The following is a 70,159-nucleotide window of genomic DNA, read 5'->3' on the forward strand; positions in this document are numbered from 1 at the left end:
ATCTATTCTCTGTCCTTACCTGCTCATATATCAGCTTTTATCTGTTACCAACTTCGACTTAGGAGCGAATTCGTCAACTGTACAGCAGATGCAGCTGGAGATCATATAATTTCCTACAATAGAGCATAAGACCCGACAAGACTCTGTTCTCAAAATATATTCCGAACGATATCTGGTCCTAGTACCCTATCTTAATCCTTCGGAACTTATTAAAGACGCAGTCCCGTAAATTATCTACATCGGGATTTTTGCTCGACCTGTATGATTTTGTATGCTGTTCCATCACAGGTAATAGTTTTAAGATATCCGTATTCAGTGTTTAGCAACCGCTACACTACTTTAAAAATGTTCATCACTATACAATCTGTCATAAGAAGAATCAAGGGTGAGCGAGTTTTTATGCCTCCCGCGACTCAGACGATTGTATCGAATCTTGTAGTGACTCAATCAGTCTGGTGTACACTTAGCGTCCACGCACGCATTTTCAAATTTCTAACCTCAATACTGGTAACTCAGTGCAAGATTCGTTATACGTGGAGCTATATATATATTTGCAGCACAACACAATTTTCCGACGCAAAGTGAGGTATTAAATTGGTAGGTGAGGTATTAAAGTGAGGCTGCAAATATATATATAGCTCCACGTATAACGAATCTTGCACTGAGTTACCAGTATTGAGGTTAGAAATTTGAAAATGCGTGCGTGGACGCTAAGTGTACACCAGACTGAGAATATATATATTCCTATATATATTCCTAATTCTCTATATTGTTTCATCAATTTTAATGAAAGTCAATCCAAATTCTATTACAAATGGAATCCAAATGGCAAATCCACTTGATTGTAATCCAGTCGTGCAATAAAAGGAGTTATTCATCGATTATAAAGACGTTCAACTCAGTTTAAGGCATAATAGCTTTAACAATAACGAGAAGCGAATCAACGCACAATTAATTCGTATTCTATTGGCAAGGAGGAAGTTTTCCAGGTACTATCTTCTCCATTGAGCAATTGATTATTGAATCACCACATCTCTCATATAAATGAATTATCTCGGAAGATTTCCATATCATAATTTCTATTAGTGTCTTAATTTTTTATGTGAAATCATACCTCCATTCTCAGTTTTAGAAAGCATTTATTTGATCATCATACATGTAAGACTATTATGAAATCATATTTATATACAAGAGATGAATCAACTCTGGTGTGCGGTTGTTTGAACCTGACGCTGTTCCACCTCATCTCACGTTTCTTGTTATTTTTCAAAGTTTCCTGGGATATTTGAGAAGGAATTGTTAGCTTCTATCTGGCCGTGTATTTCTCTCGTCCGGGGTCTGGCCAGAATCTTTGTGAGCCGTGAGAAGAGAAAAAGGGAGAGATGAGAAGAGAGAGAGAGAGAGAGAAAAAAGAAGAGAGGATAAAGAAGAAGAGGAGAGTGTAGAGGTTTCGAGATGAAATTGGAGTGTAGATCCAAGTTGAGAAGTAAAAGAGGGTCCAGCAGCCAAGTGGAGTTTGGTTTTTCCACTGCCATTGCGAAAACGTGAGGGTGCTCCCGAGATCAGGGTGTAGAGGGGTAGCCCATCTCATTTGGCCCCCTCTTGCTCTGCTCCCATCTTCAGGCTCCCCTCATTATTCTTCATGTGAGTACCTCACTTCTTCTTCGCTCGTTCGTTCGCCCCTTTTCTCTTTTGGTGTATAAGTACAGTCGCTGCCAAAATTCAACCACCCGCGCTCCAGGGTTTGGCCCGACTCACGTTCCTAAGCTACAACACAGCGATGCTGCGTTACGAAATTAATCACTCGAAAAGTCAACGTAAAACAATCAACCTGGTCAATCATACTCTTCGATAACCGTGCGTTAATGGAACGACAATTGCCTTCCATAATCCACATGTTGAATCCAATCGATTATTCCATTAGAAAGCGATAAACTGTAATAACTGAATGACTCTTAACGGATTTCCTTTCAATTTGTATTCGATCTCTTTATATACTCTATACTGAGCAGTTGTGATTCATCAATTATCACTTGTATTATTACTGATGCATGCATCTCCTTCTTCTGGAACTATTTTGCTTTGAGCATCTATCCAAATTAATTGATCAGATCCACCCAACAAGGAGATGGTTCACTTTTGATCCAAACTGAAATAAACTGATTCCGATCAAAATTCTCCCTTTGAATGATTTAAAGTAGTGGAAAAATTACCATTATTTATTTGATTCAGCTCAATCATTTTTTTTCTACTTTCTCTATCAGGGATGGATAAATACCTCGAATGCGTTTTATTTACAAGTTCCGCATCGTATTGGTATACGCACTCCAATTGAAAAAAAATTATGCATTGTCCGATCCGTCCGATGCGTGCCGTCCGTCCAGTCCGATGACGATCTGTGTGACCTACCTTTATGCAATCTTTCTCGTCGTGGGGTTATTTTGTTGCTGATGTTGAGGATGACTCAAAGTCCTGAAAAAGAGAGAAAAAAATACAATTAATGATATCGTGTTCGTACAACGTTGATTACTATAGCTTGTGTAAAATAAGTTGAGACTTGGCCCTCCATCTCAAGAAATTACAGGGTTGCCAAATGGTGTAAAATTGCAACTTTCTCAAATTTCCAATTCACCGTCAGAATTGGAAGTAGAATATCATTCCCGATATCCTAGTAGTGCTAGATAAGTTTAAGGATAGAAAGAAGGATCAAAAGAAAATTCTACTTTTATGATGAAATTGGAAACATCCCAATAATTTGTTCTTCTTTTGAATATCACTTCTCTCAGAATCATGGGGCGTCGTAATGCGTAATGATTTCTCATCAAATTAACGGCGAGAATGTGTCCTTTCTATTGTTGTCTGGATAATTTTGGCATGTATATTCTTCTTCTCCCAATCTGTTAATTATAATAGAAATGTCCATATCATATGTTGCTATAGAACTATAATCTAGAGAGAGTACCTCTTCGAAACAGTTTCTAACAGGCAAATAAATTAATAATTTTTTCAGGTTGGCATCAAGTTGAGATGACTTCATTAGGTTGGCACCAAGTTGAAGAGCTAAACAAGATGCATCTATCGAGAATAAATTGATTGAGCACTGCTCCTTCAATCAGAGCTATTCCTGGGAGTATAGATAATTTTTACTTTCCTTGCCCTATTACCATAGGTAAGGAAAGTATTGCTTTCCGAGAAAAATTAAGGTACCCCAATTTCTATACCCCAGTTTTTGGGTATTGGTCTGTATGTGTGTGTGTGTGTGTGTGTGTGTGTGTGTGTGTGTGTGTGTGTGTGTGTGTGTGTGTGTGTGTGTGTGTGTGTGTGTGTGTGTGTGTGTGTGTGTGTGTGTGTGTGTGTGTGTGTGTGTGTGTGTGTGTGTGTGTGTGTGTGTGTGTGTGTGTGTGTGTGTGTGTGTGTGTGTGTGTGTGTGTGTATGAGTGTATGTGCGTCTGTGTACACGATATCTCATCTCTCAATCAACGGAATGACTTGAAATTTGGAACTTAAGGTCCTTTCACTTTAAGGATCCGACACGAACAATTTCGATCAAATACAATTCAAGATGGCGGCTAAAATGGCGAAAATGTTGTCAAAAACAGGGTTTTTCGTGATTTTCTCGGAAACGGCTCCAACGATTTTGATCAAATTCATACTTAAAATAGTCATCGATAAGCTCTATCAACTGCCACAAGTCCCATATCTGTAAAAATTTCAGGAGCTCCGCCCCATCAATGCAGATAGATTCCCAATTATCAGGCTTCAGATACAATTGAAACAAAAAAAATCAAGTGGAGTAGATTGAGCATGAAAATCTCTACAATTAATGTTTAGTAACATTTTCACCTAAATTTGAAAATAAGCTTTAAATTCGAGAAAATGTGATTATTCAATTGCAAATTATTGTTGATTCTATTAAATCATTCACTATCAATAGTAGACTTGAGATGCGCGGGTACACTAGCGTCAGGTGATCAATTTTCATAACGGCAAGGAAAGTTGTGTGAGTGCGCCACACCAGATTTTTATTTTTCATAAGACGAACTTTTATGACGGGGGCTGCTTCAATTATTGATCCTATTCTACCAAGACTAATTTTGTTAGTATATCCGACAGATCACGAAAACTGCTTCAACAATTTCGATGAAATTTTTATAATTCAGTATGATATATGGAGGGCATTTTTAAAACTTCAGAAGTGTCCGTTGTGGACGCTGTTTGCAAAGAATGAGGAAATTCGGCCAAAATTTAACTTGGGCGAAAGAAAGGGGTTATTTATTGAAACGGCCAAATAGCTGTTGTTGCTTTTCCCAATGTAAAAATATCTTCCATAGAAGTAAGGCGCTTTTTTCATGAATCAATTATTCTCAAACATTGATTGTTGAACATTGAGATTCTCAAACATTGAGAAAATAGAAGGTAGCTTTCGAAAAAAATATGCATAACAGTTCCTTGACTGTCAGTATTTCTCATGAATAGCATCAATGCTCCCCATTCAAACAATGCTGACACATTGATGTGAATGTAGCTATAATTTGGTTACTCTAGATCAGATGAAGATAATAATGTTGATGATCGTTACTGTTCCAATTTCAATCATGTTTGACATTTCTACTTTTGATGCTAGCTGTTATCATTATGTGAAATAAGGTCTCATTGAATGGAATCATAATCATTGAAGTCAATTAGGCCTATACTAAGAAAGCAATTTCTGTTTGAATTCATGTGTGTTTGTGAATATGTATTTGTTCGGACGGATCTCGAAAACGGCTCTAACGATTTTGATTGAATCAGGAATATAGTGTGTTTGCGACAAAAAACATTATTTTGGAATAGGTCTCAACTCTAGGAAGATTCGCTGACGTTCCTTGAGAAAGGATTATTGGTCCCTCAAGTAGCAGCTGATACACACACACACACACACACACACACACACACACACACACACACACACACACACACACACACACACACACACACACACACACACACACACACACACACACACACACACACACACACACACACACACACACACACACACACACACACACACACACACACATACACACACACACTTTATTAAAATAAAGCTTGAAATAGTTATTTGTGCAACAAGTGCGCAAATTGTCACATTGCTGCACCGAAAGAAACGTTTACGCATGAGCCGTAGGCAAGTGCGGAATGATGGTTTCCTGAGTGCAGCAAAGGAGCTTTGCGCACGTATTCACATTAAATTTTTCCTACAGTTACCATTGAATGTAAGAAATAGGTAATTGAAGGTAGAAATGTCTCATCATTCATCAACTTTTTTGAGTGTTAAATTGTGGCTCTTGAATTGCTGATAATGAAGTATTGCAATCATTACACACAGAAATGTTCAGAAGTTAATGGAAATGACAATAGACGTGATATTCCTGAGTTATCCAGCAGTCAATTATTTTTATCTCATCTACAAAAAATCATAGAATCTATTCTAAAATAATAAATGGTAGAGTGAAAATTATTGCAGAAGCCATTTTAAATGAAGAGTAAAGTGGCTTCAGAAAAGGACGTTCTTGCTCAGACAACATTTTTTCAGTGAAAAGAATAATAGAGAAGAGATGAGAGTTCAATCTTGAAACGCACATGGCTTTCATCAATTTTGAAAAAGCGTTTGACAGAGTGAATCGATGTCGTTTGTGGGACATTCTTAAAGAGAGAGGATACCCTCTACACCTGGTGAATGTGATTAAATCGCTCTACAATAAAACGCAAATAGTAATCAATACAGGTAAGGATCGACTAGACGAAATGATTATAAATCAAGGAGTTAGACAAGGGTGCAGCTTATCACCCACTTTATTTAATATTTATGTGGACCACATTTTTAGAAAATGGAAATGTAGAGTAGCTATAGGAATTAAACTAACAAATGACGAGTACCTGAATGCATTATTGTTTGCTGATGACTTGTGGATTATTCAAGACAGTGAAAATGATCTCCAAAAATCAGTTTATGTTCTTAACGAAATTTGTAAAGAGTACAATTTTAAAATATCAATAGACAAGACAAAAATTATGGCTTTCACAGGTAAACATCCAACCCGTTCCTCTACAGATATTGAACTATAAACCGGCAGGGAAAAGATCTATTGGTAGGCCACGGAAGAGATGGCAATAAATACACTACTTGTATATATTATAGCGTAATTTTGTAATTGAAATATAGATATTAATAAGCTGTTTGTAAGTCGGAACAGGCATTAACCTAATCCTTGTACTTAAGATGATGATGATGATGATGATGCTAGAAAATAATTCCTCTCTACATAGGTATGACATAATATAGTTTCACTCATTTTGCTCTAGATCTAGTATTTACAGGGTTACCTTTACCTTCACCTTTTTCGGAGAGTAAAAGTGGAATTCAAAAATTCTTCTTTCTTGTATGTTCATTGTTTTTCTTCAATTATTAGTCAATTTTATGAGCTATAGCTGCTGCCTACTATGTCCCACTTCCACAATCACATTCAACACTATCCACATCTATTTTTTACACAAATTACCACGAAAATCAATCAAGAAACAACAAATTTGCATTTTAAATACACGCCAATGGCTGATTTGAATGATGGAAGTATGAAGAGCCGACAGGCGCGCGACCCAGCAGAAGAAATCGTAACTTCGTTCGTTCCATCTTTCCAACTATCTAAAAACAGGTTCCAGAAATTTAGATTCACAAACGGTCTCAAATTACGAAAAAATGCTCAAAGTAGCCTAAAAATAACATAGACACCAGAGAATTTTGATTGTAGTTTTTTTATTCACATGGATATCAATGAACGGTAATTATTTAACCTCAAAATTCAAATTTCATAATGTGTATTTGCTAGACATTTCTCATTGCTTGCAGTTGCAATAATAATTATCATTAGAAGAGAAACATTATTTATCATTAAATTATGAGAAGTAGTTATTTAATTATGATTCACATGAACATGATTCTTATTTTGGATTTCTAGAATGAGATTTTATCATGAATGTAGCCATTGAAATGATTCTTATCCAAACACAGTCATTCTAACCAACTTAATTTTGGTTTTCGCGGACCAGTCATCCATATAACCCACTAACTATTTTGTGTTGTCATGTTGCAAATCTGGAGTACGCAAAGTAATCACTTTGCGCACTAGTGCGGAAAAGTGATTCTTTGCGTTCTGTAATCAGTGCAGGAATGGTCAATTTTGAAGGTAACTGTAGGAAAAAAATCTTAACGAGTGTTAATAATGAACATTGGAAAAAGTATATTCTGCTTATAACACATATCGGAAAATACATTTCAGTGGCAAAAATATTTTCATTGAAATAAGGTTTTCTATTGAATGTAGTTTCAGATTCATATTAATACCTTGAAACGTTATCCAAAGGGTGTTTGTTACTCCTGGAAAGATGAATTTCACCTCCTTCTGCCTGAAGATTTTGATGATTTTGTGAAATTTAATATTTTTCCCCGTATCCTCCAATAAGACACAATTGATTGAGTGGATAGTCAGGAATTTGAAAAAAAATCCTCCTGTTGTTGAATATTTCGAAGTCCTGCCAGCAACCTAGGACGTATTTTATTCAGACATAATTATCTCGAAACTTCTGAAAATTTTCAAGGAGATTTGGTCACTGATTCGCACACTATACTAACGGTCTTAGTCAATTCACACATAACCGGACGTTCTAGTTACACGTACAATAGAGAGCTATTCAAGATTCAAAAACTTCGAAAACCACATTTTTTCTTTTCATAAGCCACAACTTTATGAATTCTGTAGTAGTTACTAACCGATTTTTAATTAAATAATATTTCTGAATAGATTCCTATAGGAATTTTCTCAAAGTTGAATTAAAAGTAAATTATCAAGCTAGTGTTGGATTTGATCAATGAACTGATTCAAAAATAAGGTGCTCAAAGGTTCAAGCTCTTGAAATCAATCACTATACATTTTTAATATTTTTTTCATAATTCATTATTTTGAAATTCAATGTAGAAATAGAGGGAATTTTGTTATTAAATATGCAGAGAAAACTTATAAAATTGTTTTATTCTCTGATTTAAGTTACTGATAATAATGTTTGGATGTTATATTATGAATTGTCATGTTTATTATGAATTTGTTGAAAAACTTTCGAGAACAATAACAAAATTATTTTTGCATAATTCGAAATATTCTCTCTAGCACTTGAAAATATTATGAATATTCAATCAATAGAAGGTAAGATTCATAATAGAAAATTAATTCGAATTTGAATTTGATGATTGTCATTCCTTTCTGTTTACAGATTCAAGTGATCTTTCTGAATAATGCAACTTCAACAATACGTAGCGACAGATAGGTGGTAGACATAACAGCAGTGGAATATTGGGGAGGGTGAGTCAACCACAAAGTAATGCCAGGTAGAACATGCTTCGAGGTGATATAGTTGATGACACACAACCCCTGGCGTGGGAGAGGTCACGCTTCAGGTGGGAGGATTACCTTGGTCAGGAACAGGATGAGTCACTTCTATCTAGTTACTTCGAAGAACAGGTTGCTGCCTGAGAGTAAAGAATGTATACTATACATTCTGGTTTACACTTGTATTCTCTGCAGTTCAGGATGAAGATAAAGATGAACCAGACTTCTTATAACGGTGAGTACGTTTCTCGAGTTGCTAGTGAATTGATAGATAATTTTGTTACTCGAAGCTATTAATTTCCTTCTACGATTTCGATTAATCAAATCATATTTGAAAATATGTGGAGGATTGCGAGATTTCAATAATAGAAACAATTTTCTTGCAGATCAGTATGTACTTCACATGAGTCAAGCAATCAGTTATTTAATTTCCAACAGATATAGTATTTCAGGAAGTGGATAGCATTTCTGCTTATTCCAAGGGATTGCATTGTTCTTCCAATTGAAAAATAATGAATCTCATTTCTCAATTTTCTTCATTCATTCTGCTGTATCAACAACCTTTAGAGACTGGTACATGATAGGAGCTTGCGATTGGTCTCGAATTGTAGGGAATTCTACTCTCAACAAGCTTTACCACATCTTTAAGTACTGTTTTGTATAAAAACTGCTAAGACTATGAAAGTGAGGAAATATCTAAAATTTCATGATTTTTTAAACGATGTGATCAAATCTCATAAACACATTTTCCATGGATTATTATTATTATGTACTGCTAATAATGGAAGAGAAGGTTTTGCTTTTGAATAGAAAACCAAGTGCAATTTTTTATCGCCACGGATTATCGAAATAAACAGCCTTATATATTATACTGTGATAATTTGCCATTTTTGCCATTCACCTCAACCTGCTTTACCCTACTCTCATCTTATTGTCACCCTTGCTCAGTACCGATTAATCAGATAATTTTTTCAATTTCAAAAATATGCTGAATTCCCTTCACATCCTCAACGCACTAACTAGAAGATGCCGAATTGGATTTGGTAGTTTGCCAAAAAGAAAGAGTTCACTGTTAGAATTTTTAGGGTTGAGTTTCGGTCCAGAATTGTGCAAGAGGATCTCAAACTTTTTATCAGTTCAAGGCGTTGCCTGATATTCAACATTCTTCACTTGAACTGGGATGAGCTTTGGAGTAAGGTCTGCCAAATCAGAAGGGTCGTTTGGCTGCAAGCCATATTCTCTCACATCCTTAACTTTTCCTCAAGTGTTGATCTCGCAAATCACAATCCTATCATACATGAATATTTTTAAATTTTTCCATGCCTAATGCAAGCCTTATGCATATTCAAATGTTCTCATTATAAGATAACTATATCAAGTTTTAATGTATTATTGATCTTCACATCCTCCATATAATCTACTGCAAATAGCAGTCTTATTTCAAAATACTTTCATAATTCACTTCTTCCATGGATCTTTGAAATACGAATATGATTACATGGCATCAAAAATCTTCTAGGAAATTGAATTCCATCATGAGGATACTACTTTATTATCATCACTGTTGAATGTACAGGTTGCTCGATAAAAGAAAATTTGTTTCAAACAGTTCAGCTTTTATTTTCCTTTTTGGGCCTTCTATCCATTATTCCAAATCTCATCATTTATCATTTCTTTTTTCACATGTTTCATATGATAATGTAACGATAATATTGATGATTCAATGCATTGAATGATTGAATTTTACTCTTGCATTCCAATAAGTACATATTAAATATGATATCACATCGTAATATTATGATTAGGAGTGAGAATTTTGTTCGCTGACTGTTGATTTTGAACTTTTTCCTTTATTCTCCAAATCAGTCATTTAAAGTGACAAGCATCTGCAAAACCTTATCAAGTTCGATTCCTCAACTTCATGTCATTATACTCTCTCCTTAAATGATTTTCTCTATCATTCCATGGATAGACATCAAACACACCCTCTTGCAGCCAACTTTGGAAACGGTTGACTTATCAGGAAGCTGTGAAGATAAGACTTCCACGTTACAGAACAATTGTTCAGCACAGACATGGAATTTGCACAGAGAGACGCACTCAACTGTAGCACTAGATTATAGTGATGCTGGAAGGGAAGCTGCGGTTGATGTCACTGGCACGGACCAGCGATCACAAGAAATTCATCCTCGTTTCAGGGGCTTCTGCAATAAATAATGTTGGACTAAGAAGAGCTTGGCATTCATCAAGGGTGGCCGGTGCTTTTAATGAAGGTTGGTGCAAAAAAGGGAAGAAGAAAGTCGAACAGTGGAAAGAAATGTGTCCAATTTGACGCAGATTCTAAGTGCAGAAGGGAGTGAGAGCTGAGGGTTTTTGAAAGGGGAGCCAAGAAAAAGTTTTGGAAACCGGGAGGGTTTCTAGAGGAGGAGAAGCTTCTTTTGCCACGTGTGCAGAATAGCAGCAGCAGCAGCAGCAGCCAAAAGGAGTCGTAATGACCAAACGGATCTCGATCTCGTTTCTGCTGCTGCAAGACTATAAACAATGAGAAAAGGGGAAGAAAGAGACGGCAATGGCGGAAGACCGAGGGAGGGACTTTAATCCGGCTACGGAATCCTCTGCGAAAGTTTCGGCCGTGAGTAATGGGTGCGATAGTGCAGATTTCTGTAAGGTCGTGAATTAAGCACAGGGTTGGGAGTGTCCGCTTCCCCTCCTCTCACCCGCACCACACTGATATATTGTACTTTGGGGCGCGCAGTTGAGAGAAACTAAGGAAGGGAAGGTGAAGGGAAGTACACACCGACCACAGACTCCCTCTTCCCTGCGATAAACATAAGTCTCTACCCTACTCCCCCTCCCACACTTTCCTCATCTAAGCTCTTCGCTAAGCTCAACGTAGTCCTTAAACTAATTACTCACTTTTTTGTTTCAATAATTAAGAATTGTCCGCATTTTTACTGCTCTGCCCGACGCTCTTAACGTTTATGACAGCTTGTTGTTGTGGCCCGTCTCCTCGTCAAACTTTCCTTTCCCGAAATCGTCCATCTTCTTTTTTCTCCTTTCCAAGAGGAGAAAATACAAGAGAAAAAAGGAACAGGTCGTAAGGTCTCCATTCATTTGTGTTCCATTCTCTTCTTCCTAGCCTTCTCCCCATTCCCTCACAAACCCCATATGCCTCTAATTTCAAGTCTTTTCTTGCCTTTCCTCTGAAACTCCCCACTAAAAAGTTGCATAATTTATTTTACTTTTCATTAGGTCTGCTCTGTATTCCGTTTTTGTTCCATCTACAAAAAGGGTGACTGCTTTGCCACAATTTAAAACCGCGCTTTTTGTTGCTAAATGTTGACTACAGTGCTATGTAAATGTCCATTTTGCATGTGAAAGTGAAATTTTTTGTCCACAAATTAGTTAATTTACTGTCTTATCTCACATCAAGCAGCATCTATAGAACAGGAAATTCTATTTATAATCCAGGAATAATTCATAGAATAGATCGAATATGAGATCCCATCACTTATAGAATAGATTATATTAAATCTTCCATGAATACGAAACTTCTCACAAAGGAATGGTAGAGATGCGAGTGGAATCATGTTCCACAATCACGAATGAGAGATTAAATTATAGTTTCAGATTTACCTTATAGTTTTAGTTTTGAATTTTAGATTCAAGTATCTATGCTTATAAAATTCTTATCTCACTGACTCACTGACTCACTGGCTCACTGATCACGATTTCGGGAAAACTACTGCACGGATTGCAACAAAACTTGAAATATAGCTTCCTTTTAAGTCCTAGGTGCTCACTAAGAAATCTTTTGGCGATATATTAACTCTAAGGGTGGTTTTTAAGGGTTTAAAGTTCGTATTTTACCATGTATATTCTTCTTATTCCAATCTCTTAATTATAATTGAAATGTCCATAACTTACTATATGTTAATATAGAACTATAATCTAGAGAGAGTACCTCTTCAAAACAGTTGTTAACTGGTAACCAAATTAATAATTTTGTCAGGTTGGCAATAAGTTGAGTTAACTTTGTTAGGTTGGCATCAAGTTGAAGATTAAAATGCATTTATCGCGGAAAAATTGATTGGGTACTGCTACTTCAATCAGAGCTATTCCTGAGAATATTATTTTTTTTTCTCCAATCACTTGATAATGGTATTATTTATAGCCGAAACATGTCGTGTTGAATGATTTTAAAAAGGGTAATCACATTTATAAATATTAGAATATAGATATAAGAATAAATATTTTTATTTCTATTCCTGGGAGTATAGATAATTTTTATGTTTCATAAAACAAACTTTTATGACGGAAGTTCTCTTAAATGATCCTATTCTATCAAGACTAATTTTGTTTGTATGTCTGACAGATCGCGTGAACAGCTTAAACAATTTCGATGAAATTTTAATTATTCAGTATGATGAATAGAGGGTATTTTTAAAACTTAGGAAGTGTCCGTTGTGGAATCTGTGTGCAAAAAATGAGAAAATTCGGCTAGAATTTAACTTGACGAAAGAAAGGGGTTATTTATTGAAACGGCCAAATAGCTGTGGTTGCTTTTCCTAATGTAAAAATCTGGTGTGGCGCACTCACACAACTTTCCTTGCCGTTATGAAAATTTATCACCTGACGCTAGTGTTCCCGCGCATCTCAAGTCTACTGTTCAAAGATCCAAGCCAGCTGGTGACAGGACAATAAGGCTGGAGACACAGAAGTTTGCTATCTCTTCATAGTGAATGATTTTATAGAATCGACAGTTGCCAAAAGTTTGTAATTGAAATAATAACATTTTCTCGAATTTCGAGCTTATTTTCAATTTTAGGTGAAAATGTTACTGAACATTAATTGAAGAGATTTTCATGCTCAATCTTTTCCACTTGGAATCTTTTGTTTGAATTGTATCTGAAGCCTGATAATTGGGAATCTAAAATCAAACTTTGCATAGATGGGGCGGAGCTCCTGAAATTTTTACAGATATGGGACTTGTGGCAGTTGATAGAGCTTATCGATGACTATTTTAAGTATGAATTTGATCAAAATCGTTGGAGCCGTTTCCGAGAAAATCGCGAAAACCCCTGTTTTTGACAACATTTTCGCCATTTTAGCCGCCATCTTGAATTGTATTTGATCGAATTGTTCGTTTCGGATCCTTAAAGTGAAAGGACCTTAAGTTCCAAATTTCAAGTCATTCCGTTGATTGAGAGATGAGATATCGTGTACACAGACGCACATACACTCATACACTCACACACACACACACAACACACACACACACACACACACCACACACACCACACACACACACACACACACACCACACACACACACACACAACACACACACACACACACACACACACACACACCACACACACACCACACACACACACACACACACACACACACACACACACCACACAACACACACACACACACACACACCACACACACACCACACACACACAACACACACACACACACACCACACACACACACACACACACACACACACACACACACACCACACACACACACACACACACACACACACACACACACACCACACACACACACACACACACCACACACACACCACAACACACACACACACACACACACACACACACACCACACACACACCACACACACACCACACACACACACACACACACACACACACACACACACACACACAACACACACACACACACACACACACACACACACACACCACACCACACACACCACACACACACACACAACCACACACACACACACACACACACGTTTGTAGTTTCCTTATGTTTCCTAGCATCTAGTTTTTTGTCTCATTTCTGAGATAACTTGAGAGGAAAAATTGATCATCTTAGTGGCAGCTGATTGAAACAGAAATTTCCATCATTTGTTGAAAACGAAAGAGGGAGGAGGAGGAAATATTAATGGCAGTGAAATTTTTATAATTTTTCTATATAATCCAAAAAATCTGGTGTGGTACACTCACACAACTTTCCTTGCTCATATTTGAAACTACGATCAGACTTTTGTATATGTGTATATATAATTGTTTTAATTGTTGAGTACTTTTTCCTTTGTGTAAATTGTGAAATTCAATGATTTTTTTTAGTCGTAATTTTTTTAAAGTCGTCAAAACAGTTGTTCTACAGATGAAATATCTCGACTATGTGTTCTTTTTATGAACTGCTCTACCTACCTACTCCATGCACGAGAAGGAGGTTACAAAGTCCATTTCTCAAGGATGGGGTGGACTCCCCATGAGTTTCCCAGAAAGGAGACTCATGCCAGTTAATAGAGCTGATAAATAACTATAAAGAGTATGAATTTGAAAAAAATCGGTCAAGTTATTTTGAGAAAATCGTGAAAAACATGGTTTTTTTTAGTAATTATCTGCCATTTATCTCAAGTATATTACGGAGCTCCTGCAATTTCTCTCAGAAATGAGACTCATGTCAGTTGATAGGGCTTATAAATAGCTATCCATGGTATGAATTTAAAGAAAATCGTAAAAGCCGTTTTCGAGAAAACCGTGAATAACATGGTTTTTTAGTGATTATCCGCCATTTTTCACAAGTATATTACGGAGCTCCTGCAATTTTCTCAGAAATGAGACTCATGTCAGTTGATAGGGCTTATAAATAGCTATCCATGGTATACATTTGAAGAAAATCGTTAGAGCCGTTTTTGAGAAAACCGTGAAAAACATGGTTTTTTAGTAATTATTCGCCATTTTTCCCGCCATTTTGAATTCAATTTTATTGAATTTCTTATTGTCAGATCCTCATGGTATAAGGACCTCAAGTTTAAAATTTCAAGTCAATCGGTTGATTAGGAATGGAGTTATCGTGTTCACAGACATACACACATACACACACATACACACACACACACACACACACACACACACACACACACACACACACACACACACACACACACACACACACACCCAAAAACCACTTTTTTGGACTCAGGGGACCTTGAAACTTATAGAAATATGGAAATTAAGAAACCTTAATTTTTTTCGGAAAGCAATACTTTCCTTACCTATGGTAATAGGCAAGGAAAGTAAAAATTTCTTCCATAGAAGTAAGGCGCTTTTCCAATGAATCAATTATTTCCAAACATTAGTTGTGTTACCAAAGAAAATAGAAGGTAGCTGTCGATAAAAATATTGGAGAATATGCATAACAGTTCGTTGATATTCACTTGAAAGTGTCATTATACCTCATTATTAGCATCAATGCTCCCCATTAAAATAATGCTGAAACATTGATGTGAATCTTACTATAAGTTTGCCATTTTTGCTTTTTATGCCAGCTGTTATTAGTTTCGATTCAATTATGTTGAAATTTTCGCTTTTTACTTTTTTGCCCTATTACCATAGGTAAGGAAAGTATTGCTTTCCGAAAAAATCTGGTGTGGTACACTCACACAACTTTCCTTGCTCATTGAACTATAAGCCTCATTATCCATCGAGAATAATTTAGGGGAATAACATAATGACGATTGACGGCAACATATTTGCAACTACGATCAGACTACTGTATATGTGTATATACAATTGTTTTCAGAGTACTTTTTCCTTTATGTAAATTGTGAAATTCGATGATTTTTTTGAAATTCGTCAAAACAGCTGTTCTACAGATGAAATATCTTGACTATGACTGTGTTCTTTTTATAAACTGCTCTACCTACCGTACCCACGGTATATGGAAGAAGAAAAAGTAAAAATCGTGTACCTACCTATCTCATGCACGAGAAGGAGGTTACAAAGTCTATTTCTCAAGGATTGGGTGGACCCCCCATTAGTACCCCAGGAAAAAGACTCATGTCAGTTGATAGAGCTAATAAATAACTATACAGGGTATGGATTTGAAAAAAAAAAAATTAGAGCCGTTTTTGAGAAAATCGTGAAAAACATGGTTTTTCAGTAACTGTCATTTTTCTCAAGAATATTACGGAGCTCCTGCAATTTTCTCAGAAATGAGACTCATGTCAGTTGATAGGGCTTATAAATAGCTATCCATGGTAAAAATTTGAAGAAAATCGTTAGAGCCGTTTTCGAGAAAACCGTGAAAAACATGGCTTTTTAGTCATTATCCGCCATTTTTCTCAAGAATATTACGGAGCTCCTGGAATTTTCCCAGAAATGAGACTCATGCCAGTTGATAGGGCTTATGTATAGCTATCCATGGTATGAATTTGAAGAAAATCGTTGGAGCCGTTTTCGAGAAAATCGTGAAAAACATGGTTTTTTAGTCATTTTCCGCCATTTTTCTCAAGAATATTACGGAGCTCCTGAAATTTTCCCTGAAATGAGACTCATGCCAGTTGATAGGGCTTATAAATAGCTATCCATGATATAAATTTGAAGAAAATCGTCAGAGCCATTTTCGAGAAAAACGTGAAAAACATGGTTTTTTAGTAATTATCCGCCATTTTTTCCGCCATCTTGAATTGAATTTTATTGAATTTCTTAATGTCGGGTCCTCATGGTATAAGGACCTTAAGTTTAAAATTTCAAGTCGATCGGTTAATTAGGAATGGAGTTATCGTGTTCACAGACATACACACACACACATACACACACACACACACCACACACACACACACACACATACACACACACAGACCAATACCCAAAAATCATGTTTTTGGACTCAGGGGACCTTGAAACGTATAGAAAACTTGAAATTGGGGTACCTTAATTTTTTTTGGAAAGCAATACTTTCCTTACCTATGGTAGTAGGGCAAGGAAAGTAAAAAATTAAGGTACCCCAATTTCTAAATTTCTATACGTTTCAAGGTCGCCTGAGTCCAAAAAAGTGGTTTTTGGGTATGTGTGTGTGTGTGTGTGTGTTTGTGTGTGTATGAGTGTATGAGTGTATGTGCGTCTGTGTACACGATATCTCATCTCCCAATTAACGGAATGACTTGAAATTCGGAACTTAAGGACCGTACAATATAAGGATCCTACACGAACAATTTCGATCAAATGCAATTTCGATCTAATTTATTTATAAATACCGAATCACGATTTGCTTCCAATCAATTCAAATAGAATGGGTCAAGAACCATTATTTTTTAACGATATATTGATTGTGAGTTATTAAAATGTGTGTTTCATGTGACTGTTGAGTATGACTATTGTCAATTAATTAGGTATTGTTAGCTAACAATTAAAAATGAGGATTTTGATTAAATTTATGATATTCAGGTCCGTATATGCGCAATAGGAGTTGAAACCAAGTTGAAATTCTGGGATTGAATCAAACTATGGTCACATTTTAGTCATATTTTGTTTCAATTGGATCAAATCATGAATCGAATCGAATGCATTTTCATTTTCACACAATATACATGATCATGTATTAATAACAATAACAAGAATTAATATCAATTATCAAATGAAAATGATAAAAGTTATTCAAAGGAAAGTTATTCAAAAGCCATTTGAGTGAAATCAGTTGATGGTTTGAGCTGAGATTTTTCTATAATAATTGAACTGCTATGAAGATTATTGGTCTCAGCAATCAATTTCAGTGGGAGGCTACATTTCCAATAAGAATTTAATCGCACTGATTTCTAGTTGAGAATAGAGGTATCCACAATGAATTATTTCCATCTCTATTCGAAAACTACTTGGAAACTAGCAAAATCTCTTAATAAGAAACAACGTTTCGTCGGGAGAAAATACTATGCTATTTCAAGTTATCAATTTCATGCCTCACTGCATCCAATTAATAGACCACACAACTGCGGTTTCTCCACTAAGTTACATTGAGATATTGAATTGCATGCGTCATTGCATGCAATTTATAATCCACTCAACAGCTGATTTATGAAGAATAATTCTATAGTATGATTTTTACTCCAATATTGGCGTATGAAGGAGGATCCTTTTCTTTTATATTATCCTTGAAAGGCAAAATTTCCAAAAAAAACCTTGCATATAGGTCAACGAGCAATTTAGAAAGGAACATACCTGTCAAATTTCATGAAAATCTATTACCGCGTTTCGCCGTAAATGCGGAGCATAAATATAAACATAAAGAGAAATGCAAAACCGTCGACTTGAATCTTAGACCTTACTTCGCTTGTTCAATAAATATAGATTCACAGATCTCTATCAATACTCCCAGAAAAAAGGCTACTTATTATGTTGAAGAGATAATCTTTATCAGACTCTTTTATGTTTATTCGATTCAACAATAGATTATGATAATAATAGGAGTAATCATTATCAATAATGAATTAATAAGAAGAGGAGAAATTAGGTGCAAGATAAAGTAAAATGGTCAAAACCGTTTGTTATGAAGTAGAGCTACTCGAAAACGGTGAAGTGAACTGAACTTCTTTCTCTGACACTTGCGAACCTTTTAAAAGAAAGATGATCCAGCCTAGGTGGAGCCTGGATGACAATCAACCCAGTTTGAGAAAGAAGGGTGGCCAGGTTCAGTTAAGGTCAGTCGGCTCGTATGACCTTTGCAAATGTTACTTGTGAGACGTCGCCCACCCAACACAGAAAAAAATAATCAAAGGCCGGTTTGAAGTGAAGAAGATCCCACGCAGCGACTCTGGTCAACGAATGAGTTGGTGCGGTGGGAGGAAGGTCCCACGAATCAGCCACCCCAACCGGTTAGCTAGTGCACACAGAGCACTCTTTTATCTAAAGATCATCGCACCCTCTAAACAGGCACAGTATCTTATATTGAGATCATTTCACCCTCTTAACAGGCACATTATCTTATCTTTGTCCTTGGATAAAAATCTTACTTGAACTGTTCAATAAGTTTCGTGTACTTAGAGTTATTCATTAATCGAATTTTCAATTATATAAAGAACTAGCAGGGTACCCGTGCTTTGCTACAGGAATTGAAATATACGATCATTTTTGTAAAATATTTATAACCTAAATTCCACCAAAGTCGTTATAATCGTTTTTGAGATCCATCATACAAACAAAAATTGCTTGCTGAATATAACTGAAATAATAAATAAATTTAGTATCAACTCCTATTGCGCATATACGGACCTGAATATCATAAATTTAATCAAAATCCTCATTTTTAATTGTTAGCTAACAATACCTAATTAATTGACAATAGTCATACTCAACAGTCACATAAAACACACATTTTAATAACTCACAATCAATATATCGTTAAAAAATAATGGTTCTTGACCCATTCTATTTGAATTGATTGGAAGCAAATCGTGATTCGGTATTTATAAATAAATTAGATCGAAATTGCATTTGATCGAAATTGTTCGTGTCGGATCCTTATATTGTACGGTCCTTAAGTTCCGAATTTCAAGTCATTCCGTTAATTGGGAGATGAGATATCGTGTACACAGACGCACATACACTCATACACTCATACACACACACACACACACACACACACACACACACACACACACACACCACACACACACACCAAAAACCACTTTTTTGGACTCAGGCGACCTTGAAACGTATAGAAATTTAGAAATTGGGGTACCTTAATTTTTTTCGGAAAGCAATACTTTCCTTACCTATGGTAATAGGGCAAAAAAGTAAAAAGCGAAAATTTCAACATAATTGAATCGAAACTAATAACAGCTGGCATAAAAAGCAAAAATGGCAAACTTATAGTAAGATTCACATCAATGTTTCAGCATTATTTTAATGGGGAGCATTGATGCTAATAATGAGGTATAATGACACTTTCAAGTGAATATCAACGAACTGTTATGCATATTCTCCAATATTTTTATCGACAGCTACCTTCTATTTTCTTTGGTAACACAACTAATGTTTGGAAATAATTGATTCATTGGAAAAGCTCCTTACTTCTATGGAAGAAATTTTTACTTTCCTTGCCTATTACCATAGGTAAGGAAAGTATTGCTTTCCGAAAAAAATTAAGGTTTCTTAATTTCCATATTTCTATAAGTTTCAAAGTCCCCTGAGTCCAAAAAAGTGGTTTTGGGTGTGTGTGTGTGTGTGTGTGTGTGTGTGTGTGTGTGTGTGTGTGTGTGTGTGTATGTGTGTGTGTATGTGTGTATGTCTGTGAACACGATAACTCCATTCCTAATCAACCGATTGACTTGAAATTTTAAACTTGAGGTCCTTATACCATGAGGATCTGACAATAAGAAATTCAATAAAATTGAATTCAAAATGGCGGGAAAAATGGCGAATAATTACTAAAAAAACCATGTTTTTCACGGTTTTCTCAAAACGGCTCTAACGATTTTCTTCAAATGTATACCATGGATAGCTATTTATAAGCCCTATCAACTGACATGAGTCTCATTTCTGAGAAAATTGCAGGAACTCCGTAATATACTTGTGAAAAATGGCGGATAATCACTAAAAACCATGTTATTCACGGTTTTCTCGAAAACGGCTTTCACGATTTTCTTTAAATTCATACCATGGATAGCTATTTATAAGCCCTATCAACTGACATGAGTCTCATTTCTGAGAGAAATTGCAGGAGCTCCGTAATATACTTGAGATAAATGGCAGATAATTACTAAAAAAACCATGTTTTTCACGATTTTCTCAAAATAACTTGACCGATTTTTTTCAAATTCATACTCTTTATAGTTATTTATCAGCTCTATTAACTGGCATTAGTCTCCTTTCTGGGAAACTCATGAGGAGTCCACCCCATCCTTGAGAAATGGACTTTGTAACCTCCTTCTCGTGCATGAAGTAGGTAGGTAGAGCAGTTCATAAAAAGAACACATAGTCGAGATATTTCATCTGTAGAACAGCTGTTTTGACGACTTTAAAAAAATTACGACTAAAAAAAATCATTGAATTTCACAATTTACACAAAGAAAAAAGTACTCAACAATTAAAACAATTATATATACACATATACAAAAGTCTGATCGTAGTTTCAAATATGAGCAAGGAAAGTTGTGTGAGTGTACCACACCAGATTTTTGGATTATATAGAAACATTATAAAAATTTCACTGCCATTAATATTTTCTCCTCCTCCCTCTTTCGTTTTCAACAAATGATGGAAATTTCTGTTTCAATCAGCCGCCACTAAGATGATCAATTTTTCCTCTCAAGTTATCTCAGAAATGAGACAAAAAACTAGATGCTAGGAAACATAAGGAAACTACAAAAACATAAGATGCTAGGAGCTTCTTATGATCTGCCCTCAATCGGCAATAAATAAAGAAATTAGGCCACAACTTGGCATGCAAATTATTGAGTCAAATCATTTGAAGAATTAATTCATGTGTTGGAAGTGCTCTGTAGAATAGTAGACTAATTGCAGCGAATTTTGTTGAATATTAGGTGGGGCATAATAGTCGACCTCGACTTTATCCATTGGCAATTAATTTTTCCCGTTGACAGTTATCAAATTAGCAGTGATCATGTTATTTTTGCTTTTGCTTAATGCATTCGTAAATGGAATTCCAAATTAAGTTTATTTGGAATTTGTTGACTCTGGTATCCATGGATCTCTTGATAATTCTGGAATTTCTGGCATAGCCTATCACTTACTCTTCATTTCACTTATTCAAAAGTGTAGAGCATCCAATTCACTGGTTCTTCCTTCTATGGAAGTAAATTTATACATGAGAGTTCATCCATAATAGCTAGTATAACATTATTTATTGTGGCTGATTTCTCATGTCCTGAACTTTACTATCATGAATATTGAAGTTGGATGAATTTAATGTGAATTTGCATAATTCTGAATAGAGTTTATTCAATCACTTTGATGATTGTCTACTATTTTATGATTTCTCTCCTCAATCATCGCTTGAAACCAAAAGCTTAGGGATAATAATTTGGATGTAAATAAACATGTAAAATTTAATGTCTATCTAGATTGACAACTTCAGAATTTACTTGTTATCTATCAATATCAATAGGTTTGTCTTGTGTCATGTAATGACATCATGAAAGTAAATTGGACCAACTAATAGAATATTACGTTTTTAGCTGATTTTGAAACATGAAAATATCAATCCCAGTTGCACAAAAGCCTGTTCAATTCCAATCATGATTGAATTCCATGAGAACTAATCAGAGCAGGGTTTTTTTTAATATAGAGCAACAGAGGAACCAATAGAACAGAAGCTGAAGAAATCAGTCGCATTTATATCACCTCACAATGAAAATAACATTCAACTAGCATATGTTTGGAGAGATCAATTTAAAATTTCTTATGCTATTATCCGGTCACTTTCTGCACCTATACTTCCATATGTTACATGAATACTGCAGTGTTTAAAATGAGGTCGCCAAATTTGGTAACTCGGCCAAAATTTAACTTGGGCGAAAGAAAGGGGTTATTTATTAAAACGGCCAAATAGCTGTTGTTGCTTTTCCTAATGTAAAAATATCTTCCATAGAAGTAAGGTGCTTTTCCCATGAATCAATTATTCTCAAACATTGAGAAAATAGAAGTTAGCTTTCGAAAAAAATATTTGAGAATATGCATAACAGTCCGTTGACTGTCAGTATTCCTCATTCATAGCATCAATGCTCCCCAATGCTCATTGATGACGATATTTTTATCAAAAGCTACCTTCTATTTTCTTTGGTAAAACAATCAATATTTTGAAATAATTTATTCTTGTGAAAAACACCTTTCTTCCATGGGAAATAATAATCATTTAATAAAAAAATAATAATTTCTACATTAGGAAAATCAACAACAGCTATTTGGCTTTAATAAATAACACCTCCTTTTGCCAAGTTGAATTTTGGCAGAATTTCCTAATTCTTTGCACACAGATTCCACAACGGACACTTCTGAAGTTTCAAAAATACCCTCCATATAATACTGAATTATAAAAATTTCATCGAAATTGTTTTAGCAGTTTACGCTATCTGTCTGATATATAAACAAAATTAGTCTTGATAGAATAGGATCAATTGATAGAAGCAACTCCCGTCATGAAAGTTTGTTTTATGAAACATGAAAATTATCAATACTCCCAGGAATAGAAATAAAAATATAAATCTGAGTACTATCTTGAAAACTATTTAATCACGACATGTTTCGAATATATAATGCCATTATCAAGTGATTCAAGAATAAATAATAATATAATATTCCCAGGAATAGCTCTGATTGAAGTAGCAGTGCCCAATCAATTTTTTTGCGATAAATGCATTTTAATTAGCTTTTCAACTTGGTGCCAACCTAACAGCGCAAACCTGGCAGGTTTGCGCTAATATCGTTGTCGTGTAGACCGGGCATAACAAATTCAACCAGGACCTCCTAAATACCGGACCTGCGCCTGTGTGGAAATTTAGGTAAAATGGCGCCGATATTTGGTGAGGTTTCAACTAAGCTGACACTGATATGTTGTCATCAGTTTTTACTATTTAGTTGTAGTTGAGTGAAGTTTTTTTACAAATGTCACGGGCTTTATAATATTTACGAGTTTTATAATAATTGATCAATTATCATTTTATTATTATTTAATATGCAATAGAGATTCAAATTAGATTTTTTTAGTATTCAAAGTGTTTAGTAAGTGTTTAATAAATTTAAATTGTGAATAGTAAAGTTTTAAGAATTCAAAATGTATAGAGAGTGTTGAGTGTTCAAAGTGTTTTAATCAACAATAATTTTATAATATTCAACCGTAGCCTAGATTAATTTTTGTTTATCAGCCGTAACTCAACATTTAGCTTTATAACAACATGCTACAATGAGTAGACTCATGAACAGTTTTAATTGAACATGCCTAGAAAATGTTGTGTCCCTGGGTGTTAATCGAACTATATTATAGAAAAACCCCCTTAGTGACAATATTTACTTTTCCCAAAGATAAAGAGCTGAGGAAAAAATGGACAAGGTGTAGAGAGATTCTGAAGTCACCAACAATTCGGCTGTATGTATCAATCATTTTAGAGCATCAGACATTATTAAAGAAGACAAGTTTTTGTGTGAAGATGGTTCTTATGTGACTGTTCCAAGAAAAAAAGTAGAACTAAGTGATGGTGCCTTCCCTACAATTTTTCCAAATCAACCTTCTTACAACACAATTGAATCGTGTGTAAAGGTATTGGGCAATATATTTCTGAACAATTACTGCAACATGAAGAATAATAATCAGTTGCCCCAGCAAGCAAAGTCGCGAAAATTGAGAACATTGAATTCTTAGGCTAGAATAAAATAACGATAATTATAAGCTATGTGCATGTGAATTGCACTTGAATGCTATGTGCATGGGAATAAATAAAGTCTAGTTACCCTATCAAATAATTACTTTTTCAATAAACCTTAATTAAATCAATTAAACTAAACAAACCTTATTTAAATTCTTAAAAATTATTTTGAACAGTAATAAGTTATTAGAGAGAGCTGGAACCTATCTGATGGCAGTAAGTTAGTCGACCAAACATGGCGGCCATCTTGTTTGTATGCTCAGGTCCGGTATTTAGGAGGTCCTAATTCAACTCAACTTAATGCCAACCTGACAAAAATATTAATTTAGTTGCCAGTTAACAACTGGTTCAAAGAGGTACTCTCTCTAGATTATAGTTCTATATTAACACTAGCAGGTCACCCGTACTTCGCTATGGGAATTAAAAGATAAAATTATTTTTATGAAACATTTATAATCTAAATCCTACCAAAATTGTTTCAATCGTTTTTAAGATTAGGCCACAACTTGACATGGAAATTAATAAGTCGAATCATTCAAATATTTAATTGATGTGTTGGAAGTGCTCTGTAGAAGAGTAGTCTAATTGTAGCGAATTTTGTAGGATATGGGGTGGGGCTTAAGAGTCGCCCTCAACTTTACTCATTGGCAATTGATATTTCCCGTTGACAGTAGTTATCAAATTAGCAGTGATCATGTTATTTTTGCTTTGGCAATTGAAGATTGAATTCCAAATGAGGTTGATTCAGAATCTGATGACTCTGGTATCCATGAATCTCTTGCTTATTCTGGAATTTTTCGCATAGCCAGTCACTTACTTTTCGTTTCACTTATCCAAAAGTGTAAAAGCAGCCAATCCACTGATTCTTTCTTCCATGGAAGTCCATTCATACATAGGAGTCCATTCATAATAGTATAACATTTATTGCAGCTGATTTCACAAGTCCTAAACTCGACAATCATAAATATTAAAGTGGGATCAATTTAATGTGAATTTGCATAAATCTGAAGAGTTTATTCAATCGCTTTGATTATTGACTACCATTATATGATTTCTTCCTTTGATCTTAGCTTGAAACCAAAAGTTCAGGGATGAAAATTTGGATGTAAACTAACATGTAACTCAATTTAATTTCCATCTTAATTGACAACTTTAGAATTTACTTGTTATCTATTGTCACATGGTATTTTAGCACCACAAAATATTTTTGGAATGAACTATTGAGCTCAAATAGAATTATAAAATAGAAAGGAAATATAGCCTAGTCAAAGTACTACTCAAGTAAGATCGAATGTTATTGATGATAAGGAGTAATCATATTATCTAAAGCGATAAGAAAATCATGCAAAATTGTAATTCAACAATAATGAGAATCCATTGGCAGAATTAAAAATTATAAAGCGGCTTATTATTGGCAGATCATAAAAAATAAAAGTTTGCATGTACATTTGAGGTTAGAATTCTTTGTTTTTGTTTTAAATGAATCAATCAATCTAGGATAAATCGACAACTCTTTGAATTGATACCTAACGAATCAGCTGATTGCTCGATCAACCAGTATAAATTGAATTATAAGTTTTACTCACAAAATATATATTATATACACTAGGGAAGGTTTATGTAAATAGATAAGGACAACTATTATTGCTGCATGAGTATTTATTGCAATCTAAAAAAGTATGAAAACCAAGAGTACACAAAGCTCATATAAAAAATTGAATGTACACTGCTTTATAGTATCGTATATCAAGATTTATTTATTGGAATAATCTAAGACAATCACTCCATTTATTCATATAGAAACTTTTTATTTATCTTTCTATAACAAAGTTGGAGAAACCCTGAATCTGAAGTAACCAATTGCATTGAGTCTTACTAAAATTAGAAAGCCAATCAGAAGGAAGCTTACAAATCGTTCAAGGAAGAGATGAAATTTTTCTGAAAATCATTTCTTTTTGGCTTGTGATCCCGATCTGTGAGGACGCACATGGAGATTAGGGTCCTTACTTTCCATTAAATTTTAAAATCATCAAGCCAATCCCTCTTTTAAATGTAAAAAATATTTGTAATTAATGTTTGATTATCTGTGAACTCAGTGTTGTTAAAGAGTTCTTAATTGTAATCTGTTCCCATAAACATATTTTTAATACTGAGAGAAATTTATAAGAAATCTGGACCACGCGCGAGCCCAGCAGAGATGAAAAGGACCTGCAGAATTAATTATTGGAAATAATTAATTCACTCTACAAGACCTTCAAGAACATCATTACTGTGAGTGTTAGTTCCAATGAGCTCATTAGCCGGCTTTTAATAGTGAATTGGGGAATTGATCAAAGCGCTATATAAATTAATTCAAGTTTAAAAAATTTGCAACATGTCGAGTGCTATCATATAGTCTATAAGAACGTTTTATGAATTTATTTGATTTATGTAGGAAGCTTACTTCCATGCACGGCATGAACTCATATAATCCTGAGATCATTGAATTGTTAATTTTATTAATTATTATTTGCTCATTGATTGAAGTAAGTCATGTTAAATCTACAGACCAAACAGGTTTTAAATTGTAGAATTCTGAATTGACTTGAAGTCCATGTATCAGTATTAATACAAATTTATAATTTTTAAAGCTCACAACAGTGAATGCTATTAAGCCTTGTGATAATCATCCAAATATAGAAAAGAATTTATTTTAAGAAAATTATAGATATAAGAATATTTTATATATATATTATTTTATGGGAATATATTTTGTTTTATGTCAGCATACAAAATCATGGAAGTTTTTATTATATCCTAACTCATCTCGTGATATACAGTTTGAGCTGTCTTGGTACCAAGAAAAAATATTCTGCATCACATAAAATTAGTGAATCAATTATTATTGATCTTATTAAGAGCATTCATTATTTACCATCCTTTGATGATAGTCATACTAGTCCACCAGAAAAATCATATTGATAATTATATTAATAAGGTTCCAGTTATATCATATAAGGATCCAGAGAACTTCAAGAACTGGCGTTGTTAGTTCTAAGGAATTTCAGAAGGATAAATTGGTGAATACCTGTATTCATGACAAGCTTTTTAAAAATCAACTAGAAAAAACCATAGTTGGTCTTTAATATTCTCGATTGGATACATGGTTACTGGTAATCAGTCATCAACTATCTTTTTGATTTCCTTATTGGTATTCTTCCAGAACTTCACGGAAGCAGTGGTAAGAATTATCAATCACCAATCGTTGAACCTTGTGGTGAATAATTATATTTGGAAAATTCATGCATCTACCACTGAGCTAGAGCTGCGATCTGAACCCAGCATATTTGCGAGCCGGATGGCCTTCACTTTTTGCAAATTTATTTGCAAAATAGGGATCCTAACAACTGCTCTTATAAATATCAAAATACCGCACCTCATATGAATGGTTGGCAATCCACATCTTTACACAAATGGCTTCACAACGTGGGACTCTATCATAAGAGATAACCCCCCAGGAAGCACGTCTTTATACTATCAATATCAATAGGTTTGTCTTGTGTCGTAATAACATCATGAAAGGAAATAGGAGCAGCTGATGGAATATTATGTTTTTTCTATTTAGTTTCAAGCTGATTTTGAAACATGGAAATATCAGACCCAGTAGCACAAAAGCATGTTCAATTTCAATCAGGATTAAATTTCATGAGAATTGATCAGAGCAGGGTTTTTCCAATAGAAGGCTTCTCTGATTGGTTCTCTATTTAGTCCGGATTATGAATTAATAGACAGTGCAACTGTCTCTCTCAATGCCATGGCTGCGTACAAACATAGAGCAGCAGAGGAACCAATAGAACAGAAGCTGAAGAAATTAGTCGCATTTCTATCACCGCACAATGAACATTACATTCAACTACCATATGTTTGGAGAGATCGATTTTAGATTTCTTTTGCTATCATCCGGTCACTTTCTGAACCTACCGTATTCTTCCAGATGTTCCATGAATACTGCAATGTTTTAAAGAAGGTCGCCAAACTTGATAACTCAACTAGAGCTATCATAATGTTTTTTTATTTGTTCACACTTTCTTACGTTTTCAACAGACTATGGAAAACTTTTCCCTGATCAGCTGCTACTTGAGGGACCAATAATCCTTTCTCTTGGTAGTTCAATGAATTTTCCCAGAGTTGAGACCTGTTTCAAAAAAATGTTTTTTGTCACAAGCACAATATATTCCTGATTTAATCAAAATCGTTAAGAGCCGTTTTTGAGATCTGTCTGACATAGATACATATATCCACAAACACACATATTCAAACAAATCGCTTTCTTAGTATAATTACTGACTTCAATGATTATGATTTCATTCAATGAGAGCTTCTTTCACATAATAATTACAGCTAGCATCAAAAGTAGAAATGTCAAACATGATTGAAATTGAAACAGTAGCGATCAAAACACTATTATCTTCATCTGATCTGAAGTAACCAGATTATAGTAAGATTCACATCAATGTGTCAGCATTGTTTTAAAAGGGAGCATTGATGCTATTAATGAGGAATACTGACAGTCAATGAACTGTTATACATATTCTCCAATTTATCTATTTTCTGTATAGGGCTACTTTTATAGAAATAGAAAGAGAAATAAAAATCTTAGTACCCTTTTTGAAATATTCAATCACAACATGTTTCGGACATTAAGTATTTCAAAAAGGGTTCTAAAATTTTTATTTTTATTTCTATTTATATTCTCCAATATTTTTATCGAAAGCTACCTTATATTTTCTTTGGTAAAACAATCAATGTTTCTGAATATTTGATTGATGGGAAAAGCGCCTTACTTCTATTCAAGATATTTTCACATTAGGAAGAGCAACAACAGCTATTTGGCCGTTTTAATAAATAACCCCTTTCTTTCGCCCAAGTTAAATGTTGGCCGAGTTTCCTCATTCTTAGAAACCGATTCCACAACGGACACTCCTGAAGTTTTTAAAATACCCCTTTAAGCAGTTCTCGTGATCTGTCGGATATACAAACAAAATTAGTCTTGATAGAATAGGATCAATTGATAGAAGCAACTCCTGTCATAAAAGTTTGTTTTATGAAAAATAAAAATTATCTATACTTCCAGGAATAGCTCTTATTGAAGCAGCAGTGCCCAATCAATTTGTTCTCGATAAATGCATTTCAATTGATTCTTCAACTTGGTGCCAACTTAATGAAATAATCTCAACTTAATGCCAACCTGACAAAATTATTAATTGGTCGCCAGTTATCAACTGTTTCTGTACTCTCTCTAGATTATAGTTCTATAGTAACATATGATATGGACATTTCAATTATAATTAAGAGATTGGGAGAAGAAGAATATACATGCCAAAAGACGAACTTTAAACCCTCAAAAACCACCCTTAGAGTTGAAATATCGCCAAAAGATTTCTTAGTGAGCACCTAGGACGTATAAGGAAGCTATATTCTAAGTTTTGTTGCAATCAATCCAGTAATTTTTCAGAAATCATGATCAGTGAGTCAGTGAGTCAGCGAGTCAGTGATATAAGAATTTTATGAGTATAGATATGGTATGGACATTCCAATTATAATTAATAGATTTGAAGAAGAAGAATATACATGCTAAAATACGAACTTCAAACCCTTAAAAATCACCCTTAGAGTTAAAATATCGCCAAAAGATTTCTTAGTGAGCACCTAGGACTTATAAGGAAGCTATATTTCAAGTTTTGCTGCAATCCGTCCAGTAGTTTTCCAGAAATCGTGATTAGTGAGTGAGTCAGTGAATGAGTCAGTGAGTGAGTCAGTGAGTGAGTCAGTAAGTGAGTTAGTGAGTGAGATAAGAATTTTATAAGTATAGATTCCAGTGTGGAGAGGAAAAAATCTCTCGAATTAGAATTACTTCTTCGTATTTGAAATATTGAAAATTCAATATTGTACCAGGAAGACGAATATTCAGGAATGAGAACTATCCTCCCATAGGATAAGAGAATTCGTTCCGAGAAAAGAACTCGGTCAAGTACGACAGGAGTTGATCGACAAATGAGAAGAGTTGTTCTTGTAAAAAAATGAATCACCCATAAAAATGCTCACTTGCTAAGCCCTACAACTTATTGAATTACTAAGGCGTTGAAAGTGATCATTATCTCCAATGACCAATTTGTTCGAACCAATATTTTTCAAGCTTTTTTTAAATAACAATGTTCCAAATTTTTTTTTGTCAATACAGACTCACATCACGTTTTTTACCTCAAACCCTCGACAGTCTTATTTCATTCCTCATCCTCAGCGAACCACCATTGATTTAAAAAGTAGATCATTATTCCCTCTGTGTATGACCGGCTGTTTTGATTTCGCCTGAAGGCTGAAGGCATTGCTGCTGAGTTTGTGCGTTTCATTAAAACCGCTGAATACAGTCAGCAGATTGCAAGATGCCTTCATTGTGGATTAATAATAATTGTACGAGGACTGCGAATAATTTCGAATTTTGCTGTGACTGTTGATGAATGGCGCAATCAGGGGACAATAATTGCAGAGGAGTAAGGGAAGGGGATTTGGTGGAAGGATTTGTTCCCCGACGTTGAGATCCCTTGAAGAACAATCGTTCATTACTTGTGTTGGCACGTATTGCCCCGGCAAAAGGGTTAGTACTTGGCGGAAACAGACGTACAGACAGACAGACTGACAGAAAGGGCTGTCAATGGGGAAGCAGCCCTCTGTTACTGACGTTGGTGTTGTTTCCCAAGCCTCAATTTCCACTGCCCTCAGCTCAAAACCTCTGTGCCTCACACGATTTTTCTCGCCGTTCCTCGCAATTTGTCTTCCCTTCAACACGCTTCGAGAAGCAGCCTTACTCCTCCACCGCTCCTCCTCTACCTTCTTCTACTTCCTCCTTTACTCCCTCAGTAGCACGTTCTCCAGTAGCTACCAGGTACACACACGCGCAAGTGCGTGCACATCCACTCTAAAACTTATAATTATCTCACTGGGTGTCCCGAAATTCAATTCTCCCACCCGGCCCTGTGTGGTCGAAGTCATTTCTCCCATGTCATGTGAAAGAAATTCATATCTGGATGAGAGTGCACAGATATATTCATTAGGAAGCACAATTATTCTGATGGATTTTGTGAAATGTAATTTCTGTTCTAATTGGATCTTACTGGAGGGAGATAAGGATGGAGAAAGATGTTCATTTGAGAGGTTCATAGATATTCTTGTTTCGGAAAGTATAGTGTTACTTAGTAGGGTACAATCTTTTATGGAAAGAAAATCTCATTCCTGATCAAGTAGTACTGTATCAGCATCCATCCTCCTTCTCACATATACCAAATATTTTTTGACACTAACATAATGAAGTTATAGCGTTAAGGACTTGAATAACAATATTGATATGGATGATAATATCAACAACAGATTCCGTCCATCAATGATATTTTCAACTGTTCGGAATGACTTCATACTCAATACTCAATACTTGATATCCATGCGTCAAATTATCTCTATTTTGTCATTATATAATCATAACCTTAGAAACAACTGAAAAGCTTCAATCATTAGTGAACCTAGTGACGGTCTGACGGTAGACAATCATAATTTGAATTGATAACAGATTCAACTTTCTACAGATGGAATTCCAATTATTATTGCAAACTCAACTAGCTTTAGAAAATACAAGATGTCTTAAATCTCCAATCAAGTTGGAACAATATGAAATTTTATAGACATCTTTCAAAAGAGACAAGATAGGCTATAAAAAAGGAGCTACCATGGTAATAACACATTTTCGCTTTAAATGAAGATAATTATCGTTATTCAGAGAAGCTGGTTTCAGATGAGCTGGTTAATGAAGACAGAGATGGTGCTTTTTTTGAAAGGTAGACAGACTTTGACTCAAAGCGAAATCAATCATGTTGTCCAGTGAGGCGCTGGCTGTAGATCACGTGATATTTTCATTCTATGCAAGGTATTCTTTCTTTGCATCTTACGAGGGACGGAAATTACTCAAACGAGCAGCATCAGGCTCTCCCATTTCGTATATGCTTTATTCCAGCAGCGCCAACCTTATTCTGTATTTAAATTTCTTCTCTGCAGGCCCGTTCCCCTAATAAACCTGTTCTTGATTATTTTTTCCACGGCAGCCCTTTTCATATTTTATATTATCATTATTCAAATACAGCAGGGAGGTAGATGAGAAGCCTGTAAGCACCGGTCCTCTAATTTTCATCTTTTTCAGTCAGATATTTTCTATTCAAGAGAAAATTTTCCTTCCTCGCTTGCTTCTTGTGCCGCATCCTGTCAAGCTCTAATGAAAAGTTATATACTCCATGAAAAACTCCGTATACGATGGCGTACAAAGCGAAAAATTGAGATCGCTAATTGCAGAATAATTACGGGAGCTGCTTTTGAATATGATGAGAAAAATTATGATAGTCTTCTATCTCTTTGTTGTGTAATGTAGTTGATATGGAAAATGCTGCACTCCTCTGTTCAACTCGTGCAGTATCCGATATTCTTGTGAATTTTGATCAAGAACATCAATCGAGTAACTTCATTAAATTTGATAGTGGATGGTCTGTTACACCAACTTTTCATCTCTGATTTTAATCATCAATTAACAGGAACTAATTTTGAAGTATCCTCATTAGTTAGATTCTCAAAAAATAATCAGTTTCAAGAATCTTTTCCATGACTGTCATAAATATCACTATCATAATTATAAGTATTTGATCACAATTTTGAGTCAGGCATTGTACACTGGATAATTATATACTGAAAATTGAAAAAAAATTCAACTGCGAAATACTAGTTGAATATATGAAAGGATAATTATTATTCATCTATTATTTTATTAATTTCGAAGGGTACTGTAATTCTATTTTATAAATGAAAATAAGAAGATCTGAGGTCATACATTTTATGAGAAAGGTAATACATTGTAAATCGGGAAGGATTGGAAGGATCATAATTTCAAGTATATTATAAAAGCTAATATTGCATCAAAATCATATTATGAGGATGGATATGGAGGTAGGAATTACTCGTTTATAAAATTTATAATAAGGTTTTATTTGTGTTATGAATAATTGTGTCGTTGTTGGACAAAATGCATTAGAAGTTTCTCATTAATGTTTCGTATTAACGCATTACATCAATATTCATTGAATATTTTATCAGTGATATCACCCCAACAGCTCAAAAACTATTCGGACACATACATATCAACTTCGTAAACAAGAAACAATTTCATTGTGATTCCAATTTTTTTCTAAGATTTTGATTGATATTGTAATGGATGACCTTCAATTAAGGTCGCAGTGCAACAGTTTCGATTGGGGTCACCAAGAACAGGTCAGGGGTCAACAGTATTGACTGATATAATATTTTGGTGACCGGAAGAACCAGTTCCGAAGTTGGGTACCCTCCACCTTACACAATTCTGGAGTGAAGGTGTCCCCCTCGCCAACTATTCGTACCTTTTGGGAGCACATCTTCCCACGACATGTTCAGTTCTTGTTGAGCAATCTTGGATGGAGCATCTCCGTTTCCTTTTTAAGTGTTGTATAGATTTGGTTGGGATTCTATGTGAGTACTCATTTTGAAAATGCATTCATTGCACTTTATTTTGTGCTTGATAGGTTTAAATAGTTGCTTAGTTTTCCATACACTATCCAGTAAAACAGAAATTCAATTCCTTTGGCAGTAATCTATACTATAATAAAGGAGAGAACCGGCACTTACGGAATAGGAAAATTATGTTTGACAAATCATCACGTCTGAACTAATGGACTGATTAACTTGAAATTTGGCATAATATGGATTCTTAATTAACCGGGAATGATTGATAATTTTTTTATTAATTATTCTAGATGGCCTATTTTTAATTCCTCAAGATTTCATTCGGTTTGTCTTGTGTTAAAGTAGACCCTTGCGGAGTATGGGTTACCTACTAGTATTATATAAAATATACATTTAATCTGCTATTATTTATAATCCATAGGATGACATAAATTTCTCATAGAATATCAATTCATTAATTAACTGTGTTTATCATTGTATTACTATGCTCAATCTACATTATCATAGTTCTTACCGCTTTGGTTTCACTGGATGTACAAAAGTATATTACGATTAGTTATTCATTATTATTTTACAATCAAGAAATTCCATTATTTATGATGATAACTGATGAAATGAATTCAAGCAATATCAATGCAATTAGAAACTCACTTTTACTTCAATCATCATAACACAAACTCCTTGGATTTTTGTACAATAAAGTGGACCTATTCAAAAGCAATATTTATAAAATAGAATTAAATTAAATTAAATTGGAATTAAATTTTTTCCATAACCTGACGATGGTGTGATCACCAAAACTAGTAGTTACGTTACAATTTGTATTCTTGTTTTTCAATATTTTTACAATTTTAAAGGGTACTATAATTCTATTTTATAGATACAGGTAAGTAGCCCTGAATTCATACATTTCAAAAACAATAATTTATCTTGTTGCTATGAATTTTTTCGTGATATCACTCCGAGTAATACAGTAGCTGGAAGGAAGCATGGGCGAGTATGGTTATTTATCGTGATGGTAGCTCAGTGTGATGACAGAAATGTTGGAAACTATCAATTGATTCTATGCTTTTCTAGTACCTACTGATAATGCAAAACTTGAAACCACAAATTATGACTCTATTGATACTTTAATCAATTTGGAGGTAGTTGAAGAGCTCAAATGGAAAATTATAATTGAAAATAATATAAATGGAGTCTACGAACAACCCGTACGAGGGCTTCATTCGAAGGCTTTAGAACTGATGTACCGTAGATTACAAAAGACAGAAGTACAGTCACTAGACACTAAATCATAATCTAGGAAAGACAATTAGATTCAAAACTACTCGTCTTGAAGCTATCTAGTTCCAAATATTCTGGACACGGTTATTACGGAAACGGCATTGAATTGTAATTATTGATATTGAAGGTCATTCACTAATTTCAAAATTGTAAAGGACAAGGTCATCAACATTCATCAAGGTCAAATGCCAAATACTTCATCAGAACGATCACTAGCCTTCCATGTCAACATATTCACTCATTGATCAATCCTATCGCAATAATAATTTTAGAGGTCATTGGATTCGAAGGTCATTGTCCCCTAGTTACATCAGGTTATTGAACTTGAATTTCCATTTGCATTTGGAGTTAACTTTGACAAAAAACTATTTAGTTGATCCGAGGTCAAGTCAGGTGTCACACTGCTATGTTTAATGCCGAAGTAGTCGACTGTCAGTGTGCAGGAGGCCTTTTTGACGTGTGTTGTAGGGGGGGGGGGAGTGGTTGGGGCTTCCAGCTTGTGCTTGGGACCGACCCTCGACTGCGTTGAAAATGACACGACAAACGTTTGTCTGGCTCAGTGAGGTATGTATATATGTCGCCCATACAGGTATATACTTATTTATATATGTCACGCATTTTTAATTGCCTGACGGCCACCACCTTCCGCACGACACAAAAAAGCGAAAGCCTCCCAAAAAATAAAAAAACACTTCACAATTAATCTGCATCCAGCGAAAATAATTGCTCCGCTGGCATGACTTGCATCCTATTACAAACGACCCGTACTAATGCTATTCATTATAATACAAAATCACCTCTGAACAGCGTCGCTGAGCTCTGAAAAACATACCACTTTCCAAAGCTGAGCAAATGATTATTCTCATCGGGCGCAGGGTGCTACATCATTTTCACCCGTGATAAATCTGTTCGCCATCATTTCAGACGCAATGCAACTGGATTATCGAATATGTAATGCCAATGTGTTGTGACATGTATACCGTTATATATGTTTGAGCAACCCCACTTCCATAAAATTGAAATGATAGGCCTACTCACAATATTTTATTAAATTTGATTTCCCAAAAAAGTAGAAGAATTATGAAATTTGAATGAATGAATTTACTTCGATGATCTCCCAATCAGTCAAGAGCTTTCCAGTCGACAATTTTTTAGACAACATCAGCTCCTCTAAAAGAGTTAAAAAAGAGTTTAAAACTCAAGTTCAATCAGACGAAAGAATAAGTATGTAAAAGTAATTGGCTATTGTTATCCTACTGCTACTGCCTGTGTTGCCTGAATGTAATTGCCTACTGTATTGACAGACAACATTTCCTCATGTATAACACTTCCTCACATAGTTCAGCATTTCAAGTCATATAGGCGTGTTTTTTAATGATAGGATAAAACATTCCTATCAGTATTCCAAATATCCAATTATAACCTCCCATAGAGGGTATTTTCAATGGCAGAATAGGAGCTCTGAATATCAACAGATCTGTTATAGATCCTTCCATCCCTCTCTCTGAAACTGTGCTCCAGATAAGGTAGTCTAGAGTTAGACTACAGATGCAGAATTGCCCGGTGATTGTAATCTGAGGAATGATGAATGATAAAAATTGTAACTCTCCATTAAGAAGTTCCTCTATTCAGCTGATGTCATTGAATATCCTTTTTGGTTATCGGGATTAGATTTGGATCTTCACATAGAATTCCACACTTGGTTTATATCATTAAATCTCTTCAATATAAAATCTGTTAGCCTTCATCGAATCATGTTCATACTCACTTTATATTTTATATATACAAGTCTCATTTGAGCCATAACATTCGTTATCACATCACTCTAGCGAAGCAAAAAATAAAATAAAATGGGAGATGCTACCTTTATCCAATAACTAATCTTCAAATAACCTTTAAAAATGTGAGAACAAAAATAAACAGCCCAGAGCCAGTAGGTAGAAACATGAATGCTCTTCTTCAATTCACCCAGCATCCAACAGTGGCACACATTAATAAATTCCATCCAGTTCAAACTCGGTTCTCGTCGAATCAGCGCAGCAGCAAAGATGCATTGACTTGTCCAAAGGGCCGAACACTCCAACTCCAGTACGGTGTGAAAGGGAGAAATTCTTCACAGTTGCGATGAATTTTTGAAGTCGTGCTGTCGTTTGCACACTCGTTCATCGGGCAAAGAGTCGGATTCTATTCTTCGTGGAGGTGAAAAACGTTTTTACTCCTCATTCCATCTTTTGCAGGTGAAAAAACCGGTGTCTAAAATGCAGGAGCGTCCACAAAAACCTCACCGTCTATCTGTTGCTGCTGTAGTGAAAATCGCTTAAAAATGTCAGCATTATCTGAATGAGAAGCATTGATGCTACTTGTGAGGAATACTGACAGTTTGGCGAGTCTCACTGTAGGTTGGCCTTCGTCTTTTATTTCTCTTGTGCAGTGCACGACAATTTATTATTGTTCGTTTGTTGCTTTCCTCTCGCTAAACATAACTAACAATAACAAACAGTTCTATACGGAGACAAGCCTCGCAAAGACCGTGCTGACCACCTAAATCTCTCACGTGAATCGGTTGTCGCGTGTTTCAAAAAACGACGTCTATTTTTCAGGCGACGCGACAAAACGCGCGCTTCAAAACGCTGCGTGTCTCCAGTAGGAGAATGGCGGACATTAGTCATTCCGTTTTATTCTTCGGTCCCTCGGTGAGAAATTATCTTTCGTTGATGAACTTTTCAAACGTTGTTAGTAGTCGACTACAATAGTTGCTGCTTGTATCCTACTGGTCGAGCCAGAAAACATTCAATTGATCAACGGTTGCAGTGTGCGGGCTTTAGAAATTTTATTCTTGTCATTCCTTTAGTTGTTGATCTCTTTATTATTTAAATTTTGGATCACTGAATCTTTGCTCCAATGTGTGATGTAGAGAAGAACGAAATCAATAGATTTTTCTCCTTCGAACATAATCCATGAGAAAACATTATTCATTCATCATGATTTTTATTCATTTGATGTGCTCGTAATTTTAAATATTTAACATCAGAAGTGGAAAAATTCAACTACTCCAACAATAGAAACTATATTATACTCTGATAATTTTCGATGAACTGATAAACTAATGTACTAATCAATGGTTCGTTCAACCATTTCAACTAACATACTCCAAATATTTATTTCTTATTTTTCAATATTCTTTGGTATACGACCATAAATTTTCTATATTGTAATATTAATTACGTTTCAGGTCCAGTTCAACTCGGAATATTCATCAAAACAGGGTTTCGGTTAATTCAAATCATTTGGAGACACCAGATGAAAAATTAATGAGTGGAAATCATGCTGAGAAAGGATGACATTTCGAATCACTTACAACGTTCTGATAATGCACTAGAATCACGTAACCTTCCGAGTATGTGGAGACTTCATAATGTGTATGCGTGCTGCTCGAATATTTCCACAAAGCTCTGATTGTTATGTCTATCAATGTAAGTGCTTTCCAAAAACTATTTTATCCATTGAATGAATTAAGTCTATTTCCTAATAAACTTTCTCTAAGGATTGCATTTGAAAGATTACAACTTGCAATGATAAGCTTTGGATAATCCCCAGCACATACTATTATACTGCTTTTCAACTTTCACATTTTTATGAACCTCTCCAAAAAGTACTAATATAAAAGCTATATATATTCTGAAATGTATGATATCTTTGAATACGAATAAATATTTTAAAATTGAATTGGATCTAGAGTATCACGGATAAGAGTATTCGAATATTGCCTATGAGAATACTTTCAACCTTCATAACATTTGTAAAGTGTAGCCTACATTTGTAACTCATCCTCTGTCTTTCTATATATTTTGAGAAGGTGTATCTGGGTTATTATAAAATTGATTTATCCATGTAGTATTGGCTATATTCGCATAATCAATATTCAGCATATTCCATGCTGAAAATAATGAGTAATATTGTTAGAGGGAAAATTTATATTGATAGAGCTTCATCAAAAGGAAAAATCAAACCCAAAATTGGTGTTGATGAACCGAGAATAATCGAACATGAGAGCGTTATTTTTCTTGAAAATATATCAGCAACAGGGCCTTTGGCTGAAATATGAGTTCAAAGGCAAGAAAGAGCATTTATGGTGGTTTGGTGTGATGCTGCTTTGGCGCTAAAGGGCTAGTGGTGCGATGCGATGCAAAAAGGGCAAGACACGTTTCGCTTTTGGTGGTCGTTAGTTAATATTCACGCTACAAAACACAAATCTGGTATAAGGTGTGCGTTTTTTCCTCTCTCTGCTACACTGGTCTAATGGATAGGCTGCCTGTTTTCTGCCGGATTGAGCAATCCAACAATGCTTTAGGCGGTTGAAGATCTCCAACGATCTACGGAGTTTATTACAGCCTTAACGAATGTTATTTCTCCTCAATTCTAGCTTGAAAAATGAGGATGAGACCCGCCTGACACACTAATTAACTATCCCGAGCATGGAATAATTGCTACCAAGTCTTGCAAAAGTTCATGCATTAGCCAATCTCCACATTCTTCTCACATAATGAACCTCTTTCATGAGAGACTCTGATGTGAAAATTATTAATTTTTCTTTTCCCCTCAATAATGCTGAACCATATCAGCGGTAATGTTCAGTCAACCATTGGTATAAGCTTAACATTTGTTATAACTGACCAATACGAACAGCATCCCTTTCCACATATTGATGAATTTCACTCGTACTAATTGAGGGGACTGATTGTTGACTGAGTTGTTTTAATCATGTCTATATTGAGTACCGGTAATCCATGATGTTCTCAATATCATAGCACATGATGTACTCGTATGATTTACCATAAAAATAATTGAAATCAGAATCGGTGTAGAAAGCATTATGTGAAATCCTCACAACTGTAATCACTGATGGTGGCAGGCCACATTCCGTACATAAGAGAGATTTTTATTCAGCAGTTATCAAAAATCAATTGATCAAACTTTCGTGGACTTTGATTCATTCCTCGATAACATGCATTAGTTGTTCAATTCTCAAAGTAAGTTTCTTGACCTCAACTTCTAGGGTGAGTAGTGAGGAAATAATTATGTAATTCTGAGTGTGTTCAAATCGATCTCACTGGTAATTTTACAACTCATGCTTGATATATTCTTTGTCGTGCTTAATGAATAACGACTTTATAGTGTCTTTTGAGAACCTAAATTTTCAGACAACTATAATAAGTTTGGAAATCATGCGAGACCCCGATGGTGGAGGGGTTAGTGAAATTTCTAGTACTATTCTAGTGGTGAGGAATCCGAAATAAAAATCATTTGACGATTGATTGCCTCTATATTAAATATTTAAATTCAAACAACACTTTACAATAAATACTTTCTTCAATTAAAGATTATCTTTGTCTTTAAGAGACCAAATTTAATTATTTTTACGTCTTTAAGAGACCAAAATTTAAGGGACACATTGAATTCTGGTGGGGAAAGATCAAGTACTCATTTTGTAGTTGTCGTCGCGATGTCCGGAGTCCCTGGCGGAGATGGATGAAGGGTGAAGAGTATTAGTCGTCCTCCAGGAATGTTCAGGCGTCGCGGCGACAGATCCAAAAGGGAGTTAGTCTTGTTCTCTCCTCATCAGCGTTCAATGACGTACGATTCCATCCATGGTTGGAAGAAGTCGCCGGCCCTTTTACAATGGAAATTCTCAGCCCGATACAGAAACCTGATGACAAATTTACAACAGAATTAGAAACATAATAATTACCAATATCTAATAGGATTGTATTCAATTGATGATCTAGGTAGATCATCAAATAAATACAATTCACCGCTTCCTATGAGGAAATAATATTATTAACATACATAAATCGAACACTTTACAAATTATAAATCATATTCAATGACAATAATGAAAATACTCACCCAAAAGGGGTATTGAAGATCCGAAGTGTAGAGGGAATCAATTGTCAATTATCTTAATCTATCCCATTAGCATATTCTATAAGGGGGACTTTACCTCTAAATATTACTCTTAGCCTACATTTAAAGTAACTTCAAAAGATGTCCGATTCACTTGGACAATCAATCTCCTGGAGAGAATGAGAATGTACCCCCAAACGAAAACATATTACTGGAAATTGTAAGAAAATCTCAATAAACAGTTAACACTATGACAGCTGGGATTAGAATGATCGCTCTCCTAGTTTTCAGAGGCGTCCAGACTGATCAGTTTTACCATAATTACTTGAAATATTTACCCGATCGCCGGTGAATTTCTCTTCGTCCACTCTCTTTCTCCTCAGTAAATAAGGAAGGTGATACGTTCAAGCAAGAAGGAAACTAGGAGAGAAAAGTTATTTCCCTTTTGCAAGTTTAGAATTATGGGATTGAATCAGCATACTTCTGGCGTCTAGATCTGTCGTGAGAATAGATAATTCCAAGTGGGATCGTGGGAATCAAGGACTTTAATAAGATTCTGATCATAATTATAATGATTTTAGAAATGCTGGCTAAGTTGCCAATGAACAAGAATAAATTTACTATCTTCATGGGAACTGAAAACTACTAATTTAAGATAGAATAAATTCCATTTAATAACTCAAAATTTTGGTACAGATTCTCATTCATTTCAAAACATAATGATAATATAATAATAATAAATTATATTTCTTCACAAGATGGAATGAGTTACAATACAATATAAATTTGAATAAACAAAAGAAAAATTGAAAAAAAATTTCATCAATACAAGATAATAAAATACACATACTTGGATAATCAACAAAACAGAATATTAGCATATTTCGCGAAGAAATAAGGTAGGCTACCCCCGAGGCGTGCCTATTTGGGAGTTTCATCTCATAAAAGTAATAACTAGATTCCAATGCGTGCAGTGTTTACTGAATTAGGTTTAATTTGGTGGCAAATAATAAAGTATGAAACTTAAAGTTATTTTGCTTATTACAGTTTTGTCTGACATAAAGGCTGGGAAAACGGAGTTGATTCATTGATCACGGTACTATAAAATAAATCTGTGTTGATTAGAATGAATTTTATTGGAGTAGTTTAATAGTAGTAGTTCAAATATAAAATGATACATAAGATTGTGCAACATTGTTGACTGTAATAAAGAAGGTTTTTGCATTTTATGTTAGTTTTTTAAATAATTCCTCTACATCTTTCATCTCATGAAGCAAATTTCCAGTTCCTTTCTGAACTTATATTTAGTTTTTAACATTTTAATTTCAAAAGGTATCTTGTTATAAGCTCTTGGAGCAACATAGACATAGAATCTGCCTTACAATTCTTTATTGAGTCTGGGTGGTACCCAATTTCCTAATTTTAAAAAATAAAAAAATCTACTTCCATCAATCATAAAATGAAAAATTTTGAGCTCTAGCCTGAGTTGAACAAACACTTTGGAAAACATACAATTTTAGATATCCATGTTCCACTTGTAATGAATATAATAAATTATGCTCCATCTATTATGTGTGTGATAAAGTTACTAAAAATATTGTAAAAATCAACTACTTTCAAAATCCTCTGAATTGTCTGAACGTTTTACAAGTTTTTCAATGAACACAAATAATAACAATTTTATAATATTATGTTCTCTATATTATAGGAATAATTTTATTCATGTGTGGCAGGAACAATACCCTCTAAAGCTAGAAATTCTTTCATTCATTCAATTCATAGCAAAACTGAATTTATATTTGGAATTCCAGTCCAGCCACTAATTCACAAACAAGAGGCGCATCATTTGAACGCGTATTTGATTGGACGTAAATAGGTGCTCGATCTTGGTTATTTGTTTTTAGAAAATAGGATTGGACGCGATAAGAGAGTTGGAAAATGACTGATTGGCAATTTGAGTGGTGGCACGCATCACTGATTCCACTTTACGTGACAAAAGACGTAAATGGATGCAAAATGGCCGTTGGATGCCATTGAGCGGGTCTTTAGTCTTGATGTCCTTTCCCCTTGACCTTTGTTTATGACGCGCTGTCATCAATCAATCCGTCATGACGCGTTTTGTGACGGGCCAAGTCGAAAAAGTGCTAAAAGGCCAATCACCATTCACGAATGGAGCTCGAGATGTCTGCATTCGAGATGCATTGTTGGTTCAGATTGGGAGCTGCCTAATGGATTCTGATGGAGAACATCTTTGTCAAGATAATTTGCCTTCTATTTGAGTTTCATTACGATCATACGAAGTGTGATTTATTACATCTATATTACATCTATATAATAAGAGAGAGTAGGGTTGTGTTTGTTCGTGTGTTCGAGTGTTTGTTTGTTCGCATCAGAACATGTCAACTTGTGAATTGCATACCGGAAAAACGGAAATGAATAAGATCTCCAAAGTTTGCACATAGATTCTAAAAATATCAATCTTGTGTACCTCAAAATCCAAATTTCAATTTTCCTTCTAGATTTTTTCATAATTAATGATCAAATTATGGGACATACGATTTCACATTCAAATCATATGATAAAATAAAAAAAAAACAGCTGTTCTATTATTGCTTTCTACATGATTCAACTTAACCTCAATAATATTGTTTTGATAATTGATAAATATTTTTAATAATAATATTGTTATTATTATTATTAGTAGTAGTATTATCAATATTATAATAGTATTGTATTGATAATTATATTTTTATTTTCACAAACTCTTTATAATAATATGGTGAATATGAAACTGCTGCATCAAAGAAATAATCTCGAAAACATCTGTTTAGAAGAAACATAGTTTTGAAACTTCGTTTTTCTGATGCAATGTATAGGCCTACTAGTCCAGTCAATATAGACATAAAAAAGGAGGTGTGCTTGCAATTTATATTGTAGTTCTGATTTTTGAATATATTATTTGGGTACATAGAGAAGTCCAGAACCAATTTCTCCATGCGAAATTTCCTTGTGCTAGACACAGGGTGGCCCAAAAACCTCGTATTTTCGGCTCATTTTCCAGTTTTCAGCTATTTCAGCCAAATCTCGTAATCGGGCAGAAAAATTTGCTCTAGCCTTTTTTCTAGATTATGAAATTCTGAATAAAATGGAATCATTCGAAACTCTCTATCTCTATTGAGTACTGAGTTATGATTTTTGAAAAATGAGTGAGATTTGAAGAAAAAATCAATTTTGATGAATTTTAGTTTTTGATCAACAATATCTTCCGATTGTTACCATTTAGATGTATAATTCAAAATCTCTCTGGGCGTATTTTTGTGCTCTACAATCTGAGATCAGGTAGAGCGCTCTATCTCATATAGATTTCCAGGTACACCTGACATCAATGCTCCTTGTATTGTGAAGAACACCTAATTTTCAGCTTCAACCATCATCACCAACTACATAGTCTTCACATTGATATTTCGCACAATGACATAAGTTCATAAGATTTTGTTCTATCAGAATCACCCGTTAGATGCACTTTATTTCAGTATTTCCTAGTGGAGAGGCGCGCTTAAGGACTAAATTTCATGAATTTGAGCCACCTCAAGGATCAAAATTTCAAACACTTATAACTTCTGACACAATGCTCAGATTTCATCTTACTACACTTCATTCTTCTCGGCTCGTCAAGGCGGTCCAAAATCATGCATCATAAGTCAAATTCGATCGAAGAGTGGAAAATTTATTGTTGAGTTTACTTAAAAGCCCATATTCCAATACACAAAAATCTGGTGTGGTACACTCACACAACTTTCCTTGCTCATTATAATCGCAATATGATATCTATACTATCATATGTATGATATCTATACCTTGCAATATGATAATCTATACTATAATAAAGGAAAGAACTGGCTTATACACGCACGTACGGAATAGGAAAACTATGTTTGACACATAATCACGTCTTAACTACTGAACTGATTAACTTGACATTTTGCATATAGGTTCCTTATTAACTATAGGCCTATATTCGATCCTTTAAGATTTGATCACAGTTTGATTTCAGTTTGTCAAGTTTTCAATTTGACATGCTTCCAGTTGTTATATGGAAGCAAATGAACATTTTTTCCATAAAGAAAATTAGAGGATAGGTATGATTAGGAATCCTATTCGAATAATAAAGACAGGTTTTCCGTCACACCCAAATTTCGTCCGCCATTTTGAATCCAACTTCATTTTTCTAAATTGGAAGGTGGTCATATGATACATGATTTCGATACAGGATTTCAAGAGAAAATATGGTGAAAACCGCACATCGATATTTCAAACCTTCCAAAAGTTATTCTAATTCAAAGATACTGATCATCTTCTATACTATAATGAAGGAAAGAACTGTCTTATACACTTATACACGTGTAAAGGATAGCAAAATTATGTTTGACGCATCATCACGTCTGAACTACTGGACTGATTTACTTGAAATGTTGCATATAAATTCTTAATCAACCTAGGATTCTTATAGGCCTATTTTCAATTCTTCTAGATTTCATTAAGTCAAGTTTTCAGTTTGTTGAGTTTTAAAATAGAACCTTGCGAAGCACGGGTTACCTGCTAGTTGAGAATAAGGAAAACTGAAGCTCGATATTTTTTCTCTTATTATTATTTAAAAGGATTCACACAATTTCAAATGTGTGATTGAGTCAATTATTCATTCAGACAAGACATAATAATATCAATGAACTTACAAATTTGAATATAATAATTGATTTGGTTTTGAGTGAATCCACAGAAAAAGATAGTAACTATTAGTTACAAGATATGGAGAATATATATTAATCCCATAGTATACTACGCAAATTTATATCAACAATGGAAATAATTATTATCTCAAATTCTGCAAGTAATTATGGAATGAGGTTCAATATTCAAAGTTTGATATTTTTGAAGGATGCGGTGGAAAATATGTATAAATATGAATTTTTACTGTAATTACATTAAGATTGGATCTCACTCTGATAATACACAATTTGTTATTATTGTTATTATATATTTTGTCATTTGTTCATACGAACAAGAATAATAAATTTTTGAATGTATATCTCTATAACTGGACATCTATCATAGCTCTAATTTCAATCCTCATTTATTTCAGATCAATATCCTCACATTGGCGTCAGCACTCTCTATCTGAATAATGTTTCATGGATTTCAGAGCATTATGTCACTCACAAAGAGAAAATGATAAGTGAAGGACCTTCCCGATGTTTGTGGCATCATATGTGCCAAAGTACATAGAATCATCACTTCGAAGCAGGCTGTTCAACATTATAGATATAAAAGGGAAAAAATGAGCTGTTACTCGATCGTATAACATGTTTCTACAATAAATTAGAAGCAAAACTGTAAATGGCCACATGCGTGCCATTGTCCCTGAAGAGGTTTTAACTCATTATGATAGAAAAGCGAACATCACCGAGTGTCGTATCAGAACTGGTGAATAAGGATTGATATAATCATTACTTGATAGTTTATTCTTCACTAGCACTGATATTCATTTCTTTCGAGACGGATAAACATTATTTGAATGCAATAGAGAAGGATCTTACTGTAAAACATTACACGAACAATAAATAACATTTTGAACTATTATAGATCGAATTTATCAATTTTCTATTCATTCATTCATTCATTCATTTATCGAATTTATCAATACAATCACAAATCATGATATTATTTATATCTTTATTCTCTATCCTTCAGACCTTATCCTTCATTTTTAGTCGTTATTCTTCCTGAAACATAATATTGTCTATTCCATTGATCAATAGACTACCACGTGTCTCCATAATCTATTATTTTGAACATAATTTTAGAATGAGAATGAAATTGTTCATTACGATTCCACGATTTTCACCTTTACTTCCAATCATCATAGATTCCATCTCCCTCTCAGTGCAGTTGCATTCATGGTCTTACAATAAACATTTGAAAGATTAACAGTTGATACCGATGATTCAATAGGCTACCCATATTGAATATCATCATACTGATGATGATACCCAATCATTGTTTATGATAATTTTCACTTGTATAGATGAGTAAGTAGAAAAATAATTGCATACAAAGGACTTTGTATCCACTCTCAATCAGACTCTTTACTTTGAACACTACTTGAAATGCCAATTTTGTGTTCAATGAGGTTCATTATATCAGTTAATTTGTTCTCAATAAGATTCATTCGGAGAGTCTTATTCATAGTTCAGCATGATCTTCTGATCATTCTTTAAAACATTTGCTTATAAAGCCTTGTTGAAAATCATCTTTGGATAAGGGCTCTTTTGTTGGATCAGAGTGCCAGAGAACGGAGCGCATGACTGTGACTCGCTCGTGGCCATGGGCTTTCATACAAAGTCCATACTGATAGTCCGAGTCACAGTGAGGCAGTAAGCAGGAAGGAGCGCACCCTTCATGTATGGTTGCCGAGCAAAAAGTGAAAAAATTGGCAGTGCGTGGGCGGAGTCTGACTCGCTTTTTCTCGACTATCGACCAATAGAAAAGGCTTTTGGTCGCGCCGGTCCACAGGGGGTCCTCATCTCAAAAAACTCAACCCTTGCCAACACCAACTCTTACTCACTCACTCACCCTCATACTACTTGTAGCCATTTTCAGCGAAACTCTTTCTCCCATCACTGTTTCAGTCGCTGTCTTCCTCTTGATCCAGTCTCTTAAGAATCATCTTTCTCCCTCTTTATTGACTGCTACCTCTCTTGACAATCGTTCCTGCTCCTCATCCTTATTCATTACCTTTTATCATTCTTATTATCAAATTTCTTCATCTCCTAACATTTCCCCTCGCTATTTCACTTACTCTCTCTCTCTCTCTCTCTACATTTATCTCTCCATTGTTTTATCTCTTATTTCTGTCCTGTTCCTTTTTCTTTATTCATGTTTCTTTTTGTTCTTCTTTCCTGTTTCGTTTTCTTCTTAAATATCTATTCTTCTTTCCTGTTTCTTCTTTGTCTCAATCTTTCCTCAATTTTCCCTTATTATCCTCCATCTTCCATATTCTCAGTACTCTCCACACTTCACTTGGTCTTTATCTCTTCTTCTTCGATCTTAATTGAAATCTCATTTCTATTTCTTTTTAATAGAAATTTTATTTCTATTTTGTTGTATCTTTTTCGTCACTCATCTTCCACTCTTAACAAATATTACTTCATTTGCTCCTGCTCTAACTTTCGTCTTTCTTTATCCTTCTCAAAATAGGATGCTTATGATTTTTCTCCCTAATTGATCTTCATTAATTATCTCTATCGCACATTTGTTTCAGCCACCCTGGCTGTTCTCTCACAACAATAATATCTCTCTTATTCCTATATCACTTTCTTCCGTGTTATTTTCAATTTCCTCTTCCATCAGGATCATCCTTTCCCTTCTTTTTATTCTTTATCCTCAATATCCTACATTCTAAATTTTCATCATAAGTCTTTTTCTCATCGTCAAAGTTCATACTTTTCATTTCTTACACTAATCTCTTTTGCCACTTTTCTCTTTCTGTGCTCTTTTACACACCAATTCTCTTATCCTACGTTACCTTTTTTACTCTTTAATCTCTTCTTATTACATAATCCCAATTCTATATAGCTTCCTCTCTTCCTCCTCCTTATCATCGACTTTAAATAATGTTTTTCTCTGTTCTCTTTCTCAAATGTCTCTCAATAAATGCAATTTTTTATTTGTAAATCGACCGTAATCCGAATTCTCTACTCATCCTCTACCTCTGAACTCCTCTTCTTTCCTCCTGTCGCTCAGCCTGTTCCTCATTCTCGCTCAGCTGAAATTCTCTCTCCAACCTCTTCTCCCTCACACATACATACACACGCACATACACACTCACTTTTTATCTTTCCACTTATTACCCCACTCTCTCTTCCACTCCTCGCCATTACCTTTCCCTTCCTTTTCCCTTTCACATTCCTTCTTTCCTTTCTCCTCCACACACTCTCCTTCTGTCTTTTTCCATCACTCCTGCGTCATTTCTCTTCTTTTCTGTGCTCTCTTCTAATGGCACGTAAACGTGTAATGGCCATCTTTAGAGGCTTCTGCCACAATCCTGCAATGGCTATAACAATCGTCGCACAGCACAGGTCCAGGCTAAGCCGAAATCAAACACCTTTGCCTAACAAAGGCCTGTTAAAGTTCAATGAACCCTCATGATAACCTCCAAAGTATCGATTATATAATATTTTGTTCCTCACACCAATATCTTCATTCTTATTCACATCAATTCAAGTATTCATATGTTTAGAATAACAATTCAATTACTTGCGTTCAATATGAGATTATTCTGTAATAATATGATGAATAGTATAGCTCTAATTCAGTTTCAGAGTGACTGATGAATTTCAGTTTAATTCTCTCAGATAAGTTGATGCCATCGTGGAGGAGAGAAACAGGGTGTTAAACGTACCAAATTTTTTAATATTATTTTCAATTCTCCCTAGTATTAAAATTGGGGTCTCACATCTTTGCTCGTTACTCAAAACTCATTGCTCATGATGTGCTATCAAGACTTGGGTCTATATTATGTATCAACTAGTTGAAAAATGATACAATAGTACCTTCTTTAGAACAAAACTATTCAACAACCAGTTTTTCAAGTTTTTAAAAACTTTGGGCCTTTGTGAGCTCGGCGAAAATGAAGTTGTATTAATATATTAAATTTATGCATTTCATTGACAATCACAGTATTGAACAAGTCGAAGAAAAATTAGGAAGAAAGAAAACTCATATTCTATATTGAAAAGTTTTTTTTTAAAGAGCACTATGATATTACTCTTCAACTAACAAATCAAATAGCCCTGAAAAAATACGTTTTTAGAAAATATGTATCAACTACCAGTACTATATACTTTTTCGTACCAAAGCTCTCTCCTAATAAGAGATATCAAGAGTTTTTAATGTATCACAACTTTTTCATATACCTTATCAATGACTTATTGGGAACTCTGAATATTCTATTTATTGGCGTAAGAACTATGTATCATTGCCCACTATAATTGAGAATTTTACATTTTGTATGATAATAGACAATCTGTGAAATCTCTTGGGCTTTAAAGAGTGCAGAACATAGGGTATGGGTGTTGATAAAACCATTTTCGAGATAGACAAATCAGTTTAATAACAAATTCGAGATTCCGGCGAAAGGAAGCACTCGGGTAAGTCGTGAGCTTGGCGAGAATGAAGGAGTATTGAACAAGTCTAAGAAAAATTAGAAAGAAAAAAGCTCATATTCCAATCTTGCAAAGAGCACTGAAATAGAGCAATCCATAATACAATCATTGTTCGCGTTCCCTTCAACAAGAAAAATGCCGGCGAATATGTCTCTGTAATTAAGCACAAAATCCAACGGCCGAAAGCTGTTGAGTTATCTTCATTAGTGTTGCGCTGAAAAATAAGGAGGAAAAATTGCAGTAGCTATCTGTTAGCTTTATAATTTCCTGTTGGCAATTCGACGAAGGCAAGCACAGTGAAATATACGCGCAGCAATGAAATTCTATTCCGAATGATTTAGTATCACCACATATGTGTTGTTCTCATTGTTAGACAAGTATATATTTTTAACGAATTCAAAGAAGTTGGCGCTAACCACAGGTAGCAGCATGCAGTATCATTTCTACACTTCCTCGTCCTTTTCTCACTCACTCATTATTTTACGACTTTCTTCCCTCCTTCCACCACATTCCTTCTCTTCCCATGATTTTTGCAATAAATTCCACAAACTCTCCTCCCTCATTTCTCTCAACTTCTCATTTTTTTGTTCACTCAACCACTCTGCTCAGTTCACCACCTCTTAAACTCATTCCAAAATGAACGTCAAACTTTCAACGTAAAACCAGTCATGGATGTACTACAATTTTTCAACTAACCAAACTTTCCAAAATGGAAGCAGCCTCGAACTTTTTCCAATACTCTTTACTAATAGAACGGCTACGATTCAGCACCACTACCCATTATTTTTCATCACTAATGAAGTGTTTTTTTACTCTCTTCTAGTTAAATGAGAAGAAGCCGTCAAACTACTCTGCTGTCATGCAACTTTCAGTTGATTGCACTCAATAGATCGGAGAGGAAGTTTATCAGGCAGTTCTCCAAACTCATTTTACTATCTTCATTTAGAAACTGTCAACAAGCTTTCAAACTGAGGTCACAGCGGATTTTCAACCGGAGACTTCAAGTTTCACTCCAGAGAGGAGAATTGTACAGATTCAGAATTGGATTAGAGACTGAATGCTCGTAGGTAAAAATTCATTTGTTCGATTTTGTTATGAACGAGAAGTCTTCTGTATCCACTGGAAATAATTTATAACGTGACCTTGAATGATAATACAGTAATTAAATTACAGGAAATTTTCAACTCTTCACATTCAATTTGTTCATTCTAGATAAGGTAATCTTCCCATTTGTGATTGAACTCGATATTTGTGATAATACTCATTATATTTAAATATGTGTGATATGTGATTGAAATAACAAAATCACAACATATTTTAAAATAAAGTATACCTTTCAGAAAACCACATATTTTGAAAAAACACATCTCTAAAATCAACAAACTTAACTTGAGAATCTATTGATCCTCAAATTTGAATAACTGTTCTATGTGGAGAAATAGTGAAACAGCTATGGAAGATTTCATATGAGTTATGGAATGAATAAATCATGATTGTTTCCATTATTGCATGATACAGTATTTGTAGTTCTGGAACACTAGTTTTCAACAGCGGCTGTCAGCCTGCTCTCATAAAAAAGTACAATTTTAAAAATGATAACAGTACTCAATAATCATAATAAAGAAAGAATCATATTATAATCATATTATGCGACTGCTTCTCACTCACACGAAAATTAAACATCAAAGTACCCTTTTCAATATTCATTTCCAATTTTCATAGCATGTATCAACGCCAACGTCCTACTCTAGATAACTTGAAAATGACTTCAATGTTATAAATGATTCGTAAACGATTTTCAATGTGATTGAGTACAAGTGGCCTCTCTAAGGAAGTGAACATTGTCTTCCACTGTTTGGCTCTGTTGATCATGTTCGTTATTTTAGTAGAAAACGAAGGCTAATTTTGGAGTGAAGTTTGTACAAAATTTACAACATTCCAAAGGAATTAACGTGAAATAAAATCTTAATTTTCTTGTTCAACTTTTTAATTATCTTATTGTTCTTCCCATGAAACGAATTATAGAGAAAAGTATGTACTCCATGATAATGCTACTCACGTCAGGTAACTTGACTACCCAGGCTCCACAAAAGAAGAGCATCTTCAAATTACAGAGCTCTCCCTTTGATAACCGAGCAATAAGCAGCGAGTGTTTCATGTTGAAATTGCAATCTCGTTACGATGCTTGCCTTCTAGTACATTTTCCTTTGTGCATAAAGGTTTTCCTTTGCTTTTTCGAGGAAGTGGTTTTAATTTCCTGCATAAAATACCCTATAACAAGCCTCGGCTTTCCCCATAGTTCGCCTCCATCTTGCGGCCTCCTCTGACTCTTTGCAGAAGAGAGCTCTCAATCTTGCTTATGCATTTTCATAAAGCAAGTTACTTTTTGTTATTCATTATAAATTCTCTATGGAAATTCAGCGGCCCAAATCCTCGGAGATGAAAGTAGCTTCCTGGATAGAAAAGCCTATTTGCGCTCAAACAATGTCTAATAATATTCAAATTCTGTTTTAGGGACAAAACATATGGTCTTATTTGTGTAATAGTTGAAAGTGCAATCTTTGGGTAATCCAATGGTCCATAAGTTTTAACAGAGGAATTGTAGGCCTACAGACATTTTGGGATGTAAAGTATTCACAAAGTTTTTATAACAATATTTTAAATTCTTTGAGCTTATAAAAGTACGTTTTCTTTAATTATTCCTTCAAGTCGTATTGAACTCTTTCTTGTGTCTGATTAAATCCAATTCGAATCTATCTGAAAACATTGTCATCTAAATATTTCGTTATTGGGTTATTAATTTTTTTTTCGAGAAATGTTGACCAGCAGATTAATAAGCTGATGACATGGTACAATATAATGTTCTGATGTTATATAATTCATTTGATTTAATTGGATATGGGAAAAAGTGATTGAAATACACATGCTATGAAATGGAAAAGGGTTTACCTGATGATATTATTATATTCTTTGTTGAACAGAGTTAGGACTTGAGTTTACTTGTCATGCTCCATTATCATTCAAACTTGAGAACTCTGACCAATATGATGAAAGATGCCTGTTCCCTATGAGAAATTCAGAGCTTCCTTGTTCACATGATGACTTATGCCTACGACAAACAAAACAATTCTATTTAGACAATGTATCTGTCATACTACCAATACCAAATTCAAAGAATCATTAAAAGAAATAGGAGTGGAACTTATACAACTATTATCGAACGAAAATGCAAACTGAAATGCTGCAATTTCCATCTAAAACTCATTTTTATAATCTTTTCAAGCTGATTAAGATCAGATGAAAACTAATTTGTGATGAGATCTGATTCTGACAGCGTTTTTCTCTGAAAGAAGAGAAGGAGAGTTGAAATTCCGATTCAAGCCAATCGCACGTAACTGTTTTAAAGTTACTATGAAGTATATATATCATGAAATAAGATATACTTTCCCCACAAAGTTATCAATCTGAGACATGAAGCTTTGATGTTGAAAATAAATAGTATTAGGTGGAGGATGGATTTGGAATCAAACATCTCCTATACGCCATATTTGGAATAGTTTATTCGGAAATAATTGAATTTCGCAGATTATCACACACACACACAGGTAGGCGCGTTTTCATTAGGAATTGGTGTACTATGGCTAAGGATCCAATTAAAAGAGTTTCATTTTCCATAACGGCTCTCGCTACAATCCAAACTCACTGACCAACCAATCAAAATAAACAAAACGCACACTCGCCTGCTCATATGAATCGCTCTATCATCCTCCCCCACCCCGGCAATTTCCCACCCATTAAACAACTCATACTAACCGTACCACCCTCTCCTCCAAGCCACTTAACCAATCAGCCTCCCAATTTCTGCCAATATTCAAATTCCATTCTCCGATAAACGCTCTAGGACCGTAGCTGAATTTACTCCAAATTAAATCTGCATTTATTAGATTTCTCGCCCGCTGTTTCACTTTGCAGAGACTATCTTTGATATTGAGTATCTGGTTTCATTCCAGTTCTGATTGATTCGAGGTGAATGGTGGATACAACACCAATGACATTCGACTCCGGAAAACAGACCGATAAACAAGGTGCAACATGTTCTGTATAGTGGAGTATTTGATTTTAAAATGATAACGAGTTTCATGTTTCTAATTGCAGGAATGTGAATCTGAAGTATCTTCTCAATGTTTCATTTCAAGCTCAATGGAAATATATTAATTTGATATCATACAGGTACTCTCTGGAAGACATACTTATATCGTATTCTATACTTTTCGAATTTCAACAGATTAATGCAAAAAGAATAATTGGAATCAACTGTATCGTTATGCAATGTAGTCATGGTGATTATCATTGGAAATGGGATTATGATTGAGTAATAATATTGTTTACAGATATGAAGAATAATAGCCCGTAGACCAGAGTGCTAGTAGGTCGTTATTGATAGAATTTGTTGAATGAAAATTGATATTGAGGAATTCTTCCATAATTGGAAAACAAAGTTTTTTGTCACATACACATTTATTAGACTTTTTGAATCTCTTGGGACCTGTTACATGAGGAAATACATGCTATTATTCAAGTAATACCCTATTCCATTATCCAGCTTACTATCAATATTATTAGTTCTTAGTTTGTATCTTATCATGCAATAGGCCCCTTGTGATCAATATGTTGATCAAATACCATGTTGATTCATAACCATTTTGATTCAACATGATATTCCTACAGTCTTTTCCACATTCACTCGTGTGGGTCGAAATACTTCAGATTCAACCTCAAAAGTTACGCTTCACGTCGTTATGAATGAGGTACTCGAAGTAAAAAAATTGGTGCCATTGAGAATTTTTCCAATCCCACCACAATTAAATGAGAGTAACGTTCAACGATTTTCATGGAATGGAAGCATTTCATTTCAATCATTTTGAACTCATAGTCATAAGAATAAACAATAAGTCTCTGTAACTTCTGTTTACTATTGAAGAGGAATATGAGCAGCATGGTGTGAAAAGTAATGTTTGGTACGGCAGTAGGGTATTCAGGCATGAAACCAATGGCAAAGGCTTGACCAGTTTCTTCAATAGCATTGGGGCCGTCTGATTAGTTTGCGTGTAACGATGTCCCTCTCTTTAATCTGGTCGAAAGAAGGAAATTATCCGGGGAGCGTGGAGTTTTAATGAAGTCGAGGGAAAGTCGACCACTCGACCCTCACCTAGGAATTTCCAATTTCGACAACTGGTTGTTCGCTCTCCAGAGAGACTGAACCCGATATTTGAGACCCAAGTCGCAGCAAAGTGTGTGCTTAGGACTTGGCTGTCGACATTTTAAACGCGAGGGGACATTCAGAGGGGAAACAGTTTTGCAGGCTCGTTTTCGGTAGGGTGGGAAAGCCGGAAAAGGCGGGTGGTAGGAAAAGCAGTTTCGGAAAATTGCCGCCAGGGCGAACCAGGAGCGCTTAGACGTTATCTCGCCCTTCTTTGGAGGGCTACAACCCCACCCACCCATTTTTAAAACTTGTCCATTAAAAACTTTGCTCGAGCTTCCACCTCTGGCCACCAGACAGCGCCACCAGCCTGGCTTCTTTGAGTAAGCATGAAGATGGCGCACCCCTTTTTGAGGCGATTTTTAAGGCGTTCGCTCGCCTGAAGCTAATTCACTGACGCACATGTACGCACAAACCCTCGCAAAAGGACCCGGCTTTCTTCAGCCGCTTGTTTTCTGCAGCCACCCGACAAAAGCTGAAAATCAATACTGGTGCCTCGTCCAACAACCTGCTACAAAGCGCCGTCCACCTGCGTCCTCTTTCTGAGGAGTTCAGCTACATTTGGATAAAACCATCAGAAATTTGAACTTGAACCCCAATCAATGTCGAATTCAGAAGTATGCTTGAGGCATCATTTTATCATGCTACATCCAATAAAATGTATATGAGTAGAAAACAATAATTTTTATTGTAATTGAGGTGAGCATGAAATGAATTTTATCAAAAGAACAAATAGGGGAGAAATTTCAAATTAAAATTGAATCAATTTTAATCCAAATTTGAAAGAATTAAAAAAATTATTTCATCTCACAAACAAGTCTTCCAATAATATTCGATAAAAATTATAGGAACTCATTATCCAGTTTCTAAAAATTGGAAGCAACTCATATTTTTATCATTAATGGAATTGTTGAATTCTTAATTTCCTGTACTCGATAATCCGCAAAAGATTATCTCACTATGATTTTTCATTGATGATAATTTTTTATTTTTCACTTATCTGACTATCAAATTGCAAGGAGAGAAATTTTACTTGGGAACAGAAATGCTATTGGTTAGTAGTAATCATAGAATATTAGCAATCAAGAACTATGTTCGCTCGATGAACTTGTTGAAAGTTGGATTGGAAAGTTGTAGAGCTGGAAACATTGTTCAAACCAATATTGTGAATAGAGGCTCTTCTTTTCTGACGACGATACCCACGTAATCTCCACGCTTGTGATGAAACAGATGATGATGATGAGAGATCCAATTGTGAAAAGGATGATTCATCATATATGAACTGAAAATATTTTATCCATACCCCACTTATTAGTATTCACAATAAATTAATAATCATTATACCTACGCTCACTTAGATTTCCAGCTCCGAATCATCTTGAGACAACTTTCCACATTTGATCAAGGGAAAAGTTGCCTTTCTCGTCCAAATCTGCTTCATATTCAAAAAAAAAAAATGAATTAAAAAACTGCTACAGGAAAATACAATAAGTTACAGTGGATAATTCCACTGAATTATATTTTTTCTCTCTCGCATAGGGCAACAATCTCGATCTCAGCTCCAGGATGCTGCAAAGAGTTCCCGCCTCTTCCGCTAGATAGTGCAGCGGTCTCCGCTTCAAGCGCACCCTCATTCAAATACTATTCACTTTCACATTGCTCAAGGCATCGGTTCTTTTTGTAAACATTCTTTTCCAAACATTCCCAGAAAATATAGCAGCTATAAAGGTAGATAAGAAGTATATTTCTCATAATTTATCCCAAAATCTATTATTCATGTTACCATTCTTATCACTTATGGGAATTATTCCTATTCCATTTCATCATTCCCAAATTCACTAATTCAATATTGTTATGAATCGTTCCTCTGAAATGTATTGCTGATGCATACAGATAAAATTCAACTCACATAACTGAATTCATCTTCAATTGAGAATTGACAATTCAAAATTGATGAAGGTACAATTATTTATGAAATTAGTCAAAATAAAACACTTAAAGATTTGAAGAGGAAAATATTGAAAAAGGATGATTAAAAAAATAAGGAGAATTCCAATGTCATCCACAAAACAATGAACAGAATATTTTAGTGAGTAGGCTAATTCCATTATTATTTGCATCGTTTTTTCATTACACAATATACTACTGAATCATTATTCAACTCTCCTCCTATATGACATATTTTTCAGTTTTCGATAAAGCCAACTGGAATTTAGAAAAACTCATACAAAAATACACCTTATGTCTTGAGAAGGATATTGATCTTGTCTCAAGCACAGTTTGGTGATCATATCACGCCTCGATAGTCACAGAATTACCAGAAATACTTCTGTAAGATTGAACTATGGATTTATCTCGGCAAGTACATTGCAAAGGATAAATCAGAGGTGCATCCCAGATTATACGTAAACTAATCCCTTTTTCAGATCCAGAATGCATAAACATACGTGCTAACATTCTCAAGGACACATCAATTGGGACACATTCCTAGGAAAGAAGGAATATTTTCAGAAAATACTCCAATGTGCTCAAATATCGCCATCTACTTCCATAGAACTGATAAGAATGGTTATATTTGGTATTATAATAGCTATATTAATTTTAGTCATAGTATCAGCTCCATTATAGGCAATAACATCTTCGATTGAAGCACTTCTGAGAAATTGCCTTGTCTCTTCGAGGAAGTTGAGTGTATTGACAACGTACAGTCGTCGGTTATTGTTGCAATTGAGTTGTGCTGGTTGTTAGTTTACGGTCACTTACACCTGTTGACGTGTGAACTCCAACATGACTGGCTTGATTAATTCATGACAGTCAACTTGTCATACACATCTTGCTCCTTTCCCTTCACTCCTAGAATTGTGTCCTGTATCCTGTTCTATCCTTCCTTCCATGCCCTGGAGGGACTGCTAGTGTCTCCACAAATAGTGGAGAGAGAGGGAGTGAGTGAGTGAAGAGAAGAGAGAATCCTTCATCTTAGCTGTCGGCTCCCCAGAGACGATTATTGAATCATGCCAACCGGCAACACTCTTCATTATCTACACTATCAATACAAACCTAGCTACACATGGAATGGACGTGCGATCAATTATTAATATTGTGTTAAGAGCTCTGACGTACCAGTCTCTTCTTGAACCAGATATATCCCAGATTTGCCCCCTTTGCAGAGAGACCCTTACCTATCAAGCAATAGGGAATGTCTAATCATATGGAGGGTCTATAAGGAAAACAGGAATAGTCTAGTGTGCTCCAGCCAGCGGTTGCATAGAAGTTGATTAATTAGAACTATTCTGAATCATTTTTTAAAAATTCAAAATCAAATTGGTTGGAGATCGGACTTTGATTGACGAGCAGCCGTAGCCTTCATGCAGTTTTTTGTTTTGTAGAATGATTGTCTTAATTCTTGGCTCTTAGCATTATCGGAAGAAGAACTTGTTATTATCGAGTCATCAAACGGCTGGTATGTATCAATCTATTATTGATCACATTATTTTCCCAATTATGAATCTATTCTATTCTCAATTATTCCTCTTAATTATTGAGAAATTCAAATTATACTTTATTGTATCAGAACAGACTGTTCCTGAGTTGATGAACATCAATAATAAGTCTATAATAAATCTATGATCAATTATATACGATTTCAGTTGCGGTTATATTTTATTTTAACAAGCATCGTGAGGTTGAACTTGTAAAGAAATTGTGAGAGAAAATACTAGAATGAAAATTTCAATTGGAGAATATCATCATTGAAGTAAAAAAAACCGTTTTATAATATACAGGAGAGCAAGAAATATGTTGATGGAAATAGGCCTAACACCAATGAAATGACTAATAAGACCAGTGAGACTGCTACTCTTATTATGGGTGGAAGTTTGCATAATATCGTTATTTTTTACACTGTTTGAATATAAACAATAACTTCAATTTTGATTCAGTATTCATTTTGAATCATAGTTATATATCACTGAGTGATGAATCCCATGTAATAAACATTCATATTTGAAGAAGAAGAAGAAGAAGAAGAAGAAGAAGAAGAGAAGAAGAAGAAGAAGAAGAAGAAGAAGAGAAGAAGAAGAAGAAGAAGAAGAAGAAGAAAAAGAAAAAGAAGAAGAAAAAGAAAAAGAAAAAGAAGAAGTAAAAGGAAATAAACAGTATTAGAAAAAGAAAAAGAAAAAGAAAAAGAAAATAAACAGTATTAGAAAAAGAAAAAGAAAAAGAAAAAGAAAAAGAAAAAGAAGAAGAAGAAAGAAGAAGAAGAAGAAGAAAATGTCTTTAAAGTCTGGTTTGTGAACCCCGCTGAAAATGAAATCTCTTCTTGACTGAAATCTCCCACAATGGAGATCTCGGTTGATCAAATTGATTCTATATGGTTTCTGACTGTAATTATTGAAAGATTTGACAAAGTTAGACATTGTTATAGGATTGAGAAACCATGCTACGACAGAACACAATGTTAATGTACGTGCCAAATACATTTTATGGTTAACAAAGCTCGCTGACTCTCTGTCCGGTGTTCAACTCGAGTTTAAATGTATTTGATTTTGAGTGCTTATTGATGGTGCTTCTATGTTGTCTGGCTTAGTCAGAGTACAGCCAAAGCTACAAGCTCAGATTTGTTGAATTATTGTTCCAGTTACAAAGAGGGTTTCATGAAAAGCTATTTTGTGCTGCAAACTCCAGTTGGAGGATTCAAATTGAACCAATCTGTTCCGGAAATGTCTGGGGAAGAGTGGATGAGAGCAGATCTACTGAGGTAGTTATTGGTTAGAGAAAGAAAGGATGATTTGGAGATTCTGTGTGTTAGAGAGAGAAAGAAACATCGTGTTATAGCAGGAAAACGGCGCTGAATTTTGGTTGAATGCAGAATAAAATCCTTGAACCGAGTGCAGTGAGCAGTACTGTTTCAAGTTTTACATATTTGTTGGTTACATCGACACTTCATATTTCTGTATTTTTGTAAGCTTCAATATACGCGTACAGCTCAAGTACTCGAAGCTCCGATATCATGTCCTCAAATCAATGCCATAGCGTTACTCATGAGTGCAGCTTGGATCTGAAGAGACTTTCATTGGAAGCAATGTTGGTGCGATCAGAATTGTATAATGTTTTTAATCACCAAGAAAAGGAGTAGAAACCAGACTCTATATGATTCAAAATGCGATTGCACAAGCGTGATTGTGTGACAGTTAAATTTTTTTCAATTAATATTCATTCTCTCTTCAGAAAGTGTAAATTCTTATATAAATTCCTTTTAAAATTATTCCTCCAATATGGAACAAGTCCGTGTTTGAAGGAAGAGTCAATACAACTATAATGAGAGATACAGTACAATAAAAAATAAGTTGACTTTCTACAGCTGTAGTTTACATAGTTAATATAAGATATAAACACATACAATAATTCTAAAATAAAAATCATAGCCAATAACAATAAATATAGATATAATGATTGAATCTTCTAATAGGATTAACAATAAGACAATATATTGTTCCAATTAATGAGGAATGAGAGATGGGAATCTTGCATATTAATCGACGATTCATTTAGTTTGAATACTTTAAATACATCTCAATACTTTTTATAAGATGAGCAATTATAAACTAATTTTCATATTTTTTGACAGCTTCAATTCTGAAAATGTTCTAAATACAACCACATAAAACATTACAAAAACTAATAACTACAAATAATAATAATAACACTGGGAGTGATGCCCACATAAGCTCTAGGCTTGTGCGTGAGTAATGAGTGAGAGGGATGATGGTGAGAGATAACGAGTACTTTTTAGGTAATTGGGACCGACGGCTTATCGTCTTCTCTGAAATAAAACCATGCATTTTCTATACTTGTTTTTTGCAGATGATGAAGGTAATGCTTACATGAATTCAATCCATCAATCCAATCCAAATACAAATTCAATCCAATCCAAATTACATCCAATCGACTATTCTGTTATTGATTGGAAAAAGGAATGATAATAAGAGTGCATGGACCAAGTACTGGAATTACCCAATGGCTCTCATTGCATATGAATGGAAAAAATCATCGATTGTATCTTGAATTTTTTGAATGTTCTTGGTTACTCGACCATCTGGACCATACATGAAAATTATGGAGAAGAGAAGTATTGGATTTGTTAATTTTTTTTATCCTATTTGATGAGAAACTAATGAATGTAGAGTATTGCAAGCGCAATATATTACCTGCTTTTGGATAATAGTATATTATGGTATGGGATTATAGCTGTTCTGCGAATGTACTCGTATATCAAGATATTATAGTTATCTTCTGGAATTCTACATGGGAACGAAAACATTGATGTGTATTCTCAGAACACCTTCCGTTGACTCTGAGCAAATTTCATACATTACCACAGTAGATTGATCAGTGTTGAACAGTTATTCCATGATGATATGATGATCTCAATATAACATTGTACCCATATTGATATTAATATGAACCGCATAGACCAGTTCCCTTATCGTTCAACCACAATGTAGGACAAATATTGAACACTTGCAATAATATTTCCTGCCCTTTGTTTGGTTTCAATCAAGTCAATTAACAGAAAACAGAATGAGGGTGGTAAGGCTTTCGAAATAAGGTTGTTGTTATTGTTAGGTACGCCTGAAGCATTCATATAAGATACCTGTTTGATATTGCCTGCTCCATCATGATTTGAAGTAGGCTCACCTCAGGTTATTTGATTAATCGAAATTTGGTTACCTGTTTAAATTGAGTTCTGAGATATTTCATCATTGAGCATAGACAGACAACTGATAAAGTCACTCAATCAAAATAACTCCTTTCAGATTTTTTTTCCATTCTCTTCTGAAGAAAAGGTTTGATTGAATGGGAATCAATACTGAATGATAATTTTATCTTTCTGCAACAACTTTTCTGAAAAGAAATTTATTACATTTTACACTGTTTTACGTAAATCTCTGAAATCGTTCCAAATTTGCGAATTGCTCACTAAGATGAAACGTTTGAAAAATACGACTTCATTTCAAATACAAAATTTTACAATCAGTATTCATTGGAAATCGAATGACTCATCGAATAATAATCATAACATGAACTTGTGGATATGATATTTCGAATGATCAGGTTAGGTTGAGACAAAATATGGATTCTAAGTCTGGATCTCTAAAGATCATTGAAACATAGTGTTTAAGTTTTGAGCAATTTTCTGATATTCTAATTCTCTATCCCTCACAAATGACTTGTTTCTCTTCAGTTGGCTTTTTCAATAATGTAGCTTATTCGAGCCTTTGCCAATCAATGCTGCTTCCATTGCTAGACCCAGCCATGACCTAATTCAAAATGCATTTGGTATCGATCCGTGCGAAGGTCATTCATTGCCAATGCCGTTTGGGCCATCAAGAATGCAACAGGGGTCAAGAACATAATATCGGCAGAGAGAGTGCGGAAATCAGGAACATGAAAGAATGGGCAGAGAAGAGGAGCGGGCGATGGATGACAGAACGGAAAAAATAAAACGAACACAGCTTGAATCCCATTGGTAAAGTTGGTAGCCTCCCGCCTACGGTGGAAGTCAATTATTAATTTTCATTTTTTCAACAGATACGGTGTCGTGTTGGCAGTCACCCACCCAACCCGTGTTGTGGGGTCGCGTGTTGTTTTGGTGCAGGGGTGGGGGTGGGTGAGCCTCATCAATATAGTCACACACTACCACGTGACACAAACAATACACAATCAATGGCTGTGTCACCAATGAGCCCCCACTCCGGTCCCCTAGCACAGGAAACAAATATACAAATTGCTGTGTGCACCAGCGAGCTACTACATTCGTCCTTGCCACAGGGTGTATCCGACGACTCCGCGCTCCCGTCTGTCACCAGGTGAGCATGCTTCCCTTCACAAACCTAACCTCAATCTAACACCTCACAACGTGCATGGCTGCTTGTCGGTCTTTATGCTAAGCAACAGTTCGTTGCCTCTTCTAATCCGATAGAAAGTAGCTTAACATCAAACTATAATCTGGCAATGTGCATGGTAGCGTGGTTTGTCTCTATGCTAAGCAACAATTATTCAATGCCTCTTCCAATCCTTTCACCTTGACAACTGATCAGCTGTTCTGTTGATTTACTCGTTGAATGCGTTTTGTTTCATATATATATATATATATATATATATATATATATATATATATATAATATATATATATATATATACAGAATTGTTATTGTACTCAACGCTCCAAATCCTCTTTCATGTAATAAAGATAAATTCCTCGAATCAACGATATGAAAAATTAATATGATCGGTTGATTTATGATCCACGCCCTGTTGTTGCAATCCAGTAAAAGAAACCCATTACAGAAACACCAAGTAATAAAATACAATCAATTATATTTGTGCATGATAATACAAGAGAGTAAGGATAATCAGTGATGAGTGATACTTGGTATCGATTTATCTCTATTGTTCTCTTTTCCACTATATTGTTTGTAGTAGGGAATCGATTATTCCTAAGTACTATCTGTAAGTTTTGTTGATTTGGTTTATCGATATTTCGAGTCAAGTGTATGGCACTGGACGCTCAGAGCTGAAATTCTATTGAGAAGTTTTGTGTTCATCCTCTCCAACCGGAATGTAATAACGACCTCACTACAACCTGGATTATGATCGAGATCGCGTGACTCTTGACCAAGTTTAGTTTCTTGGTATTCAATTCTTTATTCCTCGTCAATCTTTCACGAAAGAGTTAGCGATATGTTCTGCTATTCATGATTTGTTAGTTAGTTATCTTCCCATAATTAGGAATTTCTAATGAAAGACATTCATTATTCATTTATTCATATGCAAAGACATGGGAGGAAAATAAAGTTATTATTTCCCCATTTCGAAGAAATGGTTCCTATTTCGTATACACGATCATTCTATCGTTTTGATTATCTAGGAACTTTTGAAAACACTAATATTATATTTTTAAAATTTGTTTACATTTTAAAAACTGTACGAGAAAGACACCAATTCTAATTGATGATAAATGATATTCACCCCGAACAGTAGCAGATAATTCCAAATCATCCATCTTAAGTTTCAATTTCCTTTATAGAACTCATGAAACTTTAACTTACAAATCGACAAAAGAACACTATGTTCTCAAGCGAACAGAATGCTCTGTTGTCTGAGTTGAAGGAGAGAAATAGGGTGGGAGGGAAACACCACAGATTCTTTTCAAACCCGCTCCTCACAATATTTTTCTCGCGAGGAAGATATTGTCACTCACCCTCTCCAACAAGATTATTACTAACTTGATACTCGAAACTGGTTATCAATAATAAATCCTCCACCCAATATTATATGTGCTCGAATCTCTATGAAATAATCGAACTTCATTATATCAAGTTGTTCTGAACATGACTCGTTTTTTAACTGATACATGTTTATGAATGATTCTGATCGATTCGACAGAGCATCCTTAATTGAGGCTGAGCTTATCATTATTATGGATATCACGCGATGCATGTCTTAATGCCCACACTTCCATGTTTTCCACATTTTCAACAATTACTTCCGATAACCAGCTCAATTAACATGTTTTAAGTCTGTTTGTTGTCGTTTGAATTCTAGAAACGTTCTAAATAGCCTCGATTGATCATGAATCAATCGTTTAATCAATGGTATTGGCGAAAATAAGGGTGGAATGTCAGTCATACATTCATAGAATTTTCCTGATAAACAGCTTACAATCAATCAAGTTAATCCATCTGATGCCAATCATTCATAACAGTTTGGGTAATGGTGTAATTGACGCCTTTCAATCTGTGTGAAATCTGATCACAAGGATCAGTTAAGAGCTCTAATTCGAGTGATATCTTTGAAGAGCAGATCGATATGATGAGTGCAGTGATTCGTCGACATTGAGAACTGAACGCAAAGACAATGTGTACATTGGCAACTGACTGACATGGAAATTTGCAGGCAGAACATTGTTTGGCAGGCGAGATCTTCAGTGAAGGCAGGAGTTGCGATCCAAAAGGACATATCCAAGTCGACAACCTTCCCGGCAACGTTGACAGCAACCTAGTTGACATGCAGCAGAACCAACTTTCGTCTTTATGACCCAACTGTTGACAAGTGAAGGACGAGCCGTAGTTGTGCTTGTCAAGCGCTGAGATCTTGATAGCACTGGCCTTACATATAACGTCTTCTCAAACGTTTCATTTCAACGCATCTCAAACTCAAATCTGTTGACATGACAGCCTGCAATTGACCGTGACAGTGCACAGTGCACGACGCTCACTTCATTATGACGCTAATGCCCCAATTTGATCTACACAAGTGAACCAGGATGATTGAAATCTGTAACATTGGAGTAAAGAATTGTGAAAAGCAAATTAAAATCGAATAATAGAAATCTTGGAAAATTTTCTATGATGGATCTCTCGAATAGTAAAATTGATTGTAAGAAATTAGAGGTTTTCATATCTTCAGACGTAGAAAAATCTATGATAGCATTTGATCGAATCCAGCAGTGATAACAATATCAATAATTGAGATAAGGTTCTTATACCAAGAGTTTGATGACATATTTCGAATGAGAATCACATTTTAACTGATAAAATTTTAGTCTTCGTCAGAACCAAAATATACCTTAGAACAAGTGTTTGATGAGGTAAAAATTGAATTGATTAATCATTGTTTAAACACTCCACACACTTTGACAAATGAACAAATGTTTCGCTCTAAAATAATTATGGAGTCACTATGGTTTACACTGATTTTCAATTAGCAGTCACAAATTGCTTGACACATAATCCTCAACGCGAATGACACATGATGAGTGAATATGATTGCTTGACATATTGTTGAGTTTAATAAAAACCGACGCTCAAAATGGGAATGACAAGCAAATCTACTCACCTAACAATGCACCTTTGGTGCAGTTGTATGTTCCTTTGATGATTATTATGAAATGAACCGATCAACCGAATTCTGTTGTTTGATGCAGACTGAGTTGTCCACATTTAATGTCTATTGCTAGGAGTGCCAGAAGTGAAGCTTTCAGCTTCATAAAAGAAATATTCTAATAATTTTCTCTCACATTGGAATACTCGACCAAATATTTGGTCAAAGATTTATTCAATGGCCTTCGATAGTGTATGGACATCTCTACAATCAATTACTTGATCCAGTAACATGGGAGTCAGAGGGAGTCATATAAAATCTTTGATAACATTTTGTTAAAGATCTATTACCAAGTATCTGACAATGTAGGTTTATGGGAGATTGTAGAAAAGTGGAGATATTATCAACCTCAAAATAAGGCCTATGGCACAATCGGTAGAGCGCCCAGTCGCGTGATTCTGGTTTTCTAACATGCTCTATTATTCCCCCTACAAATTCAAATTAACTGATATTCATAAGTGTTTGTTATGATAGTATGGCATGTATGATATGATTATGTGAGATATCAGATGATAACATAAAGTACTCTAGATAGCCTATGAAACCTCTCATGGACAGGTAGCGTTTCAATAATCATAGAAGAGAATTAATAGGATAATATACTATTCGGGTCTATTAGCTTATATACATCAGGTAGACTAACAGGACTTATAAAAGATGGGAGATGGTAGATGTATCATATAACATAGTATGACAGCTTTTGGTAAACAACATTCTTACTCAATACCTGTAGCATAGCACCAATCAAATCATAGCTCAGGTTTGGAAATAAGAAACTAGGATAGAATCTAGAAACTGTATCCCTGAGTCTGTAGATACAGTGGATGTGGATGTGGATGAGGATGTGGATGTGGTTGTGGATGTGGATGTGGATGTGGATGTGGATGTGGATGTGGATGTGGATGTGGATGTGGATGTGGATGTGGATGTGGATGTGGATGTGGATGTGGATGACGGGTTGGGAACTAATGAAGTGCCAGCAGCAGTGGGATCAGGCAGAGTAAAATCCACATCAAATTGTCATCATACCTCACAAATAACACTGATGCTTGCAATCCAAACAATGCTGACAGTGTGATGGAATCTCACTACAGAACGAGCATTTTGCCTTGCGCTGTGAATTAGCCAGTAATGAATTAATAAAGTTGTCAGACGTTCCCTACTCTCTCACTCTCTCCCACACACATACGTTTACCCTCTCACTCTATTCACCTCTCACGGCCACTCTTTCTCTTCCGATAGACCGTCCATATCTGCTTTATCCGAATCGGATTTGGTGCGGCACATGCTCTTATTTAATTTATTCATGTATTCCATTTATACATGGACGTCCTTTATCGTCTACTCTTCTCCTTCTTCTCTTTTCACCTCCTTTATTCTCCTTCTCCTCCCACCCACCCACCGCAAATCAACAGACACATCACGAATCAAATAATGCGCAACGAATATGTATTACCACTGCTGCTCAATTTCACCGCTGCTTTGCACCTCAATCATCTCGCCAGAACATAGTTCGTTAGCTATTTTCATCAGACTCACGAAAGAGTTCACAGCCTTTTGTTGCATGCAAATGTGGAGAGACGCGAAATCCACTCAATTGTGCAATATTACTTGGCTGCAGCACTGAATTACTCACTTGCTGTGAACTTGTTACCAGCAGGGGATTTGAGAAATTGGATGTCAACAATTTCAATTACCTCACCATCTCTAGTTTAAGAATTGAGTGAGTTACATTTCGAAATTGTGAATCTTTCTTGAATTTATTACGCATAGCATCAATGAATTAATAAGGTTGTTGTCAGACGTTCGCTATTCTCTTAATCTCTCCCACACACTTACGTTTACCCTCTCTCTCTATCTACCTCTCACGTCCACTCTATCTCTCCTATAGACAGGCTATATCTGCTTTGTATGCTCTTAGTTTTCTCAAAACTTTGTTCTAGTAATGAGTAATCAATTCTATTAATAATTGTTAGTTTGACTAGTATAATTAAATTGATTATTCTCATTTGTATAGCTATGGGAAGAAGCTATGTAATTGAAAGTGAATTGAATTGAATTGATTTTATTGTTCCACAAAAAACTGATTTATAAAACATCAGTAAAATTGACTGATGATTTAATGTACAAGTTTGAACTATGATTAACTAAGATTATGAACTAAGATTATACTATGTTTAAACTATTTCACAAAATAATTGAAACTGTACTCACATGGACCTGTCGGTCTGTTCGTGAATAAGAGTTCGCATACGTATATTGAAATTTAATTTACACAGATAACTTATCTATGATACAGAGAAGTAAGATTACTATTATAGATAACTACCAATATTCAATAGTATTGAACAATACAATATCAAAACTATTTAAATAAAAAAAATACAGTATATACTTTTTCATTTTAATAATCAAGCTCAACTATCAACATTCGCACGGGAAGGGAAACACACACGCACACACACACATACACACAAACACACACACACACTACGCACACAAATGATTGAATAAATTTCAAGGCGTTACACATACATTGATCTGATCAATCTACCACACTGATAGTCATTCAAAGATGCCAACCATTCATGTAGCACTTTCTTGTATTTTAGTTCAGTACAAGAGCCTGGATGACTTATATGGGGGGGGGAGCATTCCGCAAAATCATATTAATTGCATAAGAGACATTTCTGTCGCAAACAGCTTTTCTCTCTATCTGGGATGTAGAAGATGTCCGCTTCTAGTCCTATGTTCTTGTTGTGTTGGAATATTCAAGTTCATTCTATTGTTGAATGCATACATTAAGACAAATTTCACATATAGCTTCTTAATAGTTAGAACATTGAAATGGACAAATAAACGTTCGGAAAATATGTTCGGAATAATAGCTTTCTGAGTCACTGAAAGTTCTGCAATCTTAGTATCACAAGCACCTCCCCAGACAATAATTCCATAAGTAAGGATTGACTGCAAAAGTGCACAAGTTCTCAATTCCTTCTTGTTAAGAATGCCCTTCAGTTTTGAAAAAACAAAAATCAATTTCCGTAATTTTTTTACTTTCCTTGCCCTATTACCATAGGTAAGGAAAGTATTGCTTTCCGAAAAAAATTAAGGTGAGGTAAGGTAAAAAAACAATTTTTTGGGTATTGGTGTGTGTGTGTGTGTGTGTGTGTGTGTGTGTGTGTCCAGCGTTATAGTACTGTCACCAGCTGGCTCAGATCTTAGAATAGTAGACTTGAGATGCGCGTGAACACTAGCGTCAGGTGATCAATTTTCATAACGGCAAGGAAAGTTGTGTGAGTGCACCACAACAGATTTTTCAAGTAGAAAATGTGTGGATGCCAAGATAAATTATTATCAATGATTATACCCAGGTATTTGAAC

At 34.9% G+C, this 70,159-nt stretch overlaps 1 long non-coding RNA gene across 1 annotated transcript; it reads left to right on the top strand.

Moving 5' to 3' along the window:
- The first annotated feature begins 34,087 nt into the window (after positions 1 to 34,087).
- Positions 34,088 to 47,004, top strand: LOC120350983. The gene is made up of 3 exons (XR_005571139.1): positions 34,088 to 34,168; positions 38,679 to 38,919; positions 46,491 to 47,004. It is a non-coding gene; the product is annotated as an uncharacterized LOC120350983 (long non-coding RNA).
- Positions 47,005 to 70,159: the final 23,155 nt, after the last annotated feature.

Source organism: Nilaparvata lugens, chromosome 4 (assembly GCF_014356525.2).
Source record: "Nilaparvata lugens isolate BPH chromosome 4, ASM1435652v1, whole genome shotgun sequence".
Taxonomy (NCBI): Eukaryota; Metazoa; Arthropoda; class Insecta; order Hemiptera; family Delphacidae; genus Nilaparvata; species Nilaparvata lugens.